Source organism: Citrus sinensis, chromosome 7, assembly GCF_022201045.2.
Source record: "Citrus sinensis cultivar Valencia sweet orange chromosome 7, DVS_A1.0, whole genome shotgun sequence".
Lineage (NCBI taxonomy): Eukaryota > Viridiplantae > Streptophyta > Magnoliopsida > Sapindales > Rutaceae > Citrus > Citrus sinensis.
In genome coordinates this window covers 21,415,974-21,476,202 of record NC_068562.1, presented here as the reverse complement: position 1 = coordinate 21,476,202, position 60,229 = coordinate 21,415,974, and the positions used below count along the sequence as shown (strand labels likewise).

The 60,229-nt window shown below is 32.9% G+C and overlaps 4 protein-coding genes across 6 annotated transcripts; 1 reads left to right on the top strand and 3 right to left on the bottom strand.

Moving 5' to 3' along the window:
* The first annotated feature begins 15,417 nt into the window (after positions 1 to 15,417).
* LOC102625379 (60S ribosomal protein L10) lies at positions 15,418 to 17,416 on the top strand. The gene is made up of 4 exons (XM_006464901.3): positions 15,418 to 15,586; positions 15,969 to 16,470; positions 16,823 to 16,904; positions 17,093 to 17,416. The coding sequence occupies exons 1-4, from the start codon at positions 15,577 to 15,579 to the stop codon at positions 17,159 to 17,161; spliced, it is 663 nt and encodes a 220-aa protein (XP_006464964.1). The 5' UTR covers positions 15,418 to 15,576; the 3' UTR covers positions 17,162 to 17,416.
* Positions 17,417 to 18,002: 586 nt separating this feature from the next.
* On the bottom strand, positions 18,003 to 21,143 carry LOC127898872 (uncharacterized). The gene is made up of 6 exons (XM_052431370.1): positions 20,953 to 21,143; positions 20,226 to 20,865; positions 19,278 to 20,102; positions 18,810 to 19,166; positions 18,438 to 18,725; positions 18,003 to 18,290 (listed from the first exon to the last, which is right to left on the bottom strand). Exons 1-6 carry the CDS (start codon positions 21,141 to 21,143, stop codon positions 18,003 to 18,005), a joined length of 2,589 nt encoding a protein of 862 aa, XP_052287330.1.
* A 6,290-nt stretch (positions 21,144 to 27,433) lies between these two features.
* On the bottom strand, positions 27,434 to 31,725 carry LOC102629607 (putative B3 domain-containing protein At5g58280). 3 transcript variants are annotated; one of them, XM_025094932.2, is made up of 7 exons: positions 31,421 to 31,725; positions 31,230 to 31,304; positions 31,056 to 31,154; positions 30,855 to 30,916; positions 30,629 to 30,755; positions 30,283 to 30,489; positions 27,434 to 28,010 (listed from the first exon to the last, which is right to left on the bottom strand). In XM_025094932.2, the coding sequence occupies exons 1-6, from the start codon at positions 31,487 to 31,489 to the stop codon at positions 30,346 to 30,348; spliced, it is 576 nt and encodes a 191-aa protein (XP_024950700.1). In that variant the 5' UTR covers positions 31,490 to 31,725; the 3' UTR covers positions 27,434 to 28,010; positions 30,283 to 30,345. The 3 variants fall into 3 exon arrangements, with proteins under 3 accessions (XP_024950700.1, XP_015384133.1, XP_024950699.1); XM_015528647.3 differs by having other exon boundaries at positions 30,596 to 30,755; positions 31,421 to 31,724; XM_025094931.2 differs by having other exon boundaries at positions 27,434 to 30,489; positions 30,596 to 30,755.
* An 11,604-nt stretch (positions 31,726 to 43,329) lies between these two features.
* On the bottom strand, positions 43,330 to 46,618 carry LOC102625651 (uncharacterized). Its single transcript, XM_006464902.4, has 6 exons — positions 46,209 to 46,618; positions 45,895 to 46,095; positions 45,691 to 45,804; positions 45,340 to 45,522; positions 44,737 to 44,901; positions 43,330 to 44,028 (listed from the first exon to the last, which is right to left on the bottom strand). Exons 1-6 carry the CDS (start codon positions 46,449 to 46,451, stop codon positions 43,672 to 43,674), a joined length of 1,263 nt encoding a protein of 420 aa, XP_006464965.1. The 5' UTR covers positions 46,452 to 46,618; the 3' UTR covers positions 43,330 to 43,671.
* Positions 46,619 to 60,229: the final 13,611 nt, after the last annotated feature.

Here is a 60,229-nt window from a genome sequence, read left to right as displayed (position 1 = left end):
CTTAGCATCCAGTAAAATCGGAGTCAGTATACCCAGCGATCTTAAGCTTATTTAACCTCTGATATGTGAGCATATAGTCTTTTATTCTCTATAAATACCACAAAACTCGTTTAGCTACTTTCTAATTATCTACTCTTACATTACTTAAATACTTGCCTAACATCCCAGTAACGTATGCACTATCTGGTCATGTACAAACCTGAGTATACATCAAACTCCCTACTACTAATGCATGAGGGATATTCTCTATTTTTTTGCTTCAAAATCTTTATTAGTACACTGATTGAGGGCTTGTCTCCCTTAACAATAGAGGTATCACCTGGTTTACAATCATGCATTTCATAACTCCTAAGAACTATTTCAATATAGCTCTCTTATGATAATCCAAGAGTACTTCGAGAGTAATCCATGTGTATTTGTATGCTTAATACAAAAGAGACGTCATCAAGATCTTTCATCTCAAAACACTTAGCTAGAAATCTATTGGCGTCGTGCAATAAGCCTATATCGTTGCGGGTAAGTAAAATATCATCGACATATAAAACAAAAAAAATATACTTGCTCATATTAAACTTATGATATATGCAATTATCGACCAAATTCATCCCAAAATCGAATGAAATAATCACTTGATAAAGCTTAAAACACCATTGTCGATATGCTTGTTGAGCCCATAAATGGATTTTCTTAAGTTTGCAGACCATATTTTTTTGGGTCTCCTGACACAAAGTTTTCTGACTGCCCTATATAGATCGTCTCATCAATGTCACCATTAAGAAACACTATCTTCACATCCATCTGAAATAACTCAAGATTCAAATGCACCATTAATGCCATTATAATCTTGAAAATGTCTTTTAAAGAAACTAGAGAGAAAGTCTATTTATAGTTAATGCCTTTTTTTGTGTAAAGCCCTTTGCGACAAAATGCACCTTGTACCTCTCTGCATTACCTTTCAAATCTCTCTTAGCCTTAAAAATCCATTTGCAACCAGTAGGTTTCATACTTTCTGGCAGTGGGACAAGATTCAAATACAATGCAATCATTTAGCACTGTACTTCTCTTTTCTCTAGTGGATCTCCTTAATGACATAAGTTTTTGAGGTAGTAGAGTTCGCTTTCCTAGAACAACTTCTTGGATAAGGGGTTCTCTAACACTGTCTTGATTTGTTTTGTCTTGAACAAAATCAGGAATAAAACCCTTATCAACGCCAATAATGTTAACATGTATATGTCTATAGCATTGATTTTGATGATAACAAACTTTATATGTTTTTGATAAATTTTAGATTTTTTAATTAATAAAAAATTTCTTAAAAGCCGTATAATATTTCTATATATGTTCATGAAATCTGGATAATCGTTAACTTTAATCGGAAAATCATTCTCTGCGAAATTTTGTAAAAATTGTGATTCTAGAATTAAACAGTGAACCATTAATATCAAAACGATTAACCGATAATTTTCAAGGAGGCATTAATCTTTGATCTTAAACTATTTAGCAAAAACATATAAGGCTAGTCTATTTTGTAGGATTCTGGAATTAAACAGCAAACCGTTTATATCAAACGGCTAACCGATAATTTCAAAAATAGAATTATATGCTAACCTTGAACGGTTTAACAAAAACGGATAAGCTTATTTTGTTTTACAGATTACTGGAAATAAACGGAGAATTGTTAACTGTAAACAACTAACCGATAATTTCAAGAATAAAATTTCATGCTAACCTTGAACCGCTTTGTAAGAACGGATAGCCAAAATTTGTTTTGTAAGTCTCTGAAAATTAATAGCGAACCAATAATTGCAAAAGATTAATTGATTATTTGAAAATCAGCTCAACGGTCACTTCAACCAGTTAAAATGGTTAATCAATAACAGTTAACGACGATCTGATTTCGGTCAAAAAGTCAATAACGACTAGTTTCAGCTCCAACTATAAATAAGCTCAATCAAATTCAAATAAAGGTTGATAAAAGAGTTATCATTGAGCTTGTAATTGAGAATACAACATTCATTGAGCCTTAAGCTTGTTCTTGTTTCATTTATTCACGTATTGATCATTCATTTGTAATTATATATATTGTGTGAGAGAAAAACACATTTGTAATCTTTGTTTTGAGTGATTGTAAGTGTTGGGATACGCTTGAGTTAAGAGATTAGGGATAATCTCTTGGTGTAAAGGTTGATTGACACTGTGAAATCAATTGTAAGTGTTCTTGAAGCCTTGGAGGCTCGATTAGTTGAATCCTCAAGTCTGGTGAGCTTAGAGGCGTGGACGAAGGTAAATTTTATTGAACCACGTAAAATCTTTGTGTTTCAATCTCTCTTTCATTATCTCTTCACATTTTGGTTGATTTATTTATTATTGTTTTAAATTTGTTTAATATTTGCATTAAAGATTTATTCAAGCATTGCATATCTTTTAGAAACCTAATTCACCCCCCTTCTTAGGTTGCTTAGATTGTATTTCATTTGGTATCAGAGCAACGTTGTCTTATTAGGACTGAACCATCTAGAGTAAAAGATTCATGGCAACCCAAAATGACTTTACCTTTAGGGAAGCACAATCCATAACTAGGCCACCATTCTTTGATGGTAATGACTACCCATATTGGAAAACTAGGATGAGAATTTATTTGCAAGCTTTACATTATGAAATTTGGAAAGTTGTTTGTGATGGTCCATTCATGCCTATAACTAAAAATGAAGTAAGAGATGATATTTGAAAACCGTCAAGTCAATGGAGTGAGTTAGAAAAGAAAATGATATTTTTGAACTCTAAGGCAATGAATGCTTGGCTTTGCTCTCTTACTAAGAAAGAGTTTGATAGAGTGTCTAGTTGTGAGAGTAATCAAGAAATATGAAATAAACTTAAGGTTGTCTATGAAGGGACAAATCAAGTTAAAGAGTCTAAAATTAATAGATACACTCGTCAATATGAATTGTTCTAAATGGAACAAAATGAAAGTGTATATTCTATGTATACAAGATTTACGAACAAAGTGAACCCCTTAGGAGCCCTGGGAAAAACGTTTTGAAATAGCAAGAAAATTAAGAAAATTATTAGGTAACTTCCAAAAGAATGGAGACCTAAGAGGACTGTCATTGAGGAAACCAAAAGTTTAAATACCTTACCTATTGATGATTTGATTGGCTCTCTTATTTCATATGAGGAAGACTTGGCAGCAAAAAAAGGTAATGATGAAAAGAAGAAAATCATTACTCTCAAAACATGAGTGATGAGGAAAGCGAGCTAGATGATGAGGAGATGGCTATGCTGGTTAGGAAATTCAGAAAATTCTACAAGAAAACTAGTAAACGGAGAAAGTTCATAAACTTCCAAAATCAAAAAGGAGAAGAAGGAGCTAATCACTTGCTATGAATGTTAGAAGCCTGGACACATACAATGGGAATGTCCACTTCTCAACAAGCTCAAGAAGAAAGCAATGGTAGCCACATGAGATGACAGCGATGAGGAAACGAGTGATGAAGAAGAGCATCAAGAGATGACAAATTTGGCTCTCATGGCAATCGGGGAAGAATCATTTGGTGAACTTGATGAGGTAAGTAATCTTCTAACATATGATGAGTTACATAATGCCTTTAAAGAATTCCATGATGAATGGATAAGAATTGGTAAAAAGAATGCATTCTTTAAAAAGAAAATGTTAGAACTTACAAATGAAAAAGATGCCCTACAAAAATGCAATAACTCATTCAATAAAAAGATAAATGAATTAGAATTAGACAATAAAATGTTGCATGATTGGATTGCATCATTTAAAGGTAAACAAAGTACTTCATATGAGCATTAAAAATCACATGTTGATGAATTGATACAAGAGAATGAAGTGCTTAAGAAAAAGAGTAATGAGCTCAATGAAATTGTGTGAAAATTCACAAGTGGTCAAAAGAACTTGGAAAAATTGCTAAATTATCAAAAATGTGTGTTTGATAAAAGAGAACTTGGGTATAAGACTAACTTGAAATAAAAATATTATAAGAATTATTTTGTTAAAGTTGCCTCCACAAATGATCATAAGATTGTTTGTCATTATTGCAATGGAAATGGTCACATGAGTTATAGATGTCATGTTAAAAGAAATGCATACTATGGAATCAAATGTATTTAGGTTCCAAAATAAACCATTACTAACATTTAAGGACCCAAAAAGTTTTATGTACCTAAAACTTAGAAACGTTTTCTGCAGGAATTAAAGAAAAGGAAAAATATGCGGTATTTGGACAGTGGATGTTCAACACACATGACAGGGAATTACTCTTGGTTTTCAAGTTTTACCAAGATCGAGAAACAGTGGAAATGTTTTCTTTGGAGATAATTCAAAAGAAAAGATCATTGGTATTGGCAATGTCGGTAATGTATCCTCTACTCTTATTGAAAATGTGTATTTGGTTGAAAACTTGAAACACTGTTTGCTTAGCATTAGTCAATTGTGTGATAAGGGTTATAAAGTTATTTTTTTATAAGACTAAATGTATTATTGAGAATTCATGTGATGACAAGATTTTGTTGTAGGAAATAAATGTGTTAATGTTTATACCATTGATATAGATTATGCACCTACCCATGATAAATGTTTTTTTGCATTGCATGATAAAAGTTGGTTATGACATAAAAGACTAGGACATACAAACATGGATTTAATTTCAAAGATTTCTAAAAATGATTTAGTTAAAAGTCTTCTAAAAATCAATTTTCAAAAAGACAGAATTTGTAAAGCATGCCAATTAGGTGAAAAAATCAAAACCTTCTTTAAAAGTAAAAATCATATTTATACTTCAAAACCTCTTCAACTACTTCACATAGACGTATTTGGACCTTCAAGGTATATTAGCTTGAGTGGCAAGTATTATTCTTTTGTAATTGTTGATGATTTTTCAAGGTATACATGGGTATTATTCTTAGCTAATAAGGATGATGCTCTTGATGCTTTTAAAGTGTTTTGTAAGAAAATTCAAAATGAAAAAGGGTATGTTATTGCATGCAATAGGAGTGATCATGGAGGAGAGTTTGAAAATTCTGCATTTAAGACCTTTTGCAATAATTTTGGCATTATGCATTAATTTTCATCACGTAGAACTCCACAACAAAATGGATTTATTAAGAGAAAGAATATGTTTATTCAAGAAATTGCTAGAACCATGTTGAATGTGAAATAATAACTAGGCAACCCAAGGGGTGAATTGGGTTTTTAAAACTTAAATTAAACAAACCACACAACAATTTAATCTATTGCCTTAATGAAATCAAAAACAATAAATTTAATAAAGCACAATAATAAAAGAGTAAGGGAAGAGAGAGCAAGCATAATGATTTTTACGTGGTTCGACACTCCTCGCCTACGTCCACGCCTCCAAGCAAACCAAGCTTAAGGATTTCACTATCCAAACCTTCCAAGACTTCAATTGCTTACAATTGACTTCCACGATGTCAATGGACCTTTACAACAAGAGATTATCTCTAATCTCTTACCCCAAGTGTATCCCAACACTTAAAACCTCTCAAGGATAAAAATTACAAATTAATTTTCTCTCACACAATGTGTTTAATTACAAATAAATGTTCAATGTGTGAATCAAAGAAACAAAAACAAGTTTAAAGCTCAATAATGGTTATATGCTCAGTAGCAAGCTCAATGATAGCTTTTAAATCTCTCTTTGTTTGAATTTAATTCAGTCATTTTATAGTTGGACCTGAAAACTAGTCATTACTGACTTTCTGACAGAAATTGGATCGCCGTTAACTTTATCAATTTACCATTTTGACTAGTCCAAATGACCGTTAGGCTAAATTTCAAATAAACGGTTAGCCGTTTAGAATTATCGATTAGCCGTTAATTTTCAGAAACCTACAAAACAAATTAATACCTCTCTAAAAATAATCGATTAGCCATTTTCAATAAACGGTTAGCTGTTTGCTACAGTGAAACTTTTATCTAAAATTATAATTTTATCCCATACTTTATATAATTATACTATGGCCAAAATCTTCATAAAACTTTGCAAATAAGTCTAATTCCAGAGTTTCAAAACTTTTTCAATTTGACCACAAACTTGAAAAACAACCAATTTCATAAAATCATTTGTCCATTAAATATAAAACCTTAATAATGTGAAAATAATGATTTATTTAAAATGTATAAAAAATAATTTGAACTTTTAAAAATTTAATCATTCTTAATCTTGTTTGTTATCATCAAAATCAACATTATGGATACATATATGCTAACAGAATGAAAATTCTTTGCCTAAGTATTTTTGGGCTGAAATTTTCAATACCGTTTGTTATGTTTAAATCACGTATTGATTAGATCTCATCTCAATAAAATTTCCTATGAGCTTTGGAAAGATAGAAAACTCAACATTGTTTATTTCAAAATTTTTGAATGCAAATGTTTTATATTAAATACAAAAGATAACCTTGAAAATTTTGATTCAAAATCTGATGTTAGCATCTTTCTTGGGTATTCAAACTCAAGCAAAGCTTATAAAGTTTATAATAAAAGAACTTTAGTTGTGGAAGAATTAATGCATGTTACGTTTAATAAATCTAACCCCTCCTCTGCGAAGAAAGTTGTTATTAATAATGATGCAGATGAAGAACTACAAGAAGAGTCATCAAAGGATAACCAAAAGGATGCACATGAAGAAACAAATGAAGAGTAAAATAAAGGTACTTCTCAATCACTCCCCAAAGAGTGGAGGTATGTTTTTTCTTATCCTAAAGACTTAATTTTAGGAGATCCCTCACGAGGCATAACAACTAGATCATCATTTAGGAATACTTGTGAGCATGCTGCATTCATATCTCAAATTGAACCAAAATCCTTTGCGGATGCGGAAAATGATGAATCTTGGATTATGACAATGCAAAAGGAGTTAAATCAATTTGAGAGAAACAATGTGTAGGAATTAGTTCCTAAACTGGAACATCAATCCATTATAGGCACTAAATAGGTATTTATAAACAAAATGGATGAATCTGATGTGGTTGTAAGGAATAAAACTAGATTAGTGGCTCAAAGTTACAACCAAGAAGAAGGAATTGATTTTGATGAAACATTTGCACTTGTAGCTAGATTAGAATCTATTAGGATGCTCTTAACATTTGTATGTCATAAAGATTTCATTTTATTTCGAATGGATGTCAAGAGTGCTTTCTTAAATGGTTATATTATGGAGGAAGTTTATGTGAAACAACCTTCTGGTTTTGAAAATGAAAAATTTCTAGACCATGTTTATAAGTTAACAAAAGCTTTGTATGGTTTAAAACAAGCACCTAGAGCATGGTATGATAGGCTTAAATTTTTCTTATTGGATAATGGTTTTTCAATGGGTAAAGCTAATACAACTCTTTTTATTAAGTATAAGAATCAAGATATTCTCATTGTTCAAATTTATGTTGATGATATATATTTGGATCTACTAATGAGTTTTTGTGCAAGGAATTTTCATCTTCTATGAGTAAGGAATTTGAGATGAGCATGATGGGAGAATTGAAGTACTTTCTTGGACTTTAAATAAAACAAACTGAAGAAGGAATCTTCATCAATCAAGCTAAATATCTAAGAGATTTACTCAAGAGATTCGGACTTGAAGATGGAAAGATAAAAAGTACTCCAATGAGCTCAACCATCAAGCTTGATAAGGATGAAAAATATAAGGAAGTTGATGTCAAAACATATCGAGGTATGATCGGATGCTTACTTTACTTGACTGATAATATACCTGATATTATATTTAGTGTATGCTTGTGTGCAATATTTCAATCATGCCCTAAAGAATCTCATTTGCTTGTGGTAAAAAGGATTTTTCGTCATTTGAATGGAACCATAGATCTTAGTCTTTAGTATCCTAGGGGAACACATATAGATTTAACATGTTATTCGAATGCCGACTTTGTCGGATATAAAGTTGATAGGAAAAGCACTAGTGGAACATGTCACTTTTTAGGTCACTCTCTAGTCTCTTGGTTTAGCAAGAAACTAAATTCGGTTGCACTATCAACTACCGAGACTGAGTATATTGCAGCTGGAAGTTACTGTGCTCAAGCTTTATGGATGAAACAAATACTTAGAGACTATGGCATTTACCTTGATAAAATCTCTATCATGTGTGACAATACAAGTGCTATAAATCTTTCAAAGAATCCTATCCAACACTCAAGAACCAAGCATATAGAGATTAGATATCATTTCTTAAGAGATCAAGTTCAAAAATAGGATATTTCATTAATTTTTGTTTCAACCGACAAATAACTTGCTGATATTTTCACTAAACCCTTTAGTGAAGAACATTTTACTAAAATTAGGCATGAACTTAGAATTATTAATATTGCGCAATAGCATAGCTTCATATGATATCAAGTCTATTTCACTTTCTTGATGTGATTGCTTATTGGTTGTATAAATTATGTGCATTCATAAATCATGCAATAAATTGGTCCTTAAAACATTTCGGATCAATGAAATGATCTTGAAATGTATTAATTGTTGGCCAAAAATTAAAACAATTGTGCGAAATCATAGTTAAAATAAACGGCTAACCGTTTGGTAATAAATAGTTTACCGTTTAAATCCAGAAACTAGGATATGATATTTGCAAATTATCGGCAAACCTTTTGTTAAAAACGGTGAACCGATTAAAAACATAGAGCTATTTTTTTATTACTCCTTCACCGTTAATGACAACCGGATAACCGTTTTCCATTGAGAGCTCTCTAGAATTTATCGGCTCACTGTTTTCGTGTGATATATATTGTTCCCAGCTTTTCCTCTTCACTTTCACTTACCCTCTCACCGTTTTCTCCATAACTGCAATATCTAAGCTCCCCCTCTCTATAAGATTCTTCATTTTTCTTGCAATTTCTTGAAAAATCAATCCAATAGAAACCTTTCTAAGCATCTTTAGACTATTTTTACCGATCCAAAACACCAAATCAAGACTCAAATTAAAAATTCTTAAATTAAAACCCTAAGAATAGTCAAACAGTTTTCTTCAATTTTGGCCTGATTTTGTTATCTTTTGGCCAAATTGAGCCTCCTAATCACATCCTTTATTCTCCATTATCTCTTTATTCGGCTCAATTTCCTTTATTTTCATCTTTTTCAAAAATTTCCAATTTCCTTAGTGTGTCTATGGTTGCATCATCAAAGGCTGCTCGAAAGAGAAAAAGTGTTCCCGGTAGGAATCTAATACCACCACGGGAAACTTCTGAATTTGAAAGGATCCATTTCCCTACAGCTCTGATGGCTAAATGCTTCGAAGACCACTTTATGGGACAAAAAGTAATTGATTCTTATTATATGAATTTGAAGGATTTTAGGGAGTTGGTTGTATGTGGTAGAAGTGTTAGAAACATGTTATTACCTTGAGAGATGGCTTTAGATCTTGATGAATAGGTGTCTCCTAATCTAGTCAGTGTTTTTTACTCAAACATGGAAATTTCCGCAACTAGGTTAGATAGGATAATTACTCATGTTGGGGATGTTCCCATAAAATTCGATGTTGAGGACTTAAACAATATCCTAGGAATTCCGGATGCTGGTCACAAGGTTTATACATCTAGGAATGATGCCTTCTCGTTTGCCGACTTTGCTCTAATTGTGGTGTTAGAAACATTTGTTGGCGTCGAGATCTTACTAGTGATATTTGTGCTCTTTCTTTCTAGTCACAATTATTGCCTCTATAAGTTCGAATCCTCCACATTATATTACAACATGTTGTTACTCTTAGGAAAGGGCATTCAGATGAAGTGACAAGGTTGGATGTCGGATTATTAGATAGTCTTATTGAGGTGAGGGGTGAACTATTAATCTTGGCTATGTTATTTTGAGGCACATGCTAAGTACTCTTGTGGTTAACCATCGCTTGCTCCCATATGGCAGTATCATTTCTAAGATATTGCAACACTTTTAAGTACCTCTTCGAGACGCAGTCTAAAAGGAGACTAAAACGATTGGTCCGGAAGCTATGACGAGCATTGGTTTTTCTCGGAAGAACGGGGAATGGATCAAGATATCTAATTCTAAGAATCGAGACACCCTTGTTGCTCTAGAAGACAATCGCATGCTTAACGATGTTTACCCTCCTAATTAGCTACCCGATTTTAGGCTAGGAGCTCAACCTCCACCTCTTCATCGTGGTTCTATATCCCAGCCTCCGGTCGATTCTGATTCTGAGGAGCGTGAGATGGATACTGATCACTCTCCAGCTCCAGAGCATCCACCAGCTATGGATGACCTCTTGCAGAAGTTGGTTGGGGATGTTCACAGTATTTCCGAGTAGCAGCAGCAGCTTCAGTCCCAATTTGCTGCTTTTCAGCTTCAGTAGCAACAGCTTCTCGATCAGCAGCAAGAAATTCTTGATGGATAGGGTTGTATTCTTGCTCTTCTTGGTTCCCCTCCTGGTGGTTCTTCGTCTTCATAGCTCTCCTCTTAGTTTCTGATTATGCTTTTCTCACATACATTTCCTATTATGTTTCGGATGATATTATTTTGACATATGTATTTTTCTATTTCTTTTTTGCTTGCATAGATATTTCTTGATGATTTTGATGATTGATGGTTATATGTGTATTGATTGATAAATTGATAGAATTGTTGGTTTGTTACATTTGTTTAAGCTTATATGGAAGTGTTTTAACCATTTTTTTGTATTTGAGGATATACTCATTTTTAAGGGGAAATTCTGCCGAAATTTTTCCTCGCACAAAATGGATAATATCTTCATCTAGTTATTTTTTATGATCAAGTTAAAATTGCACCTATCTATTTTTTTTCTTTTTGATGATGAAGGGAGAGATAAATATGATATGCTTGGATAAATTTATTTTCGTTAAAAATTATTTTTGGTCAAAAATTTTGATTGGCCATATATTTATAGGGAGCACACATTTAGGGGGAGAAAATATTGGAAAGTTTGTCATCATTAGAAAGAGAGAGAATGTTAACATGTATATGTCTATAGTATTGATTTTAATGATAACAAACTTTATATATTTTTGATAAAAAAATGTTGGAGTTTTTCATTAATAAATAATTTTTTAAAAGCCGTATAATATTTCTAAATATGTTCATAAAATCTGGATAATCATTAACTTTAATCGAAAAATCATTCTCTTCGAAATTCTATAAAAATGGTGATTCTGGAATTAAACGGCGAACCGTTAATATCAAAACGATTAACCGATAATTTTCAGAGAGACATTAATCTTTGATCTTGAACTGTTTAGCAAAAACGGATAAGGCTAGTTTATTTTGCAGGATTCTGGAATTAAACGGTGAACCGTTTATATTAAACGGCGAACCGTTTATATCAAACAGCTAACTGATAATTTCCAGAATGGAATCATATGCTAATCTTGAATTGTTTAACAAAAACGAATAAGCTTATTTTGTTTTGCAAGTTACTGGAAATAAACGGCGAATCGTTAACTACAAACAGCTAACTGATAATTTCCAGAATAAAATTTCATGCTAACCTTGAACCGTTTAGTAAGAACGGATAGCTAAAATTTATTTTATAGGTCTTTGAAAATTAACGGCGAACCGATAATTGCAAATGGTTAACTGATTATTTGAACATCAGCTCAATGGTCAATTGGACCAGTTAAAACAGTTAACCGCTAACAGTTAACGGCGATCTGATTTCAGTCAGAAAGTCAATAACGGCTAGTTTTCAGTTCCAACTATAAATAAGCTCAATCAAATTCAAATAAGGGTTAATAAAGAGTTATCATTGAGCTTGTAATTGAGAATACAACATTCATTGAGCCTTAAATTTGTTCTTGTTTCAAATATTCACACATTGAGCATTCATTTGTAATCATATATATTGTGTGAGAGAAAAACAGATTTGTAATCTTTGTTTTGAGTGATTGTAAGTGTTGGGATACGCTTGCGTTAAGAGATTGGGGATAATCTTAGTGTAAAGGTTGATTGATACCTATGAAGTCAATTGTAAGTGGTCTTGAAGCTTTGGAGGCTTGATTAGTGGAATCTTCAAGCCCGGTGAGCTCAGAGGTATGGACATAGTCAAAGTTGGCTGAACCACGTAAAAATCTCTGTGTTTGAATCTCTTTTCCCTTATCTCTTCATATTTTGGTTGATTTATTTATTATTGTTTTAAATTTGTTTAATATTTGCATTAAAGATTTATTCAAGCATTGCAAATCTTTTAGAAACTCAATTCACTCGCTCCTCTTGGGTTGCTTAGATAGTATTTCAACTGACACCTATGGAAATATCAATATATTCATTTTTTAAGACAAAGTCCTTAGCCGTATCTCCCCCCACAAACTCGGCATCCTCAAAAAATTGAGTATTTCCCGACTAGAAAATCGACTTAATCGTGGGATCATAAAACTTGTACCCCTAGGATCATTTGAAGTATCCAATAAAATAGCCACTCACCATCTTTGAGTCCAACTTCTTCTCATTAAACCTATAAGGTCGTACTTCAGTTGGAAATTCCAAACATACAAGTGTTTTAAACTAAGCTTCGTCCAAAGCTTATAAGTGATTTTAGCAATCGCTTTAGTTGGAACTCTATTAAGGTTATATGCTGCAATCTTAAGCGGTCTCTCTAGAGTGATTCTAGTAAGGTAGAATGACAAATCATACTCTTGTTTCGTCTTTCAGCAACATCATTCATAGTAGGCGAACTTAGCATAGTGTACTATAAGACAATATCGGATTCCTCTAGGAATTTACCGAACAGTCCTGAATGTTGTTTACTTGAACTATTATATCTATCATAATACTCATCATCATGGTCAGATCTGACACTTTTGATCCTTTTACCGAGTTAGTCTTAACTTCAGCCTTAAAATTTTTGAACATATCCAAGGACTGTGACTTTTCATGGAGAAAATATATGTAGTCACATCTTAAAAATCATCTATGAACGTCATAAAATATTATTGACTATTCCAAGCAATTGTAGGGAATAGCTCAAAAATATATGTATGTATGAGTTCTAATACATTCAAAGTCCTAATGGCTTCAAATCTCCTTTTATTAGTTTGTTTCCCCTAGATACAGTTAATACAAATATCAAAATTTGTGAAATTTAAAGGGTCAAAAATTTCATCTAACACAAGTCTCTATATTCTTCATTTGGAAATATGACCTAATCTCCCATGCATAACGTAGCCGATTTTGATTGGTTAATTTTCTCTTTAAAATTATTGTACTTAATTGCAGGGATTCATTAAATGAAACAATCATATCAAGCATATAAAAATCATCATCGCCTGACAAAAAACTGAAACCAACTAATTTTGAATCATGAAACAAATTAAAATTTTCATTTCTAAATGAACAAGAAAATCTAGATTTGTCCAAAGCAAAAATGGAAATCAAATTCCGTCAAAAAGACAGAACAATAAAGTTTCATCATGATCCAAATAAAATCTAGTCTTTAACAATAATCTAAATTTTGTCATTGCCTCAACTTCAACCTTCTTGCCATCGTCCACATAGATGTATTTTTTACCATCATTGGGCTTTCGGCAACTCAAACAACCCTGCATAGATACATTAATATGAGTTGTTGCACCAAAATCTATTTATCACGTGTGTCTAGGTACCAAAATTAAATTAACTTTCAAACAAACTATACTATGTCCTTCAACTTTGCAAAAGAAACAACTAGTATCTTCTAGATCATCCAATTTCTTTTGTTGTTTCTTTTGAGGTGCTGTATCTGCAACTTTTTTGTCCTTCTTCCTTTTCTTGCCTTTGCCCTTGCCATTATGCTTTATTGAAATTAGGCTTATCAAGAACGTAGCAATTTTAGCCTTTTCATTCTTGACAAACCTTTGTTTAATTTTTGCAAAGAACTCCTTAGCCATAATCGTCTTTTCAGATATTGAGCTCCCAAATGCTTATGGAATGGCTTTCTTCATGATCATGGTACACATGCAATTTGATCTTTCCCACCTTTCTATTTCCCTTTTATCATCAGACGTATTCTCGTCTGTAAGAGGTAGGGAGAATCAGCTCTTAACTCAAGATTGAGATCTATGACTGCAAAAACTATTTAAAGGTTTTATTGTTAGGACTTGAAGTTAAAGCCATTTAGCATAGGAATATGATTGATGTTGGTAGTGATGTTAGCAACAGATATAACTGAACAAAGAACAACAAAAAGCCAAAACAAGCTCATATAAGTCTTAAAATGAAAATAAATTCAAATAAATGTAAACATCATCTCAAGATACCGGACACTCCCTTAATATTCTATCTTTGGACAAAATATTAAGTTGTAAATGATATCTTGGTGTAGTAATCAAACATTGATAATAACATGTCAAATAATAATCTTCCTTTGAGCTGATTTATTGTTTACATATAAATCTGAATAATCATCACGTATTTATTACCGTAGGTGCATATGCAATTCTGTCAAATATGGACCTTCCTTGGGGCCAATTGATATTCACAAAAATTACATACACACAACCATTTATATTCCAAAATAAATTAATTTCCACATGAGAGGTCACTTTGGCGACATGTTACTTCAATTAATTCATCTTAAAATATAAATTAGCATACTAATATCTGAATTTTAAATTATACCAAAAAAATAATCCTTAAAAAAATAAAAAATTGAGTCAAAGTTTGATCAATGGTCAACAATCAAAGTCAACGGTCAACTATTGACCAGGTCGGGGTTGGACGTTTGCGTTAACCCGAACCGGATCCTAAACCATCACCAAAAAACCCTATTTTTTTTTTTGCTTCTTTTTTCATAGCCGCCTCTTTAATCCAATACACTGTTGCATGGCTCAATGGTCATTCCCTGCTCGGTCGGAAGCCGTCCGCAGTTATTTTAATAAAATAATAAAATAATAATTTTCTAATGCCCTTGTTAACTAGATGGTCCCGTTCACATTATAAATTAATTATTTAAAAAATTATAAATATAGTTTAATGATATTTTATTATATAAATTATGACTATATTGTTACTTTTTTCTTGAAATTTAAATATAATTAGATTTTATTTCTAATTTTCTTATTGGATTCAAAGTTCTACAGTTAAATTCTCAAATTATGATAATTTTAATTTATTTTTATTAATTTAATATATAATAGTGAATTAATTTATATTTAATTGATTAGATTGGTAAAATTTAATAAATTTTTAGTTGATTAATGTACGTTAATTTAATTGAAAATACACTCTATTTATCAATTAATTAATATTTTTTAATTAATAAATTTTACATATTTTACTATTAATTTATAAAGATTTTATTGTACTTCATGTTTTTTTTCAATTTATCGTTTTTGATAATATTGTACTTAATGTTTGAAAACAAAAAATGGGTGAAAAAGGGGAATTTGCAAAACTAAGTCGTGCAGACCCAAATATTTCTTATGGGCTAAGCTTTGAACTTGGACCAAAATCACGAAACATGACGGAAGCGCGGGCGTATTAGGGTTTGGGAAACACACCCACATATATACCAAAGCCATTTCTTTTTTCTCCCACTTTTCTTGGGTTTCTGGTTTAGTTGCTGAATACCTACCAGGGCTTTCGCCATGGGAAGAAGTAAGCACCCCTTCTCTCTTTCCTATTTCTTGTATCCTCTTCATGGATATTCAATGAACACTAATTGACGGATTCCGTATGTTATATGTTTGTTTTATTAATCTGAAATTTCTTCTTATTAATACTTTTGATTGATTGCTATAGCTATAAACCTTAAAAAATTTATTTGCATTTTTTAGATTGGTTTTTTTGCTTTTTCGTATTTAATTCTGGGATATCATGACTAGAGGCAGGTGTTGGTTCTTAAATAAAACTCATTTGGGTATCAATATCCGTATGTCATGTTATTGTTGCGTATCAAAACGGGGATTTAGGTTGTTTTTTGAGTTTTATGGGAGATTCACTAGTTTCAATGTTTAAAGGGGATTTTTTGTTATTACAGGACCTGCTAGGTGTTATCGCCAGATAAAAAATAAGCCGTATCCGAAATCACGCTTTTGTCGTGGTGTGCCTGATCCCAAGATCAGGATCTATGATGTTGGAATGAAGAAGAAAGGGGTTGATGAATTCCCTTTCTGTGTGCACTTGGTGTCTTGGGAAAAGGAGAACGTATCTAGTGAAGCTCTTGAGGCTGCTCGAATTGCTTGCAACAAATATATGGCCAAGTTTGCCGGGAAAGATGCTTTCCATTTGCGAGTCCGTGTTCACCCATTCCATGTCTTGCGTATCAACAAAATGCTTTCATGTGCTGGAGCTGATAGGCTTCAAACTGGTATGAGGGGTGCTTTCGGTAAACCACAGGGCACTTGTGCTAGAGTTGCCATTGGACAGGTCCTCCTGTCAGTTCGCTGCAAGGATAGCAATAGTCTTCATGCTCAAGAGGCTCTTCGTCGTGCAAAGTTCAAGTTTCCTGGTCGCCAAAAAATCATTGTCAGCAGAAAGTGGTATGTGGACTAATCTTATTTGTTAGGTTCCTGTAGATTTGTTTTTAATTGGTAGTTTATTTTGTTCAGCTTTTAACTAATCAAGGCAATCTATCTTGTAGTATTGTTTTACCACATCTCTCACTATATTTAGTTTGTGGTTTCCGCACCTCATCCGTTTTTCTTTCCTTTACGTTCAATCTACATTCAATTCTATTTTGTCATAGATCTCAGTACTTATAGATCTTATTTATCTCAGCCCACTTTGTGATGTTACAAATTTGCATCTTTTTAGTAATTAGTTCAAAAACTTTGACCTATGGATGTCCTTTTAATCAGTTTTTCGGATGCCATTGTTTTCATTCAATTACAGGGGTTTCACCAAGTTTAGCCGCAGTGATTATTTGAGGTTCAAGTCAGAGAACCGTATTGTGCCCGATGGTGTTAATGCAAAGGTTTGTCTTTCACTTTGTTGGTCCATGCTGTTGTGCCAATTTTAATTTAGTAATTATTGTGGTATTGCATATGAACTGTACCTTCACGGTAGATTGTAGGCGTGTTAGTTTTGGTCCTTTATTTTTTTCCTTCACTTGTCCTGTCACAAGATGAATGAACTTATTGACTCTAGCATTGGTTATTGCAGCTTCTTGGATGTCATGGACCCTTGGCGAGTCGCCAACCAGGAAGAGCTTTCTTACATGCCACAGCTTAGGATTTGTCGCCTGAGCACAACTTTTTGAGAGAATTTTCCAATTGTAGGCATTTAGTACTGTGTCAAGTACTTGTTGCAATGCTTATGTTATCTTTATTCCATTTTTTATCATACACTTGGATTTTTCACTTTTAAGTTTAAGCTAAGATTTCTGGCAATTGTAGTTTCTTTTGAACAAGTTTGAGAATACTGACATTTTGAAATGTTTTGTGCACATTACCTGATATTGATGGTATTCTGTTGTTTATGAGCAAATATTAATCGGGTAAAATGGCATGATCTATCCGATGCCACATGTACTGACTGAAAATTTACTCGAAATATTTGAGCCTTTTAGTTATATCCAGTTGGTTTGTTTTATCCCTAAAGCAGGATAGTTGGTATATCTGGTTTATGGTTAATCTGTCCTTAATTGGATTTTGATTATTTTAACGTCTTACCTAGGGATTTCTCCAAAATTATAGCATCAATAGTGGATTATTATGAACCATTTGATTTAAAATGAAACATCTTATCAGTTACTCGAGTTATAGATAATCCTTTAAATTTTAATTTAATTTAGAAATAACTGGTAGGTTCAAGAGACACAATTTTAAACACAAGTTTAGACACAATTTTATGACCATTGGATTAGAAATAATTGAGGGTTGAGATTAAATATGACATGCCTTTTTTAATTTTATAAATTAAATTTTGATTGCCCGTTCCTCTCTCTCATATAATGTATTTCCCCTTTTTCTTTTTAATTATTATGCATTCTTTCTCTTTTATAAACTTTTTGAGCTCGAAATATTTGTGCCTGTGGTATTTTTTTTTTGAATGAAAGTAATCATTTTATAAATCAAACAACACTGTTTAATACATTCAATATCTCGGCTGGAATGTGATCCAGCCAGACAGCTGAAGTATTTGCTACTATAGCAAGCTTTGCCAAGGAATGGGCACAAGTGTTACAGGTTCTTGGAATATGTCTGAACTTGACCTCTTTAAAGTCACGTCGTTTCTCCTGGATGTCTGAGATAACCCAACTTATACCTGTTCTACTGCCCTTGGTGTTGTTAAGTAAGTCCACCACTTCTTTGCAATCTGCCTCCATGATCAAAGCGGATAGAGAGAGTTCTTTTGCTACCTGCAAGCCCCACTCCATCGCTTCAGCTTCTGCAAAGCTCACTCCCTCCCTCAGTGGAACTTGCTTTGTGCCTACCGCCACTATCTTGCCACTTGGGTCTTTTATAACAGCTCTCAACCCTGCTACTTAGTCCCTGTTATTTATTACTGCATCCACATTAACCTTGAGGAAATTTCTAGGTGGGGGCTCCCACTTTTTCTGCACAATCCTTTTGACATTATGAATGTGAGATGCATCTGGTTTTCGAGCTCTATGGTATGCTTCTAGAAGTGATTCAGCCTTTGCTGCTAAGGCTCTTGGGTTTAACTTTTTTCTTTCGAAAATCCTTTTGTTTCTTGCAAACCATACTGCCCAACAGAAAGCTATTGCTTGCTCAGCCTCTGTTTTTCCCCAAGTGCTCCACACCTCATAGATGAATTCTAGAATATCATGATTCTAGGCATTTGGTATTTGGACTGAAGAAGTGGCATGATACCAGATTTTCCTTGCTGCTTTGCAATCCAAGAGTGCATGACTGACTGTCTCCACCTCCCTGTTGCACCCCTGGCATATTGGATCTTTCAAGCATTTCCTTTTCCAAAGATTTTCAGCCGTTGGCAATAAATTCCTAGCTGCCCTCCACATAAAAATTTTCATTTTTTCTGGTAACTCCACAAACCATACAACTTTCCATCTTTTAGAGTTTGATCCAGAGCTGCCAGGCTCATCAGGGGCTTTGAGTTTAAGGGCTATCTGATATCCGCTTCTTACTGAGTATTCTCCATGCTTGTCATAATGCCACAGCATCTCATCCACCTTCTGGCTTCTTGGAAGAGGAATTTTGATAATAGCCTCTGTATCTTCTTGCATAAAGTGTTGGTTCAGCTTTGCCACATTCTAGTTGTTTTCATCATCCATCAGCTCACCTACAGTTGTATTAATTGGCAAGGTTGGGGGGGAGATCGGTTTAAATGTGTCCGGTCTTGGTATCCAATTGTCTTTATACACCAAAATGTTACTGCCATTTCCAATATGCCACCGCGCTCCTTTTTGAATCACTTGCCGGCCCCATAAGATGCTTCTCCATATAAAAGATGGGTTGGAGCCAGGCTTTGCGTTTAAGAATGAGCAGCTTCTGAAGTATCTTGCCCGAAGAACTTTGGAAACCAGGGAGTTTGGGAATTGAATCAGCCGCCACCCTTGCTTTGCCACCATAGCTTGGTTAAAGCTTATGAAGTCTCGGAATCCCAATCCGCCTCTACTTTTTGCACAACTCAGTTTGTCCCATCGAGCCCAATGGATGCCCCGCTTGTCTTTTTTTGAACCCCACCAGAATTTTGCGATTTCACTCTGAATTTCCTCGCATAAGCCTTTAGGGAGCTTGAAGACACTCATGGCAAATGCAGGGACGGCTTGAGCAACAGCTTTTATAAGGATTTCTTTGCCTCCACTTGAAAACATTTTGTGCTGCCAATTATTAATCTTGCTTAAGACCTTTAGCTTGACTTCTCTAAAAAAGCTTGTCTTCTTCCTTCTTTTCATTGATGGGAGCCCTAAATATTTTTCATATTTGGAAACCACTTTGAGGTTGAAGATGTTTCTTATTGCTGCTTTCTGCTCCTCAGGAATATTGCCTCCAAAAAACATTGATGATTTATCAAAATTAAAGATTTGTCCCAACGCCTTTGCATATCTATCAAAAATTCCCTTCAGGTGCTTGCATTCAGTCACTGATGCAGCTGAGAAGACCAAGCTGTCATCCGCGAAAAGTAAATGGGATATTGTGACATCCTCCGCAAATCTTAGGCCGCTGATGCGTTTTTTCTTTTCTGCCTGTAACAACAAACTTGAGAAGACTTATGTACAGATGATGAACAAATATGGGGAGAGGAGACAGCCTTGCCTTAAGCCCCTCTCTGGATGAAAGAAACCTTTTGGGGTTCCATTAATGATTACTGAAAAAGAAACTGAAGTAATGCAGCCCATAATCAGTTCCAGCCACTTCCTTGAGAAACCAAGCTTCTTCATTGTTTGTTTCAGAAAAGACCATTCAACCCTATCATATGCTTTGCTGATGTCCAACTTTAATGCCACCAGCCCCTTCTTTTTTCCTTGACTATGTCTTATTTTATGGAGGCATTCATATCCAATAATCACATTATCAGAGATGAGTCTATTAGGTATAAATGCACTCTGAGTGGGGGAAATAATTTGCAAAAGGATTGGTTTTAGCCTATTTGCGATAGTCTTAGCTATTATCCTGTATATCACATTGCAAAGGCTAATTGGCCTAAACTCAGTAACCTTTTTTGGCTTGGCTGTTTTGGGGATTAAAGCAATAAATGTGTGGTTAAGGGCAGTTAAGTTACCTCCCTCGTTGAGGATGTGCATGCAAGTTCCTATCATGCTGCTCCGAACTGTCTGCCAATGCTTCTGGAAAAAAACAGCGGGCAAGCCGTCGGGGCCTGGAGCTTTAGTTGGGCTCATCTGATGCAAGGCTTCCACAATTTCTTCTTCAGTAAATGGCTCCTCCAGCTGGTGGTTCATACTTGTGGTCACCTTTGGACTAATTCCATCTAAAGCATCCTGAATTTGGCTGTGATTTGGACTGGATGTTGTGAATAGGTTCTAGAAATACTCACAAAATTCTTTCTGTACCTCCCCTTGGTCTTCCGTCCATTGCCTGTGAGAGTTTTCGATGCCCCAAATCTTATTTTTTCTCCTCCTTGCTGATGCCTTTGAGTGAAAATACTTGGTGTTTCTGTCACCTTCCTTTAACCATTCTGCTCTTGATCTCTGCCTCCAATAAATCTCCTCGTCCATCAACATGCCATTAATTTGATTTTCAATCCTTCTGATTTGATCTCCATCCATTCTCTGAGCACTGCCGTGCTTTGCATGATTGAGTTAGTTGATTAGCTGATCCTGCTTCTTTTTCCTATCCGCAAATTCAGTCTTACTCCAAATTTTAAGGTTGGCTAGAGTGTTTGTTGTAGCCTGTTGGAAATGCTTCACTGGATTTTCTTGAGCCCCTCTCCCCATGGAAGCCCATTCATTTCTCACAATGTTCTTACAAGCTTCATATGAGCTCCACATATCCTCGTAATGCTCTCTGTGGATTGATTTTTTGCCTTGACTCCGATCTTTTGTTCTCTCTCTAACTTCCATTAAGATTGGGCAGTGATCGGAGACCCAATTCACCAAATTCGTAGCTGCAATATCATGGAAATTTTCACTCCAGTCGTTGCTGCACAGAAACCTATCTAAGCGCTCCTCAATGAAGTGCTGGCCATACCTCATGTTTGACCACGTAAAAGGGTGCCCCCCTAAACCCCACATCGACTAGATTACAAGCCTGAACAGCCTCCCTGAACTTTACTACCATATCTATGTTTTTTTCCTTCCCCCCTGATTTTTCTTGTAAATTCAATATTTCGTTGAAATCACCGAAACAACACCAAGGGTAAGAGAATATACCTGCTAACCTCTTCAGCAAAGTCCAAGTGTGGTGTTTCTGGTTTGTTTCTGGGTGGCCATACACTCCGGTGCACCTCCATACCTTGCCATTTCCAGTTTTCACGAGTGCATCTATATGGTGTAAGCTGTAGGATTTTATCTCAACCTCAACATTCGATGTCCAAAATAAAGCTAGCCCTCCCCCTAATCCATTTCTGTCCACAGCAAAATGATTTTCGAAATTAAAGTGTTTATTTTCAAAGTTAACCTGCTTGGCCCTCATTTTTGTTTCACAGCAAAAGAAAATGTCTGGCCTATGCAGGTGGAGAATTTTTTTGATGGCTAATCTCGTTCGAGGCTTCCCCATACCTCAAACGTTCCAGCTTAGGAGCTTCATCTCTGCCGGCGGGGCTGGCCACCAGCTCCCACCGATTTGTTGTCTGCCATTTCCTCCAGTTCCATATCTGCATCATGCTCTTCGTCAACTAACTTTAGTTGGGTTTTTGCTCGGTGAAAGCTGAGAGCACAGCCACTGCTTGGCTGTTTTTGGGGACTAAGTCTTCTTTTCTTTTTATTTTCGGGACTGGGCGCTATTAATTCACAGTTGGGTCTTTTGGTGCACATAGGCCCTTTGACACTTATGGTGGAGGTCCTTTGGTTCCTGGCATGTAGTTTCCACTTTCTAGCTTTAGGTCTAATTTTTTCCTTGCTTGGCCCATTCACTACCTCATCCTCGTCTAATTTGGCTTCAGCAAAATTTTTCAGGTTGTCTTCTAAATTTGTTTCCCTCCAGTTTTCGTTTCTCGCCTGCATTTTCTTATTTCTGAAGTAGCTGTCATTGTCAATCACCTCCACTAGCATCTTACTTATGTCCTTTCCCCTACTCTGAGTCTCCACCTGCACTTTTTTCTGTCAGCTCTGGATCTATCATTGATGGCTCTTTGTCAGTTACTTGCCCCTAGTTTTTGCGTTTTGGGTTACCATCGTTTCCCTGTTCATTCTCTCCTTGGCTGTGGTTTAACCCCTGGTTGTTTATTGATATTGGCATTGGTGGGTTTTTTTGTGATTCTGGGTTGCTGACTGCAATGAAGCTTTCGTTAGCTTGGGCTTGCTCCCTATCACTCTTCTCATTCATTCTGTTTTGCTTCACCCTCTCTGCCTGTGATATTGCTCTCATCCATGCTCCGTAAGGAAGATCGTCTTTTGGCTGCCCTTTACACTTCAAACATTCTCTGAATTGGTGCCCAATGTGAGCACAGCAGAAGCAGAAGTCCGGCAATTTCTCATACAGAACGGGCATTGGAATTTTTACTTCACCTTCCTGTAGATAAACAACCTTTTTTAATGGATGTGTTATATTGATGGAAATTCGGGCTCGAGCAAATAGCCATATGCACTCCCGTTTCAACTTCCTCTACTTTCCCTAGCTTCTTCCCCAACTCCTGGATAGTCTCTCTATTCATGCACATGATAGGAATGTTATGTAGTTGAACCCAGAAAGATGAGTGCGCAAATGGTTGGTTTTTAATATCCCCTATGCCATCTGGTTCCGTAAGCACCAGTAATGCTCGATCGAAGTGTCATGGTCCCCCCATCAGCACTCTTTTCTTTTCCTCTTCTGAACCAAACTTAAACAAAAATTTGTTTTCCCCCATGCTTTCAATTTTAACCTCCTTTACTGTTCTCCAGGCATTTTGCATGGCCACTTTCAGCCTCTTTGTTCACTTTTCGCGTGAGTAAAACTTTTCCAACCAAGTAATTAGCAGCCTTTTTTCCCCCCTGGTCTTCATGCTTCCCATGAAAGTAACAATATCTTCCTCTTCTCCTTCTAGAGTTATTGCTTGGCATTTTCTAACCAGTTCCTCTGCATCCATCTTTAAAAAAAAAGAAATACCAACAATAATAGCACCTGCAAAACTATCTCCAACCTCTTTGAATGATCCGCAAAAATTTAAAGATAACAAAAGATGGAAGTAGCTGATAGTTAAAAGAAAAAATGAACAAGAAAAACGAAACACCCAATCAAGGGGTCGCCAAAAGATAAGCCATGACGGCTTCACACACCACTTTCATTCTAGTACTTTTTTCAGAGAAAAAAGTACTGTAGAAGAAAGGCAAAAACCACCTGGGTTGCTATTCGTGCCTGTGGTATTTAAAAGGCCTAAATACATTGAATTTCTTTGCAATACTTTGGCAAATGGGGGACACTGCTACCACGTCCAATGTCGTAGATTCCCATGTTCCACTTATCAGTAAATAACCCTATTTGTATTTGATCAGAATCATTGGTAAAGTATATGCAATTTCGTTTGCAGATAGACGAGGCCAATATTTCAATAGAAAAAGAAGAATTAAGACCAAGGAAGAGAGCTCTATTTCCCAAATCCTTAACCTTCGTCCATGTTTAATTCTTGAAGTCTAGCTCAAAAACTACAAACTCATGCTCTCTCTTTTTCACGACTAACTTTTTCACGATAAGGCCTAAATACATTGAATTTCTTTGTATTATTTTGGCTGCCGTAGAAACTGCATCATATCTCAGTATTGTAATTCACAAGTGCCTTATGCCTGGAAATTTCTTGTGTATAGTAAAAATTTTAAAAGGAAGGACCAAATTCAGCTGTTACAAAATAAAGTAGTTCATTTTTTACAAAATGATATTTTAATAATCAGACATACTCAATAAAAGAAAAAAAAAATTCCAAAGCACCAAGTGCAGAACCCAAAAAAAAAATGTATCTCATCAATAAAAGTGCTCCACTTCAAAATTTGACCATCAGCGAAGACGTTATCAACTTATTTTTACCTCCTTCATACGCCTACAAAAATTTCAAGATAAATTGTGTTAGCTAGTATATACCCAATAATAATGATTCAAAATAATAATTAATGCACAATTCATTCTATTTTTCTAAGGAATAAAAACGTGTTTTCTTAAAAAAAAAAAAGGACAAAAATATATATTTTTAACAAGATAAAACCATACATGCTCTAACAAACTACCTTCCTTCTACACTAACATTTTTCTATTACAATTAGCTAACAAACAGTGTTAGAAAAAAAAAAGTGATAAGAAATTGAACTCACACAATTTGCGCCCAGCATCACTATTCATAGCTTGATCCAATTTTGATTTCTCCTCAAGGCCTGCAATTTTGATGGAAACGGATTAACAACAACTAATAAGACAAGATGAAAAATTTGATAACGAAACAAAAAGAAAGGAATAAATAATTAGTACCTGGGTTATTTCACTCAATTTTCTTTCTTTTTGGATTCAAAGGACAAATTCGTTTATCATGTCCTGACTTGTCACGTAAGGCACAAAATCTTTTCTTCTTATTTTGGGATAACCCAATGCCACTTTTCAATCTGCCCTCTCTCTTTCTACCTTTAATTTGTGAAATATTAGGATCTAAAAGCAACATACCAGAGGATTGTGTATCAATAGTTCGATCATCTCTTTTTGGGGAGTCAATAGTTGTATGTTTAGTCAATAAAAATCATTACTGAGATTTCATAAGAATAAAATACTACTGAAAATAAAACGATTTATTAACGTTTTCTTTATTAGTCAATACAAAGATTCACTATAAAAGATAGCTTCAATTTTTGTTAATCAATCAAATTCCAAAATACCATATCAATTGTCTCATTTCCATCTTTTTTTTATCCATTTTTCGAAAGAATTCATTCATTATAGAAATCGAGCATTTGTGGTTACTAAAATGAATCTCATGAGTTTTATGTTTTTCATCAATTATAAGATAAATCATTATATATGAAGATTATTTTTTTTAACTTTTCACTCTATATAAGATGAAAATACAATTTGTCTATGAGTAATCAAATTTTTTTTAACAAGTGACTTATAAGAAAGAATTTATATGATGTAATTTTTATACCATTTATAAGTAAATAGTCTAATTAATTATATTTTGTAAGTATAAAGTGTTAAATAATCAGATTTTTGTGGCCTTTAATTGTTGTTTTTGTATTAGTTTCTTTTTCTTTCCAAGTTGTAAATCTCTCTCTCTCTCCTATTTAGCTGGTATGATTTCTTACTTTTTATCGAATTTAAATTATTTAACTAGTAAAGAGTTACCTACACAATAGACACTTTAATTTTTTATTTAATCTTATTTAATTATTGTAAACAGTAAAGTCCATCCAATGGGCTACATTAATGGCACCATTGATATTGGGATTTTTAAGCAGCATCATAAAGGAACCCTGTATTTAGGGAAAATTGAAAATGTTAAAAATTTATTGCAAGTGCAACTTGTTGCTTTTCTTTAATAGTGTGTTTACTTATGGATTGGAGAGTTGGAATTCGAAATGGAAATAGTTGATAGTGTTTACTTGTTAAAATAGAATGGAAAATGAAAATGAAATATTTTTTAAGATTAAGAAATTGAAGCTTGATTTTCATAGGGGTTGAGAATTAAGTTCCCACTAATTGTCATTTTACCTTATTTAAATTAAAAAAATTACAATTTTATTCTCATTAAAAATTATTATATTTTTATTTTATTGCTATTATTCTCGTTATTGCTATTGTTGTCAATAATAATAATAATATCAAGGGTAATTTATCGTCAGCCCCCAATTGTTTCGACATTTATCACCGCACACCCACATCTTTCGACCATGTGCATCGCGCCCCCATTTCCATCAATCTACCATTAACTAAACATAAAAGAAGGGTAAAATGATAATTTTGTATTATCAGCACGTGTTTGGTGTAATTAGATTAGGTTTCTTTATTATTGAAATTTTTCTGTAATCTGATGATGATTCAGTGTTTGATTTTCTTATTTCCCTTTGGAATCATGCTTTGTCTCTTATTTTGAAATTTATCGGTTTTACAATTTTGTTATGATAATGAAATTAAAAAAAATTGTTTCAATTCAATTTTAAAAAATATAAAAATGAATATCATTATAATAAATCTTTATTTCTTGATGTAAATTTTATAAGTTGTAAGGGATATTTTAGTATTTATATATTAATTCAATTCAAAACAAGGTAGTATGGTCTTTTAGGTTAATAGCAGTTGAATAGTTAGAATTAACCGATTTTTTTACGGAAATGAGGGCGCGGTGCACATGGTCGAAAGATGTGGGTGCACGGAGCTACTGTCGAAACAATTGGGGGCTGAAGATAAATTACCCTAATATCAATAATAATATTAATAGTAATAACAATGAATACAATATTAATAAAATAATCATTATTATTTTTATTATTATTACTATTGTTATTAACAATATTTTTTAAATAATAATGATCGCAATTATTAAATAAATAATAATAAAAATAATTAACTAAGGATATTTTAATAATTTAAATAATTAATTCCGATTCTTAGATAAACATATCAACGGGAATACTTGCTTTTTGCAATTTTTATAATTCAAGTATACAACTTATTTTGATTTTCATTCCTCATTCCCATTCTACCCCATTTCAATTCTAACTCATTTTAATTATTAATTGATTAATGCACCATCAGTGGATTTGATTTGTTGCCAACTATGAATTTTAATTTTTGGGTTGATTGCTAAGTTCTTATCTACATTTTAAGATATTTATTGATGCAGTATGAAAATGTTACAGAAAAAGCTGGTTGAATGTAAACTAATTTGAGAAATGATTATTAATTCAAAATCGGTTTGCGCAAAATGATGAGATTTTAAAAAAGATAATTGAACATCGGACAACTGAAGCGCTTGGCCAAATACCTTTTGTTAAATTTCCTCAAGAGCTAAAATCCCAATGCTTTGCTGATAAAAGAAAATGATGATTCAGCTGTTAAAAGTAGACAACTCCATTCATGCACACCATATGAAGATTCAGTAATAATTTATAATAATACAGATGGAGGAGAGTGCTTTACTTTGTAGATATGAAAAACAACAAAAGGAGCACAATCACAGGAGAAAGATCCAACTTCCCCCTTGTCTAATTTGTTTTCTTTCTAAATGACTTTGGGGTCTTCTGGGCACATTTATCCTTTTCTTCAACTGATACTACCTTTTCCTTTTTGGGTGCAGATCCAGACTCTTCTTCTGGTTCTGCAACCTTTGTTCCTCCACTCTCCATCATGTTTTGCCACTGGAGCTCTTGGGGACTTGATACTTCTTCATTCTCATGTTTACATTTTGGTTGGACGTCAAGCTCCATGCGTCTTGTTGTCTTTTTGGCTGTAGAAGTAAATCCATTGTCTATGGCATCTGCATCATGTTCTTGACTAGAAAGTGATGATGCCCTAATTACATATATCTGCAGTCGCACCAGAATTTATATGACTCTCTAATGTTAGAATAGTATGGTTAAACATAAACATTTTTATAAGCAGGGATGACCCATCAAGTTGGAGAGATCAAGACATCTTTTGTATATATCCTCAGATTATTTTTCAGTCATCCATGGCAGATTAGCCTTAGTAGAAAGGAATTATTAGCTGAATAGGAAAACCCTTTTTCTATTTCAGTAGCGTTATCTCATTGATCCTTAGGTAACTAGTGTTTAGATGAAGGATCCAAAAATGCGTCAAAACAGGATTTACTACAGAGATTGTGGTTTTGAATTAGCCAAAAAGTTAGTTTGTTCTATTCTTTTCCTTCATCTATTGTTCCAGCTATAGGTCCAAAGGAGAGTTTTAATGTCTCAATGTCAAAGTGGTATTACGAATTGACAATGGAAGATCAAGTGCAACAATGTAAGCACACTAAAATTTGATTGTTTGAAGAGCAACAACAAATCCTAGAAAGGATAAAAAAGCTAGGCCATTGTTTTCCTACAGATAAAGGGCCCAGGACTATGCAAGAGCCAGGGGAGAATTCCAATGCCCCAACCTGATAGAGCAGCAATTGCAGCTACCGAACATCAGGCTCCCACCTCTCCTGTACCAGTTGTGTTAAATGTTTAAAAAATCAAGAATGGAGAGGTTAGGCATGATAATAGTGGCAAGGGGTGTTTAGAGGTAGATATTTGAGCAATTTTCTCACTCTTACGAGAAGTTAGGCATGATAATAGTTGTAAGGGTGTTTTCAGGTGGACAATTGAGCAATTTTCTTACTCTTATGCTCTTTGTGCTTTGCAAGATCACCCAGCAACAAGAAATCAGTAGTAAACAAGAACATTAAACCCAACTTGAAAGATCCTTCAAGGTTAGATCTTGGCAGCGGCAAAACGGTTGGCCATTTTGTTAGCTGGTTGAAGACAATATCAAGTTGCACGACCAACTTATCACCAGCTATAGATTTTGCTATGGTATTTGAAGTAAATAGTGTGTCAGTTCTAAATAAATGGGTGTGGTATCAAAATTTAGAGAATGGTAGGAGAAAGGCTTGTGTTTTGCAGAGGTGAATCATGCCATGCTATGTCATCCTTCTGCCCATACTGTGTTTTCTGTCATGTCACTATGTGTCCCGGTATCAATGAAATGAAATTACCATTTTATCCCCTTGAAACTAAACACTGCCATGTTGTTTTTGGGTTGATCTTGTAAATAAAATGGCACGTTTCTTTTCAAAATTAAATTGCAGTACTAAGTTATGTTGTGTACTCATTTATTGGCTAATATCCTGTTGTGTCGGTTCAGGTCTCATGTTCAATAAACTTGGCTCAACCCAATCTGTTGATCATGCTTGTAGAGTGAAAATTTGTTCCACACTGAACAGTGTCAAGAGCAATGAAAAGCTAAACCAAACTTAATGGATATCTTATTGCTTAATATAAATTTGATTATTTTATAGAAAGATCTAAACTTTAGTTTACTTGTGCATCCCTAAATTCCCTAAGTCCAACCTGAAGGTTATAACTTAAAGATATAATGGATAGCCCAAGTCATTCAATCTATAGCAATTACAGAAGATAAAAAGAATAGAAAGAAGAAACACATGGTTTTATCTAAAAGTTTTGCTAAACATCTGAATAGAGTGGTAGCCTAATTTATCAATTCTACAACAAATTAAACTCAATACAATACACAAGTTTAACTACCTTGCATAATATCTTGATGAATTTAAAGAGTTTAATTTATCAGTTGTACAACAAATTAAACTCCATGCATGTACGAAGGCTTTTACTAAAACAGTAAAAGGTGGAATAAAAAAATCTGGAATGCTTTATGTTCCTATAAACTAGACAATCTCTGATAAAATATAACTTCTGCTAGGATATGACACAAAAACAATTGTAAATATAAGATAGTTAAACAGAAATTTGTATCTAAAGCGTCTGTTGCATACAAACTATGAATAAGAAGACAAATGCAAGAAAAAGAGTTTTAGAAAATGAACTGAGTTAGCCGCACAAAACAAAACCATTAGACCTCAGCTTACAAACAAAAATATAGCAAGTCAGGTTATATAAACTAAAATTTAGGAAATAATACCATAATGTCACATGCTTATATTTAAACTTGATGTGCTACATTGACTTCATTTATACTCCAAAGCAGCTTACAAATAAAAATCAGGTACAATAGCAAAAACAGAGCATTCAAGCTTATTTGGTTACTTGAAAATTATAAATATATAAACCGTACCTTAAACCTCTTTTGTTCAACCAATTCAAAAACCAAAGCATCACCATCATCCAACTTGTGATGTTATGCAAAAGCTCTCCACCCACCACTAAGCCCCTTTTTTGGCCCAATATAAACAGCCTCAAATTCCCTGCCATTTTCATCCTCTAGAACCATTTCTGTCACGGTTTTTGGAAGGTTTTGCTTGCAAAACTGATTAGGAAGCCCCTTGATTGAATGGAAAAGAATAACAAATGAATTAGTGAAATAAACCCAACTTATGCATTTTATTTTCAGCTAAATTGTTCATTTGAGCAAGTCAAACAAGGCTTACCAACCAAAAGCAACTATAAACATGAGACCTAACCATTGATTTAATAAAAGATGGATATCCAGATTGTAGGCTGCTTTGAAGTTGCTCCGCAGACTTCAACGCTCGAGCCCTTTCTTCGTAAGATGCCATTTTGACTTCTTCCAATGGCCTCGCAAGATAACTATATTATTTATATACCCATAGATTAGTCACTTAAATTAATAACTAAAATAGAAAACTGGTATTATTAACTCGACAAAAAGAAAATAAATCAATCAACCTCGCCCATGATGAAGAATTTGATCTTGACCTTTTCCGTAAAGGGGGAAGGTCTATGTCAAGCTGCAATGGAAGCAAAAAAAGAAATGATATCAATCTAGCAAGAACATATTGCAAAAGACCAACATCAACGGTATGTTATAAAACACTTTCAAATGCAAAGCATGTCCTAGTAAGATTGTTGTTTGATGAAAGAACTTACATCATCACGATAGGAAACGACAGAGTTACGAGCACGAGAAGAGCGCCTTGGTTCTACTATGCTAATAACACTCTCTGATTTGAATTTTGGAAGATGTCGCTGAAATTGTACAATTTTTAGTTCAACAATTAAATAATTAATAATTCGTTAGAAAAACAAAGATTGGAACAATACCTGGGCCTGTGGGGATTTTTTGACAGATTTTGAAAGCTGTGACAAAGTTTTCGAGATCTTTTCAATACCCAATTCCTGCAATTCAATGCAGTTTTGTCCATTCTTATTATTATTGTCAAGCTCAAGCATTCAAAACCAGAAAATTAAAAAGAAAAAAGAAAAAAGAAAGAAAACAAGCAACCGCACAAGACCTGTAATCTCTGACTGTTTTCTTCTAGTCTTTTCTTACGAGCCTCTTCGTAAGTGTTGGTCTTCGCCATATTTGAAGTTAATGTTCTCAGTCACCACACTGTTCGTCTCTTTCGGTTTTGAAATTCAAATGTCTTTTGCATCGTAGTAGGCGCCCAAATTCCTATTTTTCAAAATAATAATAAAGCTGCTAACTTGGGTTAAAGCCAACGAACAATAATTATTTATTTAAATGAATTTTTCATACACGATTTCGTCCCAGGAGGCATAATAATATTGTCCTGAGCGTTTAAGGGGGCATGTTTCATTGTTGTATTAGTGCTTAATTGGTTTAGTTTATCGAATGATTATAGATGTTTGTTTAACTCTATAATTTATTTTTTAATTTTTTATTGTTATTTAGTTGTTTTCTCAATAAAATTTTTAAGGCTTAAATAAGTTATTTTACTTTTATTAAGGCTCCATTTAGTATAATTTTTTAAATAAAATTTATTTAAGTAAAATTTTTATTAGTAGAATTTTTATAATTAAACTTTTATTAAAAAAATTGATTATTTGGTTGCTGATGAGAATTTCTATTAAAAATTATAAAATCATTTTAATAGACAAATATTGTAAAAGTTATGTTATAAATGGAAGACATAAAAATTATTAAATAAGTAAATAATATTTTAAATATTTTAATATTTAAAAAAAAATTTAACCTCTATTCTCAAAAACACAAAATTTGAGCTTTTGTTAGAAGAGGTAAAATAGTTTATTTAATCATCGAAAATTTTACTTTAAAAAAGCAAACAAATAATAACCAAAATTTTGAAAAGAGTTTATGAAATTAAATAAGTACTTATGACTATTAAATAAGACAACCAAGCATACACTAATAAAAACTCAAATTTTAGCTTTTTAAAAATAAAAGTTGGAGAATTTTTTAAAAAGTTCAATTGTCTAAAATTTTCATTGTTTAATTTACATTTTTATTTCATTCTTTGTATAACATAACTTTAAAAATTTATCAACTATAGTAATTTTATTTTTTTGAAGGATATTAAATTTATTTAATAATTTTTAATAAAAATTCTCATTGACAGCAAAACAATTAAAATATTTTTTTTAAGAAAAAAACTCTACTTCATTAAACTCTGTTTGAAAAATTATATCAAATAGAACTTAGTAGAAAAAATGAGATTAGATATTACATTTTTATTATCTGTTTGGTTTACCTGCATGTTTGGGGCATATTAGGATGGTATACAATTTTCGATGGGTTTTAGTTGGAAAGTCCCGAATTATGGCAAAAACTTATATCACGGCCTCTCTTCGATCAATCATTTCACATGTCTCATGCTAATTAAGAGACAAGTAATATTATGGACCTCAATAATTTTGATTTTCAACTAACATGAGATTTGGATGATAAAATATTAATTTTATTAATTATAAAATTCATTATCTAATAAATAAATGAACAGTAACCTTAGGAGAGACGGTCTTGTTCTTGTAAACCATTTTGCTAAGGATCCATAAAGTGCCAAGTTCAAAGAGGTCTACACTCACGGGCTTCCTCAAGTGTTTGTTGGGCCTGATCACCCTTGTGTTGCGACTTTGGATGGCATCTTGTGAAGCTAATTGTGTGGAAATAGAGTGTGCCCACTGAATAATGGAGAATCGGGTATAAGAGGGTATTACGTGGTTTACTTACTAAATTTCTAAGCAATTTAAGGCTAGTTTGACAATGCTGGGGCTAGTTTGATAATATTGTAAGCTTTTAAAATAATTATTGTTAGTTATGCTATAGAAACAATGAGCGATAAAGAGAATTAGTTTAGTGTTTAGTAAATTTTTATTTTTTAAGGAAGAGAATATTTGTTGTCGACATAACTAATTTAGTTAGCTCAAAAGGGAGTTCAGTCACTTTCATATTCGGATTCAACGATTGTTGAGTGAAAGAAGTCAATAGCCAACCAGGGCTTGAGAGATGCAAGAAATAACGCCCTAGCTCAACTGGAGACCAAGACTTCTTACAACTCGCACTAATAGCGACATTAAGTGGACAAAGATTTATGGAAAAGACAGCCAAGCCAGCCCATCCCCCCAGCCGCCTAACAATTCATGCTCCTAGCTCGATCGGAGGTCTGCCCTACCGATCCTCGTATACATAAAGAGGATGGGCAGAGCTTTTGATATTTTTTTTTTGTTGTCAAAGAATTGAACAATGGGTTTCTCATGTAATAAAAGAGTTAAACAATGAAAACATATGGTGAGTGCCTGATCCAAAAGTTATGAGTTTTGAAAACAAGTATATGTGTTTGATTAAACTTTTATAAGAAAATAAATAACTAAATTAGATATAATGTAGAATTAAATTTACTTATAAATATAAAAATATGTACACACAATATTTTTTATTGTGTATTTATAATAATTTTAACTAAAAAATAAAAAATATACTCTATTGATTTTAGTTATTTTATTTTGTTATCGTAAAATAATTGATAATTAAAAAATCAACTATAATTTTCATCAAATAAAATTGTTATTGTATAGTGAAAGTATAACAAGGTATTCCTCCACAAAAAATATAAAAAAATGTAATAAGCTAAAAAATCTCAAAAAGAAAACAAATAATAAATTGTCATGTAATACCACTTTGTCATTGTAGTTTTAACAATATTATTTCTTAAAATCCATTTCTCATTCTTTTGCTTCATTTGTTAATATGTTTTCTTCTTGACTTTCTAGTTCATTGATATCTTTCCTATCTCTTCATTGGTGTAAAATTTATTTTTGACTGAATTTTTCCATCCTAATTTAGTGAAATGAGTCCAAGGGCGATGTACTTCCTTTACCTCTACGATGCACAAGTTTTACAAAAGTAGTTTCATTGTCCTAAATAGTTTTACCTAGTGATACATTATTAGTTTCAATTTCAGTTAGAGATGGCCAACGAGTCGGGCTGGCAAATAGGAAGGCTCATGCGTGCTCTTATTCGTGCCCGTGCCATGCCGGGCCCACCATGTGCTTCGTGCCATATCGTGGGCCATGTCATGCCTAAGACAAAAGTACAAAAACTTTTTTTTTTGTTTAATTTTTTTAAGAGGACATACCATACTTTTTTCAAACTTAGTAGGTCTATATTCCTTTAGTCAAATTCAATAGAATCAAAAATTCAAAACTTAAGTCCATATTCAATAATAATCAACTAATAATAGTAAGAGAATATTAATTACTAAACTGGACCCTATTGTATTAGAATTCCTTTTTAATACTTAACAACAACAACAATAACAACAACAATAATAATGAATTTTTCTTAAGGATTAATTTAATTGTTAACTTAAACTTACATAGAGTCATATATTATGTCCATAATAACACTAATACATATTTATAAAACCATGATATTTATAATTTATTTATTAAAATCATAATATCAATTATTCATTTAATAAATTATAAATATAAATCAATTAGAGTTTTTTTGGGAAATTAAGAATTAAATGAGTTTAAAAAACTTGTGCGAATTAAAAACATAAATTAAAAATATTCAATTTCAAGTTATTTGTAAAATCATAAAATTTTAAATTCATTTTCATTAAAAAGTGAGTCATGCTTATTGCGAGCCTTTCACGTGCCATGCTTTAGCCAATCTCTAATTATGCTATGCTTTTAAAGATTGCATGCCTAAAATTCTAATCTCAGCCTAGTCTATGTGTATGTTGTGTCGTGCCATGTGTCCCACCAAAATGTGCTCGTGTCATGCTGTGCTCTACGGACATGTGTTGTGCCCGTGCTGTGCCACATGCCGCCTAACCCGTTGGTCATCTCTAGTTTAAGTTTGATTGATAATTTTCTTATTTTTGCCCATCTACATTATTGTAAGTATATTTCAACACAAACATTACTTTAAAAATTATGACGAACAAAAAGGAAAATGAAAGGCAGACATAATACATGGTAAAAAAGTGACATACAATATTCAATAATATTATTGAAAAGTATTAATAGATGGCCTAAAACTAACAATAAAAAACACCCATAGCCCATATACATGAAACTATTGATTTGCGCATGGAATTTTTAGAAATAAACGAAAGTTAATTAAAGGGTAACGAAACACATATGTTTGATGGTGATATTGCTTCTATGGTGGTCGCAAGAGAGTGTTGGTAAATCATATCTTAGAAAAATAAATTTTCTATTTAATAAAATCAGCGAAAGCCAAGAACTTTTTCTTTATTATTTATACATGTATAGGACTGGAGAAGTACGTTAATTTCGTAGTGAAGAACTGTCGAAGAAGCTTACAATCTCTTCTGTTATCCTCAATAGTCTCCCTCACATGAGTAGGCGTGTAAAGAATGTTACTTTTGTGCTGGAGATGAAAACCTTAGAATTGTGTCTTTTTTCTTTTTCAAGAAAAACTTATAAGAAAAATATTTTCTCTCTTCTACTTTCCTCTCTATTATATAAGCACTTACTAGAGTCAAGTTTGACCATGAATTGAGTTAACATTGGGACTACAGACTCATGGGCTTTCTACATCCAACTTAATATTAAAAGCCTAAACATCTCATCACATGTCAAAATTACCAAGTTAACTCCAGGCTATTTCACTAAAACCCAAATTGTACTTTAGTAACCCATGTAATTAAATAAAAGCTCAATTAAGTAAAACTCCTTTTAATTAATTTTAGCCTTCGTCTTTGACTAATAATAACCACTTAATAAACCCTCTATCTAATGCTCATAATTAAAGATAGGCTCATGATGAATGTTGTGCCTTTGTAAATCACATATTTACCCTTGATTTACTATTTATTCAAATGATCACTTTCAATATATTTATATTTGTAAATAAATTTACAAATAAATATTATTATTCAATAAATAATTTACGAAATAAATTGTGGCCACATATTTAAATGATCAAGTTACCACAAGAAATTTAAATAAGCATCATTAGTATAGATTCTATCTTGTAAGTATATGTTCCCATGATCAATGAAATTACATTTCTAAGCTATCAAGGTTTTCGACCATTTATGTGTATCTCACTCCGGGATAACTCAAAAGATATAATATATGAATGCAAGTTCATTATCCATTCAGGACTAAGGTTGATTAAGCTTATTAAAGCTTATGTAAATTATGATCAATGAAATTTGTTAAACTAGATAATAATTCAGTAATTCACTATAGTCTAGTTTAATATGCATATCACATATACATATGTTAATTCTACTTGAAATCTCAACTTCAGTAATCAAGATAAAATAACTCACAATAGAAGTAGAATAGTTTCAGCCTTATATAATGAAATGCCCATTCATTAATAGTTGTGAATAATCTTTTATTTATAGGGAAAAAGACAAGCACACCCCCAACATTTAGACAAAGGGACAAGAACCCCCCTAACGTTTCAAAAAAGACATTTACATCCTCATTCATTAATGAAAACAGTTACTTTTAATGGAAATAGTAATTTTAATATATAATTACTGTTATACCCTTCTAGCACATAAAAAAATAATTGTTAATTGTCCAATTTATCCATATATTGTTAATAAAATTATAAATATACTCTCATAGCCAAATTCCTCTATTAAAATTTTTATCAAATTCTCTCTTCAAGCCAAATAAATTTAATCAATTACTCAAAAATAAAAATAAAGAAAATTAGTTATTAATACCATAAGAATAACAATTCTCTACATGTTAATCATTTACACTTGTATAATCAATAAAATAAAAAAAAGGCTGGTTACAATAATAATTACAAAAATCTTATCTTAATTGTATTAAATAACTTATCCAATAGGCATAAAAATTGATAATGGATTAAATTTATTTGGCTTGAAGAGAGAATTTGACAAAAATTTAAATAGAGGAATTGGGCAATGAGGGTATATTTGTAATTTTATTCACAATATATAGACAAATTAGACAATTAACAAGTATTTTTTTATGTGCTAGAAGGGTATAACGGTAATTATATGTTAAAATTACTATTTCCGTTAAAAGTAATTGTTTTCGTTAGTGAATGTGGGTGCAAATGTCTTTTTTGAAACGTTAGGAGGGTTTTTGTCTTTTTGTCTAAACGTTGAGGGTGTGTTTGTCATTTTCTCTTATTTATCAAAGACATGTGATTTATATCTCTAGTATTGGCATCACATGCCTAATACATAAATCAGATACTTTATAAATAAGGGCTAATAAAGTAATAATGTATGCTCAAGTAAATAATGAATAAATTTTATGAAATTAAAAAATTGTTATCTTATTGCATACTTTTGGGGCACAAAATAATAATAATAGTGTGTTTATTTCCCGGATTGGAAATGGGTTGGAATCGGAATGAGTTGGAATCGGAATGGAAAACAGGAATCAGAATAAGTTGTTTACTCAAGCTGTTGGAATCGGAATCGAAATGAATTTCATTCCCATTAATGTGTTTACTTTATGCTGGAATCAGAATGAACTGTTTCAAATTACTAAAATACCCCTTGTTGCTTATAATGATAAAATAAATTAATAAAATTAATAAATTAATATAATATTATTATAAGGATAATAATAATAATAATAAAATTAATAAAATATTATTATTCATAATAAAACATTAATTATAAAAAATAATAATTTATAGTAATATATTATTGGTCTTTGTTAAAAATTAATAATAATTATTAATTTTTTATTGTTAATAAAAATAATATTAAACTAATAATAATAACAACAGTTATAATATTTTTTATTGATATATACTACTATTATTAATTATATATTTTTATTATTGATTTATTATAATTAATAATGAATCATAATAATATTATTATTATTGTTGTTGTTGTTGTTGTTATTATTTATTAATTAATTAATTTTATTATTATTATTACAAAATTTGTGTGATCCAAAATCAACAAATGGCAACGAACGGAATCAAAACCAACGAACGGGCGGTAATGGTGACTGGAAGCTTTCGGTCGGCGGTGAACGGGCGGGAAAGTCGAGACCAACGAACGGAATCAAAACCGGCAACGACAGAGCCCACACCCACGACGAGACCAACAAACACGAGCTGGCAATTTAAGATCCAACGACAAACCAGCTGCGACGACGATCTCAGAACCAACGGCAACGACGTGTGATCTCAGAACCGACGGCTGGCGATTCAGCTTCGAAGAGGAGAACACGGGTCACGGCTCACGGGTTCAAGGGATTTTGCTTTTTTTTTTTTAATTTTCGGTATTTATATTTTTTACTTAAATGACGGTAGTTTAGGAATATTTGAATCGGAGTGGGGGTAAAATGGGAAGTCCCGGGAATGGGAGATTGATTCCCACCTCCCCCCATGGGAATCAATCTCCCATTCCCCATTTCCAAATAGTTATGGGCCCCACTAATTTGATTCTGATTCCTGCTTCATTTTTGCGAAGTAAACGTGTCAATCATTCTGATTCCCCAATCCGGGAAGAAAACGCACTGTAAGTGTAATGGAGATAACTTTTGATGGAATGAAAAATATGAAGAAGAAATAGGGTAAATGAATGCGTGAATTATAAAAAAATTATAATAAAAATTTAATGCAATAATGATTTTGTTTCTAATTTGAATAGGATAATTTTGGATTTAGGTAATAACTGTAAGGATATTTTTGAAATTGTGTTAAATAATAAAACTGATTCTCAAAATTATATTTGAAAAGTTAATCCTTCCTTCTTTGAGAAGGATTGATTTTAATAGAAGTGGCTTTTAATTTCTATATCAAAGACTAAAATTAACTTTTAAATTTACAAAGTCATTTTTTAGCCTTAAAAGCAATGCCAAACGGGCCATAGGGGTGGGCAAAATACCCGACCTGATCCGATCCGATCCGACCCAAAACATTTCGGATTCGGATCAGATCAGGTTGTAAAAGAAACCCGATCGGATGAAAATGGTGAAACCCGATCGGGTTGCTTTAAAAAAAAAATCTAAATCTAAACACACACGTCACACACAAACAACATATTTACATTTCACAATACATACACAATACACACAAACACAAGTCAAACACAAGTCGGGCACACACACATAAACGATTGCAACTACACACAAAGGGCACACACACACACAAAGGATTACAAACACACACAAATAACACATTAACAACAGCACACGCAGCACGGCAGCGGCAACAGCCCACATACACGGCCACTCACCCACCACCCACAGCCTCCCTCGCTCGCAGCCCACTGCCGATAGCCAACCCCCAGCCTCCCCTAAATAAATGAAACACAAACACACACACAATCAAAGCTAACGCCAACTGAAGCCGAGATCCAATGCCAAACGCAGTAACTGCCAAGATTCGACGCCAACCGAGGCCAATCTACTGCTACGAAGTACCCAATCTGCCGATCTACTGCTACGAAGTACCAGATATGTTGCGCCACCTCCATATCTCTAATCCTCCACTATCACCCAATCCGATTCAGGGTCTATTCAAACCCGACAACACCCATTCGAAGCTTTGAGCCTTTGACAGTGATGCTATAGATGTATATTATATATTATGTGTGAAAGATTAATGTTTAATTGGTATTTGGTGGTTGTTAATAATAGGTAATTATGTATTGTTGAATTGTACCCGACCCGAGTAGACCCGAATAATCCAAATTGATTCAAATCTAACCCGAACCGCATCTAACCCACATCCGATCTGATACGAACTCAACTCAAACTTATAACCCAATCCGAATTATCGGGTTAGGTTATAAGTTCGGGTTGAGTTTGGATGAATTTTCATCCAACCCGATCAACCCAATTTGCCCACCCCTAACGGGCCATTTACCGTTGTATTACTAGAATTGGCACAACATATTATTCAAGTGACCATAGCGTTGTGTCAGGCAAAGCTTTATATGGGTAATTTTTAAAAACCTCCCCTGAGGTTTGGGCTTGTTGCAATTAGATGACGAGAATCCGTTTATTTGTAAAAAAACCCCCTACGTTTTTGCTCTGTTTGGTTGCCGTTTGGGTTGTTGTGGGCATTGTTGACATTTCGCAATAAAACAAATCTTTTGGCAACTTTCGTTGCCTTGAGAACAGTAGCTAGTCATTTTCAATTACTAATATTCTGACACAAATAAAAACCAAACTTGCAAAAAGAAGTTTGGTTTCGTTTCAAACAATGCATCTCTTTGCTATCGTTTTTTTTAATAATCTTAAAAACTAAAAACAAAAAACGAAAGCAAAAACAAATATGACCACCACCATCATCATATAAAATCCTGGATACAAAGACGATTTCTGATCATCACAGAGGATTACCGAATTGATGAGCAGCAGCTTACAGTGGCAACGAGCAGCAGTACAAACCACAAGCACGAACCACTAGTCCATGATGTATCGCAGTGAGTTTCGCCGGCGACCCATAAGCACGAACATCTATGTCGAAGCGAATCAGAGGTGAGTTGTTTGAAAACACGCTCTTATCTACTTTTTATTTGTAGATAACTCAAAAAGATATTGTGATTTATATACATGGCTTAGGTACAATTAGAATTGAAATTAGAAAAATTTGGCTCTGTAATGGCAGTAAAACAAGGCAAAATTTGTTTGATTTATATATAACATTTGCTGCATATGGTCGTGGACTTACAATGGTTAAGCCTTAGAGTTTACAGCTTATAGGAGAATTGGCTTTTGGTTTAATGTTAGTGGAAGGAATAATAAGAGCCAAGCTATTTGACACTGGACACTTGATTAATGTAAGAAATTCTACTTAAAACTGAACCGTCTGCACTTAACTGATCATAACGTACTGTAGATAGCTCCAAATTTAGATTAATAAAATTCATTGGAAAGCTAACAGAAATATCTTTCCAATGATGTATGGCTCGAAAATTAATTCGATCTCATGCAGTACAGTTTAATTCCCAAAGATTACCCTTCTGCACAGAAATTCTGCTCACTTGATTAATGTAAGAAATTCTTCTCAAAACTGAACAGTCTGCACTTAATTGATCATAGCTTACCGTAGATAGCTCAAAATTTAGATTAGTAAAATTCATTGGAAAGCTAACAGAAATATCTTTCCAATGATGTATGGCTCGAAAATTAATTCGATCTCATGCAGTACAGTTTAATTCCCAAAGATGCCCCTTCTGCACATAAATTCTGCTCACTTGATTAATGTAAGAAATTCTTCTCAAAACTGAACAGTCTGCACTTAACTGATCATAACTTACTGTAGATAGCTCCAAATTTAGATTAGTAAAATTCATTGGAAAGCTAACAAAAATATATTTTCAATGATGTATGGCTCGAAAATTAATTCGATCTCATGCAGTACAGTTTAATCCATTGTCTTTATGTAATCATGCCAAATACAAGTAGCTTGGTGGTGCTTGCTGGGTTATCAATTGTAAAAATGGAAAAAATGAATGTATTTATTGCCTGTTGTGTGAAGGTTGTATAGAGTGGCCAGAACTCATACTGCTGCTATTGTACTAGTGCTGGATGGTTTCATTTGAAAAAAAAATTATTAAATCTAGCTTTTGCATGTGTGTTATATGTGATGATGATGAGAAATACTGTGTGTTATATGTGATGATGATGAGAAATGTTGTGAAGAATGACAACATTTAGAGTATAAGGGAAGAAGAATGACATGTTGAGAAGTATAAATTGTTTTTGTGTGCTGTGCATAAGGTTTTAAATTGCTTTACAATCTTATAAATAGCAGGAGACTTGCAATATGATTGTTGGTTTGTAACGGTCATAATGCAACACCTTCTTTATTTTTTTTCAAATTTTTAATTTTATCTTTTTTATAGGAACTTTAAGGAAATATCAATAATTTTAAAAGGATAAAATAGTCATAATTCTTACCTATAATATTGTAAATCTTTGAAATTGACAGGGATAAAATTGTTAAAAAATAGGGTTTGTGTTTTTCGCGCCAACAATTTCAGTTTTTTTTTTAGTTATGTCAGTATACAAACTGTTATTAAAGGCAATATTATTTTTGCATAATCAACTAACGGTCAATGTAAAAATTAACACCCCCGGACGCGGCGCAGCCTGCCATATATTAATTTCTTCAGTTACCAAAATTTTCTTAATTTGACAGTTTACCACTAATATTAAGCGCATGGTTGAATTTGAAAAAAAAAATTGTAATAATTTAAAACAATTAAATTAATTATCTATGCCTTTATGTCATGTCACAAACCAAAACATTGAGCCATCATGCCTCGACGATCCATTGAATCGCAAGTTCAAACACGACACCATCTTGTTCTCTTGGGAGTCTTGGACCTTCTTCTGTTCTTATGTAAAATCAATGAGCTATTTTGTGGGGAAATAATCAAATAAATATCTATCTAAACATGAAATTAAATAATAGCTGTCCAGAGTTCTTATGTAAATTAACAATAGATATTTTTTGTCTGTCGCATACCAAGAAATGATAAACATTGTGATAAATTGATAATTGACCCAATTAGCAGAAAAGATACAAAAAAAATTAGGAAAATTTTGGTGATCTCAAATCATCATCTTCCAAAGTGATGCGGGTTACAAGTTCCTTAATCACTATAATGTGAGCAAAACACAATATTACATATACTACATGTATAAATATCTAGACTCATAGTAGACTTCATATTGTCATAAAGAACAATTTCAAAAACCAAAAAAATATTGTACCACCTAAAAAGGTTTACTAGCTGACCATAAATAAATTCTAACTGATTAGCACAACACATTTTTTTGGATCCATCCCTAGTTCATGTTTGTTGCACAAGAATTCCAGGCGTCACCTCATCACATAACAAAAACAAATAATTGAATTATCTTGAGTATCAATGTCACAGATGTACCATGCCAATATCCAATTCCAATGGCCACATGGATTCACATGTCTATTGAAAAGTTAGAATCACACAAATCTCACAAATCTAACATTTGAAGATAAGTGAGGGATCAATTTTGTTTGAACTATTGTATGAAAGCCAAAAATGAGCTCCGGAGGGGAAATTATCACAGCAACATTCTGACTTTTGAGTTCAACAAATGAGTATAGTGAAGTCTTAAAATACATAATCAAGGATATATCAATATCTAATCGCCCATACAAGGGGAACAACTGATACCAAGGAATAAATAAATATAAGAACATGGATATATACTGTTACAATTTCTAACCTCTGGTGACAAGAATTGGTACAGGGCAATACAATTCAAACAGATATAATGTGTGTCGTCACATCCTTTGGCTTGATAGTGGGGACACAGAGCTTGGTGCGCTAGCAGTTTGGGCAACCTCTGGTGGTGGTGAAGGGCGAGGCAAGCCATCATGAGTCACTTGCACACTTGTATGATGGGGCAGTGAGGAGGTTGAAAATGGTGGCCCAGGTACAGACTCTGGATTTGATACAACCTTAATTGGGTAAACTTCAGTAACTTCCTCAGTACCCTCATTCAAATACACAACATCCTGCATGGTGAGCTGGTGATACTCAACAACCTCCCTTAAGAAGCGATTCTCACGTGCGTACACTGAGTTCTCATGCGCCAATCGAGCCTTCTCTGCTAAAAGTGTTTCTAGTTGAAGCCGTATCTGATGGACAAACGCAGACATCAGTTTTAGATTCTTCAGTGCATTGAGATCATTTTAATTCAATCTTAGAAAAATACAATAAACTACCAGCAATAGCTGATCCACTTAAGATTTGCCAAACAACAAATTCATCTCTCGACTACTGACCTGAAAATCCTGATGCCATTGATATAAGTAATAATTAAGTGCGTAACAGCAACAGCTTATACCTTGGTTGTACCTCATTACTAAATATCTCAGACACAAACACACTCTACAAACTAAACATGTACAGGCAGATGGACAAACACATTAACAACTACAAAAACATGAATCCATTATGCATCAGTTCAAAAAACCACTGAACTGACTGTGGCAGCAGATTGAAAGACTCATAGCCAGTAGTGTAATACAAATATTTGCCCTTCCTTTTCTGGTTCATAGTAGCCAAGTAAGATATCATAAATATACTAGACAGATGCACTTATAAATCAAATACTGTAAATTAAGAACTTGTATTTCTATCCAAATAATGGCACTTAAAAGTAAAAAGTGACAAAGTAAGAACAAACGGATCAGCAAGACTCATCATTCAGATTTTCACTTTTAAGAAAGTAATATCTGTTAAAATCTACCATTGACAAAACTAACTAAATAAAACAGATACACATCACCATACAGATAGACTCAACAGAAGAGAAAGGAAAGTAGAAAAAGAGAATAGGTTACCAAATCATCATCTTCTGGGTTATCCCCCCTTTGACGACTCTCCCGAAGGATTTTATTTTCTTCCTCCAGCTGAGCACATCGCTCTTTAGCAAAAGCTAAATCTGCTTTCACAGTTTTCAACTCCCGAAGAAGAAGCTTCGCCTTAGCAGCCATTGCCATTGCAACCTATTGCACAACCAGAAAGCAATCACGCACATCATCTAGAAACATTAGCAATTACATTGAAAATGAAAAATAATAAATGATATGTTTTGGTTCCTAAAATACTTCAGCCACCTTAAGCCCCGAAAAACCCCTTCTTTTCTGGTCCCGCCTCCATTTGTGTTTCCACTAAATTTTCTTTTAGACATCAATACCTAAAATAGACTACTGGATGGAACATGCATCTTAACTATGAAAAAAGCCAATGACTAAACTCAATCTAGTTTGAAATCTTAGAGCCATTCAAGGCTTTGCTCACAGCAAGTGCTGCATACTGTAATTCAGAGAGGCACACCAAATACAAAACACACCACAAGTGGTAGTATTATGACAAGGCTGGGCAACCCAAACATGCAATATATTTCTATCACATGAACCAGTGACATACAGTTGCCACCTTACGTCGCGAGATGCCTTCAATTGAAGTTCTTGATCATTTTGCACAGAGGGTTGGACTTGGGCCTGTACATGAGGTTGTTTAATCCCCTGGTTCTGTGTGGCAGAAATGCCAGGCTTCTTGCGGATATGCTTACGAGTTTCTTGAATGATGCCTGACGTTCGGTTTTCCACAATAGTAAGGCCCCCCTAAAAAGGCAAAACACAAAAGTCATAAATTAAAGGAGAGATATACATCTACACACTAGTATAAAACTTTGCACATACGGAAGAAGATCATAGATGAAAAGCATTACCAATACAACTTGTAGTAGCCAAGGTATATAATGGAATAAAGAATATTTGGCAAAAGCTCACCTCAACAGCATTACCGATATAACTTATTGAAGATGTAATCGCATCAAATCCCTTCTGTAAGGCAGGACCTTCTGATTTTTGATGGGTGTCATTTGATTGGTATTGATCACGGAACTGCCAGTGTGAATCAGAAATATAATACCGCATATTAATGTCAAACATACTCTAAACAATGTCATAGCTGAAATGAAATCTCTTTCTCACCTTGGGTCTTGAGTCAGTCCTAGGCATGTGATTGTGATGTGTTGCATTTTGAGGCAGCTGCTGTTGTTGGGGCACATCACCATCACCATCATCATCCTCATCCAAGATAACAGCTTTAGCTTTTCTAGCAAGATTACTCCAAAACCCATGTTTGGATTCATTTAAACTTTTCATTGATGTGTACTCATAAGGCTTGGAATCCTATATTGATAAGACCACCACCCCCAATACAAAGACCCAGTTAAAATATTAAAATGTATAATTGGCCAATATAGATAAGCAACAGAGCAGATAAAAGGGATTCATCACTTTACCTGAAGTGGAGATGGAGAAGAAGGAGAAGAAGAACTGGTGGTGCGGTTGTAAGCAGAGGAGAGAGATGAATCTCTATGAGCAGATGAAGCTCTTATGGCTTTGGCAGCTAACCGAGAAGAAGATGAATTTGAATTTGAACTCGAGTCATCATCCTCTTCATCATCTTCTAATGTCTTTCTTGTTGTTGAAAATAATCCCTTCTCCTGCTGCCTCCTTCTGTACGCCATTGATTTAGATTTCATCAAAGAATTTTTCTGCTTCACAACTTCACACACACCCCCAATCAGTTCGATTCGAAGACAAAGACGACTCCTCAATCCTCACTCATTTCATTTGTTCTGTCAACGCGTCGTTTAGACTTCAGATCCCTTCACCGGCGATAAGAGTGTGATTTGTACTTGGGTTTTTTTTTCCCCTGTAAATAATCTTTCACATTGGGCCAATTCTCATTTCTAATGGGTTCGGGTTAGGCCCTTGTGAACACAACGTGAGTTGTGCTGGTAACATCCCTTCAGTGTCTTGAAAGCCACACCACTAAATAAACACCATCGTAGAAAGATATGCAATATTTAAATAAGGATGCATCTATTTGCACTCTATTAATTTTAAAAAATTAACTTTTTCTTTATACTTGTTTTAAAATTTAAAAGAAAAATCACTCAAATTATTTAAATTAGTTAACTTTATTTATTTAAAACAACAATAAAACTATTTAGCACATGTAATTTTAAAGAGATTTAACATATATTTGCACTATATAATAAAGCAAGTGAAAATAAATTATTTAACAAAATTTTAATTTTTTTTATTTCTATTCAATATTGGATTTTCAACTAAAATATCTTGTAATGAGAACATAATAATAGCAAATAAATTATAAATACTATAAAAAAGAAAAAAGAAGGAGAAAAGAACAAGTCGAAAAAGAAGAAGGGTTAAAAAAAATAATGGCAATCTTATAGTACTTTTTATTTTATTTTCTAAAAAATAAAACTATCATACATACTTTATAGTCATTTTTTATTAAAATATTGAATTGATTTCCTCATTGTCATCTAAGTGTTGATTAAAATTTTAAAAATATAAATTTTAGGGTTTAAGGCATGAAAATTATACATTGAATGATGAGTGTGCTATATGAGTGTTCAAAGTAATTATGTAATATTGATTTATAATAAATCATCTTTAATAATAATTCACATGATGTGTATTTTTTTAATAAGTTTTAAATTAAAATTAGAATCTTCAAAGTAATTATTAGCATGCAAATAGCCAATCGCAAAATTTAAATATGGGTGAGGATATTTGAACCAATCAATTTTCTTTTTAAACCTTCTTTTTAAATTAATTTTTTTTTACAGGAACGAGTTTTATTTTCAGAATAACTTTTGATGAAATTACTTAATTAATCATATTTCTTTTTCTCTGAAAATTCTTTAATTTAGAATTAGGCACTTTAAATGTTTTTCTTTCAATTGCAAATAAACATTGATGCTTAGTTCTCAAATTTTCAAAATCGGTTTCACAAAAGCTATCACAAACTCATAGAAACAAAACCCACCATTAGAGAATGAATGCCAATAAATTTTCACCATCGATAAAAATTTTAAATTTTTCTTTGGTTTTAGTATTTATTGTAACAATTCAAAGATGAACAAAAGGAAAAAAAATTGGTAATAGAAAGAAAGAAATATAGTTTGGTTTACCAAGAAAACAAAAGGATCAATGAGCAACAACTAAATAAAATTAATTTCAAATTGCTTAATATGATACTAGAGAGAGAAAATACAAATCTTGAAGTTGAGAGAGGAAATGAGTTAAGGTAATTCTGAAATTTTTTTAATATGCAATTTTTAACAATTAAAATTAAATGGGTGTCGAGAGGAATATCATGGGTTCAAATAATCGTACCCTTAAAATATTTCTACAAACTAAAGCTGGCAACAATTATCTTTAGTTTGGTTTTTGTAGAACTAAGCTAAACCAAATTAAAAAAAAAAATTAGATAATGAACCAAGAAAAAAAAAAGATAAGGTTGGATTTCGATTAAGTTCCATTGCAATTATTTTTTTTACCTTTAGGGTGCATTTATTTCCTGAATTGGAGAATCAGAATTTGGAATCAAAGTCATTGACGGTATTTACTTCACAAAATGGAGGCAGGAATCGAAATTGCAGGGCCCACCTGAAATTGGGAATGAAGAATGGGAGATTGATTCTCGGGGGGTAGGAATCAATATCACATTTCTTGAAGTTCCTATTCTACCACCATTAACATTTTAATATTTCCAAAATGCCCCTTTAAATGAAAAATATAAATACAAAAAGAAAGCATCATTATCATTTATTATTATTATTAGGGTAAATTTCACCCATCTCGTTATTAAATTGACATACTTAAATTCATCCTAAAAATATGAAAACTTCAATCTACCCCCCAAAAACTGTTATTTTTAACACGGGTAATTTTTAAAAACCTCCCCTGAGGTTTGGGCTTGTTGAAAGTAGATGGTGAAAATTGATTTATTTGTAAAAAACCCTCTACCGTCAATTAATTTTAACATTGACCGTTAGTTGACTGTGCAAAGACAATATTACCCTTAACAATAATTTGTAGACGGAAATAACTAAAAAAAAATTAAAATTGTTGGCTATTTTACCCTCTTTAAATTATTGATATTTTCTTAAAGTTCCTACAAGAAAGATAAAATTAAAAATTTTAAAAATCCTCTTTAAATTATTGATATTTTCTTAAAGTTTCTACAAAAAAGATAAAATTAAAAACTTGAAAATGAAATAGTTATAATCTTTACCTATGATATTGTAAATTTTTGGGATTGACAAGGATAAAATTGTCAAAAAATAGGGTTTGTGCTTTTCGCGCCAACAATTTTAATTTTTTTTTTAGTTATTTCCGTCTACAAATTGTTGTTGAGGGTAATATTGTCTTTGCACAGTCAACTAACGGTCAATGTTAAAGTTAACTGACAGTAGGGGTTTTTTTATAAATAAACAGATTCTCGCCATCTACTTGCAACAAGTCCAAGCCTCAGGGGAGGTTTTTAAAAATTACCCTTTTTAACACCTAACTAATGTTGACTGATTAAAATACGAAAATACCTCAAGTTATAATGGAATAAGCTCTTAACGTTAGTGTATAAGTTCAAAAGTAATATTTGATTTGACATGTCTGTAAGAGGACATGGGATACTTACAAAATAAATAATAAAATATGAAAAAGTAAGTTGTTTATAAGATTTAAATATTCAAAAAGTAAAATGTCTTAATGGACAAAAAATGTAATGTTTATTCCTAATTTGGGCTTTGAAGTTAAATAAATTATGAAGATTGCCATTAATTTTATTTGTCAATTGGGCTTTGAAGTTAAAAAAATTACAAGGATTGTCATTAGTGTTAATAGAATTTGGGCTTTGAAGTCAAACATATTACATTGCGTGCCATCATCTTAGTGAGTTAAAACAACTGATGGTTGAAGAAACAACAAAAATTCAAAATTCAAAATTGTATTTGGCAAGTTCATGTCTTAAATCCGACTCTCAACACACTTCAGTGGCCATAAAATCGTTAACGCCATTAGAATATCAAAAAAGCAAAGCAAAAAAACAAGAATAATGTCATCATCTAAAGGTAACTGGAGTGGTTATGTAGATGAAAATGGAGAGCTCTAAATCAATGATAAAGTTATCAAGTTTAGAAACAAAATTTGCACTAACTATGGTGATTGAGTATCGGTGAAAATCTCAGAGTCTATTCCAAATCCTCAAAGGTTGTACTACAAATGTGAAACGAAAAACTTGTAATTTCTTCAGGTGATGGGAACCGACTAAGCAAGAGTACAAAATAATTGCTAGAGGAGTGAGATTGTTAGATGATGGTTTTGAACATAATAATGAGGTAGTACCTGAGGAGCACAAGGTTTTGGAACTTGTTAACAAACTTGTTGCAAAATTAAATTCAATGATAAGGCTGCTGCAAATTATCACTACAAGAAATTTGACTTTTTAAGAAAATGATTTTTAAACAATTTTAATTTCAGTCAAAGAATGGTGCTTATTGTAAAATTTTTTTGAAATCATAGCCAATAGTCTCGTCCTGACTTATTTTATATTTTATAGGAAAATTATCATTTATATACCCTTAGTTTACTCCATTATAAAAAATACTACAACACTTTGAGGTTGTATCAATCGTCCATCCTAAGTTGACAAAATGTATCAGCTGACCACCAAACCGTTAGTTGCCGTTTAAGTATGATGACGTCAGAAGGGTAATTTGATCTTTTCATATGATACAAGTGATAATTTAAGGGTATACAAGTGATAAAAAGAGAATTTAAGGGTATACAAGTGATAATTTTCAAGGGTAAAATCATCAATTCACTGTAATTCTGTTAACTTTCAAACGGCAACTAACGGTTTGGTGGTCGGCTGATACATTTTGTCAACTAAGGGTGAACGATTGAAACACCCTCAAAGTGTTGTAGTATTTTTGATAACAGAGCAAATATAGGGTATATGAATGATAATTTTCTTATTTTATAACCAACAATTTTTGTTTTGAGACTTGTTAATTGATCACTAATTCCACTTTTTTATGAAAATATTATTTACCACAACTAGAAAAAGCATTTGAAGAGTAACTCGGCCTTTAAGGAATTCATCGATGAAGACCAAGGACCAAGACAATTAATTATCTTTCTCAATTTTCTCAATGTAATACTTTAAATCATTGACATTTGTGCATTTTGTAATTGAATTTGTATGATAACTTCTTTTAACTATCTTTTTATTTCATCTTACTGCCATTTGTACATTTTGGTTTATTGATGTTTGAATCCTTTTACTTGTTTAGACTAATTATTCAGTCGCAGAGTGTTTTTAACAACAAGAAAAAAAATTACTAACAATCTTTTAATACAAGATAATTAGTTACAAAATAAACAATTATAATTTGTAACAAAAGAAATAGTCACAAATCCTAAAAATTAGAGACGATAAGTGTTTTCTTCACTGAAGGTAACATTCAATGACTACAAAATGTTGTTGCAAATATGTTTTCAAACCACTATTTGGACATTTTTTTAATACTATTTGTGACTTTTCAAACTTTAATTAGAAACGAAACATTTAGTCACGAAAAGGTAAATTTTTAATAATGAAAATAATTTGGTCGCTAGAACTTTTTAAGATGATCTTTCCACGACTAATGTATGACGATTTATTTTTTGTCATATAAAATATAAAATGACTAATTCGTTATATTTAGTGACTAAATATTTTGTTATAAAATATCAATTTTCTTTATGTCCTTATAATGTTGATACTGTGTATTTTGTATTTGTAGCAATTTTCTTAGAAATTATTAAGGTTTAGCTGTGCTAGAAACAAATAAAGATAGAAAACTAGCTCTGAAGAACACAAGGCATTTAAAAAAAGAGCTCATGTATTGCATTTTGTAAGCTTATCACAATGTTTGTAATACATATATTATATTTAATTAAAGTGTTGCAATTAATATTCAACAACAGCTAACTATATTATCTTTCCTGCTACAATTAGAAGAACTCCAATATCCATACCAAATATTCTTTGCAACACCCCAAAAAATTTAGTCAAAATAATTACATGAACTTTATTAAGCTTCAACATAACTATTGTCTTCACACTTAACTACACACACAAACAAAAGAACAAAATCAGCAACATCATTGTACAGTAGTAAACAATAAAGCATAAGTTTGATATTGCCTCTACTTTATTTTGGCTGAATTTGATATCCTCTGCAACGGCAGTTCATAGCCCAACAACACAACAACAAATGAGTAGGCAAACAGTTTATAATACAATTAACAACCTTTAAGAGAAAAATATATGGGTGATTCAGTGAGCTAACATGCTTACCAGCCACTTTAAAGCAATGATTTACCTTTGCCTTTCAAGTCTCTCGATCTTGCTAGTGTAGATTGAGGAGTAACCCTTGCAAATGTTGAACATTCTCTAATGAGAATCCCTCCTACAGATGTCCTAGGTATTTGTTTTGCCTTATTGAATTGTTGTTGTATTCCTTGTAGTTCTCTTAGTTACTGAACCCATTTTTCCTTTACCTAACATTTGTGTTGATGTAAAAGGTGAGGTCTGAGTTGTTGTGCCTTTATGATTAATGAGGAAAAAATATATTTAAATAGTAAGTATAAACTTCAATTCGTCATCTAGATTAACATACTTCAAAATACCCCTAACTAGACTAACAAACATCAATCTAACCTCAATCAAAAGTCAACTTCAAAACTTAAAGTTAGTAAATGTTGATAGTAATGAACCAATAATCATAAATATTAATTACAAACTTGTAAAAATAACATTACGAACTTGATATAGATCTACTAGGCTGAGATGCACTTTTACAGGTACTACTATGAACTAAGCCACCAAGCATAGAGCCACTGGCAGCAGCGCCAACATTTTATGAGTTCCTACCAGCATGGTCTCCTATAAGTGATGCACTTGAGCTTGAAACTGCTGCCAGTGTGTCATATGTTTTTTCAAACATAAGGCAAAAATCAAATAACATTTGCATTATTATTTGTGCTTTTACGAAATTATAGAATGTTTTAACCACATCCTTACCAACATATTCCTTGTTTTCTTGTATGCATTATTATGGCCAATGACTCCACAAAACTTACAGCATATAGTGAATCATCTCTTATGTTTTGGTCCTGTTAGGTGGCCTTTGAACCTTCGGAGGCAAGATTTCCTCTACTTCTATACGTGGTCATTTAGACTTATTAGGTAAAAGATGAATCATGCTTGAATAACATCTTAAATATGCCTATTTTGAGTAACAAGGAGCAATAAACTTCTTATAAGTACCCCTCATATAAACTATACAAGGCATTGCATGGCTGTAAGGTAAGCCACTAATTTGTCATAGCCCACAGTCACATGTATGCTTTTCTAAATTGATAACCCATGACTTTGTAGCAGATTCAACTTCAAAGAGCACATCACTTGTTAGTGTAATCCTAAGTTTCCTTTCCTTTTAAAATGCCTGGTTCATTTTGTTGTTGATGAAGGCAAAAACATTAGTTTTCCATTGTGAATAGTTTATCTTCTATCATTTATTGCTCTCATCATTCTTTTTTTTATGTACTCTACCAAAGTGATTATGGGTGCCTTCCTCATTTCACCAATCCATGTATTTCAACTCTTAGTCAAATTATTCGTTGTATAATCATATTTGATAAATTTATCAAAAGCATAGACTGACCAGTACTTGAGGTTTAATTTTCTTAGCTACTTAAATACATCAGTGTTAATATCTTGTATGCCTTTCATTGTTACTGTTGAGTGTTAGAAAATATATATTTATAAAGGAGAAAACCATCATTTTACATTTCAAGTCTTACTAACAACCCTTACTTTTATGTATTTAACCTTCTTTTGATTTAATTCCGTGTGTTTTATTTTAATTAAGTATTTTATGTATTTTAAGAGCATCATGGTCATTTCACAATAAACGAGAGATCAGACGGCAAAACGGACATCACTTTTGAACTCAGGACAGTCGAAAACCTTAGGAGGAGCATAAAATGAAAAATGACACTATTCACATATACGGTACTATTCACGTGTACGGTATTGTCTACGTTACTGTTCATGACACTGTTTACATAGACGGATCGATGACGTGGCATTGACCGATGATGTGGCATTGACTGATGAGGTGTCACGATCCTGTTGGACTAAAATTCTTATGTACTGTTAATAGTGACGTGGCAGTATATCAGTGGACCAAAAATCTCGCGTACGGTACATGCATCACACAGGATTATTTTCAACCAAACCGCGTCACTGTTCACTCGGGTCAAACCGTGTTACTGTTAATCCACGTGGTCAAACTGCGTATTATTGACTGATGACGTGGAGCAATCTTGAGCGTCCAAACTGTTTTTAATCTGATGGCATTGATTTACTCCATGTATTTATAAAAAGGGAGCCTCTCCCCCCTAATTTGATACCTCTGAATCCATTTTTGGACTCCATTTTCTGTAATTCTCTCTCCATCTCGTATTTTCTTCGTATTTTAATAAATTTTCATTTTGCCCCTAGTTCAATTATGAGTGGCTAATTTTCTTTCAAGCTTGGGTTGAAGGTGAAGTCTCAACATGTGTCATAGGCTTTATTTGGTAAATTTATTTTCTCTTCCCCTCTAATTTTTGTGGATGTTTTGACTTCTCGTTGACAAATAATACTAATCTTGTCTAGTACCGCCTTGGTTTCACCGGCTCCCTAGTACAAGGTTATTATTATTTGGCACGATAAGCCCTTAGCACCATATTGATTAGAGCGTGGTTCATGAAGTGTGGATTTCCCCCTCATTATTTAATTGGCATTAATAGGGATTATTTAGCCCATGATGCATGTTGATACAGATCCAGATACCCAAGTACGTCATTTTAATATAATTCTTTTCAATTTATTCTCGCCATTTCAATTTCAATTTCAGAATTTATTCTCGCCATTTTAATTTAAGTTTTAGCATAATCCAAATTATTTTCACCACAAATCCAACCACTCATTTACAAAATTAATTCTACACACAATTAAAATCCACCTCCTCGTGGGATTGACACTCGTCACCATTAGTCTATTCTACAATAGATTCGTGCGCTTGTGAGTTCAATAAAATTTGCACAACAGTTACATTGAATGCATTCTTATTTGATGTTCTAACAGCCCTCCAATACTGTTTCCTTAGCTCAACAGATTAGCGAAGACATGTCTTGCACAAAATCTGTAATATGATCCACTAAATTCTAAGTTCAATACTGTAAGAACACATATTTGCCTATCAGTCATAAAGGTAAGTTGCCTTGTAACAACCAAATGCTCTTGCAAATGCCTCAAAAATCAAGACAAACTCTAAATGTTTTCAAACTCGCGAACATATATTACAATTGAAAAAGTACTTTGATTTGCATCAAGTGTGACAGTTAATTGTAAAATACCTTTAAAAGGGCTTTTTAAATGCAATCGTCCAGTCTAATAAATGGCCTAGACCCCTCCTTGAAGCCATCTCTTAGACCTTGAAAGTTCACTATGAACCTTTGAAATTTGTACTTATCTGTAAATGTGCCTTCTTTTGTTACTTTAAATAATGCTAAAATTCATGGCATTTACTGTTTGATGATGTTAGCATATTTTCAAAGTTGCCTGAAGCTTTCAACACGATCTCCATTAGCAGTTGACTCTAATATCTTTGTCTTTGCTCTATAAACTTTTTAGGGATCTACCTCTACTCTATACATTGTCCTGAGATCATCAACAAGACTGCCTACAGTAATCTTTGGATCACCTATCAATTTATTCTTATATTCTCTTGCAATCTAGCCAACAGTCATCTTTGAATTTTTTACAAGACCTTCACATATGTGTATGCTATATAAGATCTTAATTTGAAAACATTGTCTAAATCTTTGAAGGTGTTGTATATACTTTGAAAGGGGACATTTACATACAACTCTTATTCTCTCAAACTTAGTTCTTCTACCTCTGAAACCTTATTTTATATAATAATCCTTCAGAGCCCTATGCAAAAGATTGAAATTTTTTGAATACTTGTCCAACTCTGAACTCAACAGGTTCTGTTCCATCTACAAATATTTGACCACCCAACACATAAGACATTCTGCTAAAAGGATGCTCATTTTCAGAATCTGGCATTGACCCATAATCTCCATTGTCACTTCTATATCCATTCAATAAGTCATCATGTGCATTATGGTCATCTCTAGAAATCATATATTGTTTGTGATAACTTATCATCATGACAAACTGCTCGTGATGAAGGACCAGTACCATAATCCATATTTATGCTTGACTTCCTTTTCTTGGTTGTCTTGGGTCTACTCATTACATGCTCTAAATCTACAACATTTCTCTTTTTTGTTTCCTTTACTTTCTTGTTTTGAACCATCCTTGGATCAGTTGCAACTTATCTTTTACTCGCTTGCCTTTGAGAAGCCCTAATTTTGATAGATGCAAATTTTCTTTTGTCAGCTTCTTTTTGTGAAACTTTCACCGCCTTCTTTAGGGCTAATGATTACTTTGCTTTTTTTTAGAAGAATATACTTAGTCAACCTATGATGCCAAGTCTTGTGTAAGGATAACATCCTCTGAAAATGGTTGTGAAAGATAATCCTTGAAAAACTGAGATATTGGTGGATCAACTACCTCCCTATCAAGATCAATGCCATCCTTATCATTCAATGAAGGAAATTCAGACAAGTCATCAGCATCCTCAACCTCAAGGTCACATACATAGTCACTATATTGTGAGAGGTTGAAGGAATTAGTTTCACAACCATTAGCTTTGTCTGCAGCTTCATGTTCAAATGGTGCAGCACCTTCATTACATGGTGTTTCTTGCTATAACAAAGAGTTAACTATAGGCATTGGGTATGGGGTACAATCAAATTATAGTTTAGTTGTTGATGTTTCAGCAACAATTTTTTTGGTATGAGTAATGAACTGCGTAGCTAAATTCTCAATAGTAGTGATGGCTAGCCTGAGTTTTTATAATATATCTTCAGTGCTTTATGGTTAAAAAATAGATGCATTATCAAATATAGTATGTGTGCCTTGGTAATGTGGATGAGGTTCGGGTTCAGGTTGAGCAAGAGGTTAAGGTTATGGTGGGATTGAGGTTGAAGTTGAGGTTGGGATTGAGGCTGAAATTCAGGTTGAGGTTGAGGTTGGGATTGAGGATGAAGTTCAGGTGGAGGTTTAAACTGGGATTGAGGCTGAAGTTCAAATGAAGGTGTTGATGCGTATTGCTATAAGTTTCAATGTGCAATTGTATACAATAAGTAATATAATAATGAGTATCCATAGGGATTGATGTTATAGGACTTGCTACAACAATCTTAACAGTGCAAATTCAGTCTAATTAAAATAAAATAATTGATGACATTAATGATCTAACCAAATTAAAAATGCAATAAACATAATACAATAAGAAAAAATCTCAAGGCAGACACAAAGATATACTCAATGGGAAATGAGTAGTTGAGTGCTTGAACTCATTTAATGGTATTGACTGTTTTTTAATTGCAATATTGTTGCTACAACACTGGGTAGAATCCTTCATGCATCTGTCGCATGTTGGATATCTTATATTTATATGCAACCTAATAGTGACCGGTTGTTATGTTAATATTAGATGTAACATTATGTGTTCTAGATTCTAGTTATCCTATAAGGTGAATCCCTATGTCTAATTCTTCACTAACCTTAGATAAAGTATGACCCAATTCAAATTAAGATTAACTCAACTTGGGAAACCCAATCTAAAACCATGTATTGTCTTGATTTGTTCCACCAAGTCAGACATTTTTTAGATTCTTTCTTATCTAGTATCCACTAAATGGGTAGTCAACCAAAATAGAGATTTGTAATAAGTAAAATTAAGACAAAATGCTACAGTAAATTCTAAGCAACACACATATATAAGTCAAATAATCATTAAGTTTGTTTAACACCCAACTACATCAAATATTAGTTCGTGATAAGTGATAAAACAGTAACAATACATTTTTTTTCTATCAAATACATTCCCATAGAGAGATAAAAACAAGCAAATAAAGATGAGAAATTGATATTCACTAATACAAGACGTCCATTTCTTAGGTTTTTGCAATCTTCTTCTTTTTCTTAAAAAAATCCCTTACTGTAACCCTTAACTCTCTCTTATTATCTCTGTTGTTTTGTGTGGCGGCCTCCTCATTTTTCTTTCACGTGTGCTCTTTTTATATTTTGGAATTAGGGACAACCAAAAGCATGTGCCCATGTGTCTCTTTTTTGGAAACCTCTTATCGCATATCTTTTTGTGCCGCATGTCACTACTTTGTCAGTTAATATGTGGGTAGTCTTGTCTGCATTTGCTCTATGATTACTGCAGCAATTGCTACAATATCTTCTCTGATCCAGACTTGTTTTAGTTTATCTGCAGGCAAGTTCTTTCTAATTTCTGCAAGTTTATTGCTGCAACATTCCATCTATAAAGTTTGAGCTTTTTGATCATCTACAATCATACACATAATCAAAGAACAAAGTGATCTAAAACCACTATAAGAAAACTGATAATAGATGACAGACAGTTTATGACGGATTTGACTTATATCATTATAGTATGACTGAATCATGATAGAATTTTGGTTTTTCATGAATTGATAATGGTTTTGTGATAGAATTATTGTCTATCAAGAATTCATAATAAAATTGTGATTGAAATTTTTTCTATCAAGAAATTATGATAGAAATATTAATTTGACCGTATTTGACCAAAATTTTGGTGTGATATTTTATTAAAAGAAAAAGAAAACAATGTGTTATAATTTTATCAATAATCTAAATGATGTAAAAAATTAAATGAAGGAATTGAAACGGTGAGTTTTAGCAAAATACTACAAAATATTCTAAGTTATAAAACCTCACTCAACACATTCATCACTCCCTCTCTCAACCTAAGAAATTGAAACCCTAGAAGCTCAAACCCTTCTCACTCACGATCAAACAAAATTTCTACATTCACAACCAATTAACCCAAGTAAAAGAGTTGACCTTCGAATCCCACCCATAGGCCACAAGTCGACATCCTGCTAAAGGTTCTCTTCAATTCGCGAGCATTTGATCGAAAATTACGAAAGAGCCGGTGTTGATTTTTGGCTTTAATTCCAACGAAAGGGGAAGGGGCTGGAAGAGGGAGGTAACCAGATAAATACAGCTAATGACGAGTAATGTGTTGTTGGTGGTTGCTAGTGAACCGCATTGGAAGATAGTGAACGATGGTGGAGGTTTTGCTGCTATTTGGTAGTCGTGTTTGGTGATTCTTGCAGCAAATCGGTGGTATTTACGACTGGGATTTGATAAGCGGGTCTTTATGGTTCTAATGGTGGTGGGGATCGACATAAAAGATTAAAAGCAGTAGCGGCAGTGGCTATTGTGTGGTGGCTGCAGGAATAGGAGCTAGAGTTTTGAGCCTAGGTAACACTTCTTCACTTTTTTATTTCCTTTTTATTATGTTTTAGTTTTGAATTAATAATTTAGATTTCATTAGTATAGCTATACATTCATCTATGTTTTCAATTTTGTGTTTCATTCTGAAAAAGAAAATAAAAGGATAAAAAATTAATTTGTGCCATATTCACAAACAAAGATAATAGTATAATTTTTTAAATAAAATTATACTATTATCTTTGTTTGTGAATATGGCACCTTTGATTTTGAACGAAAAAGAAGATGAAGAGAATTTTAAGTTCAATAACAGGTGCTACTCCTAAGAGAAGCTAATTATATTGAAGGGCTTCACAGAGAAGTTGTCTTCAATACTGCCTGAAAACTGATTATATTAAATCAGAGAACGTGATCAGATAAGGTTTGGGTGTAGTCTTATGTACACCGGATTAGTCTTTTTATTAATATGAAACAACATGCTTATTTTACAGTTAATTTGTGATGCTACAGACTTGTAAAACACTTTGGATTTTTTGGATGCATTCTCTACTAGGAGACAAAGATTGATTTATCATTATGCACGCAAAATACAATTAGATCTTGTGTTTCAACTTCTGCATTATTTGTTCAACTAGTGTTATAAGCATTTGGTTTTTAGCTTGTTTTGATAAAATATCTTTATTCAAATAAAATAGTACAGGACAATGCTCATAATGCTTTTATGGCATAATTAGATAGATGCTTAATTTATTTACGAGAACATTAAATTTATGTTGAATATTATTAAAAAGAATTATTCTGCTAGGCTGATATTCTACAGTATTTTTTTTTCACAACATTATAGAAAAGTTTTTTTTTTTAAAGTGTTGGGCTTCATAGTGGTAGCATATGTAAGGTTTAATTTTAATCCATGCATCATTTAGAATAGAAACAAAATTTGCACTTGCAATAAGATCTAATCTTTCCATTCCCCATTTAAAAATA

Bases quoted from the DNA above. Each gene is read 5' to 3' on its own strand.
- LOC102625379 (XM_006464901.3), top strand. The intron at 16,471-16,822 runs GTATGTGGACTA...ATTCAATTACAG, and splicing joins ATCATTGTCAGCAGAAAGTG to GGGTTTCACCAAGTTTAGCC. The intron at 16,905-17,092 runs GTTTGTCTTTCA...TGGTTATTGCAG, and splicing joins CCGATGGTGTTAATGCAAAG to CTTCTTGGATGTCATGGACC.
- LOC127898872 (XM_052431370.1), bottom strand. From the start codon at position 21,143: ATGGATGGAGATCAAATCAGAAGGATTGAAAATCAAATTAATGGCATG. The intron at 20,866-20,952 runs GCAATGGACGGA...TCCAAATCACAG, and splicing joins GGCATCGAAAACTCTCACAG to CCAAATTCAGGATGCTTTAG. The intron at 20,103-20,225 runs GTAATCATTAAT...TTGTTGTTACAG, and splicing joins TTACTTCAGTTTCTTTTTCA to GCAGAAAAGAAAAAACGCAT.
- LOC102629607 (XM_025094931.2), bottom strand. From the start codon at position 31,489: ATGGCGAAGACCAACACTTACGAAGAGGCTCGTAAGAAAAGACTAGAA. The intron at 31,305-31,420 runs GTCTTGTGCGGT...ATTGAATTGCAG, and splicing joins AAAACAGTCAGAGATTACAG to GAATTGGGTATTGAAAAGAT. The intron at 30,756-30,854 runs GTTGATTGATTT...TAAATAATATAG, and splicing joins AATTCTTCATCATGGGCGAG to TTATCTTGCGAGGCCATTGG.
- LOC102625651 (XM_006464902.4), bottom strand. From the start codon at position 46,451: ATGAAATCTAAATCAATGGCGTACAGAAGGAGGCAGCAGGAGAAGGGA. The intron at 45,805-45,894 runs GTGAGAAAGAGA...TCACACTGGCAG, and splicing joins GGACTGACTCAAGACCCAAG to TTCCGTGATCAATACCAATC. The intron at 44,902-45,339 runs GTAAGGTGGCAA...GTTGTGCAATAG, and splicing joins AATTGAAGGCATCTCGCGAC to GTTGCAATGGCAATGGCTGC.